At 42.9% G+C, this 72,089-nt stretch overlaps 1 protein-coding gene across 1 annotated transcript; it reads left to right on the top strand.

Moving 5' to 3' along the window:
- The first annotated feature begins 12,831 nt into the window (after window positions 1–12,831).
- On the top strand, window positions 12,832–28,422 carry LOC144682289 (immunoglobulin lambda-1 light chain-like). Its single transcript, XM_078544765.1, has 5 exons — window positions 12,832–12,955; window positions 22,459–22,779; window positions 24,307–24,606; window positions 26,291–26,398; window positions 27,570–28,422. Exons 1-5 carry the CDS (start codon window positions 12,832–12,834, stop codon window positions 27,584–27,586), a joined length of 870 nt encoding a protein of 289 aa, XP_078400891.1. The 3' UTR covers window positions 27,587–28,422.
- Window positions 28,423–72,089: the final 43,667 nt, after the last annotated feature.

Genomic DNA, 72,089 nt, shown 5'->3' on the forward strand with positions numbered 1-72,089 from the left:
TAACTTAAATTATAAATCAATTTGAATTATAAAATTTCCTTCAGTTGAATTCGCGGTTGCCTCTCGGAACAGCCCCAAAGAATATGAGTTTCTCTCCAATTTCCAGCCTAAGTATTTGTGTACATTTTGATGTTATCTGCTTGACTCTTTTCCCCGAAACCCTGTGGTCCACCACAAAAGTTACACGGGATGTCGGGAAATCAATTGCATAATTCAGTCTGTCAGGAACAAATTTGTAACCTAAATTGTAACTGGAGGAGCACATATTGTCCAAGCTGCTGAAATATCCCCAATGCCGGCTATGTCCCGCCTGGCTTCAATATTAGACAGTCAGAAAGGCCAAAGTAATATCATAAACAAAAATTCAAACACTTACTCCATATTTTGTTGGGTATCCCATTGTTTCCATTACCGTTATTCAAGGAAGGACAGCGAGTGAACCCCCAAATTACCCGGGGCCCAAGCTGGCTAAAATAAGAATCGTGAGAAAGCAAAAGTCACTTCCTCCAGATGAACAGCTCTTTTCCCCTGGCCATGTTTGGCTTTTCTGGGACTTTTGCTAGTTCTCTTGCGGGAACCATTGTTAAGCCGCAAATGAATGGAAATAACGTCCAGCTGCTGTTCTTTGTACAAATAGGTAGAACCATTTTCGGAGAATTCCACACGGGAATCTCTTTACTTCTGTGTTCAAAGAGGAAGTGAGGGCTTTAGATCGATGCACAGTTTACACATGGTATAGGCTAGGGTACAGACTTGTCATTTGGAACTAACGTTGAAGTGTTTCTGGCGCAAACTGAGAATGTACAATTTAACAGCTCCATTATTTGTAGACTAGCATAAATGTATAACATAACAGCAGAATAACCTCTCGAAATATTCTTCCCTGACCTCGATGCAGGTCACAACTGACAATGAAACGATAAAAATGCACTTGGGTTGAAAAGAAGAGAAGAAACCAATGTTAACACCAGTAAATTAAAGATTTAGCAGTAATCTAAATAAGCATCCTATGTTTGTGTTTAAAGATCTGAAAAGGAACAGTCCATGAACAATCAGTGGGATTGAGTTGCTGGAAGTTACGATCTGCGAATAATTTCTTCAAAATAACACTGGGATGAAGCTTAACGTGCAGGTTGAAAATACGGACCTACTGTTATACAATTTTAGAAACAGTGGAAGAATAATTCTGTTTTTTCACCTTGAAAGTATGCATACTTAGTACATCTCTGTGACAGCCATATAAATAGAAAATAATGACAATGATTGCAAGGAAATATACTTAAAAACGTCGCATATATCTTCGTTGTTTGAAAGACAATGTACAAAAAGCAAGCCGTATATGAAAAGGCAATTGATTAAATTTGTATCTGCACAGTTGGTCAATATATCTGCAGTTTAACTGGAACGTCAATTAATGGCTTTTTATATAGAAACAGCGTATCGTAGATTTCATCCTGCTGGCAAGGTGGGGGAAAATCGTTTTCGCTCTCTCGTTGATTTTGGAGTATTGCTGCCTGATTGCCTCGACTGCATGGCTATATTTAGCATTTAATCTATTGGTTTTAATGATGGGTATTTTACCATTCTTCAAAAGTTTTCGTTCGTGGTTTTTGTTATTGACGCATTTTAAATTTTTTTCCCAGTAGATTTTCCGCTAGCTGGGAAATACATATGAACATCTTGCCGGCAAATAAAATAATAACCAAAATGAATTTCGTATTCAGTATTTTATATTGAATAATAAATGACAGCTTTAGAACTGGGAAATAATTAGTGATATTGAAGAATGTACGATCATGTTGCAGTATACATTCTACGAATCTTTTTTTTTTGCATTAAGCTTTCAACGAGAAATATCTGAACGAAATCCAAACGTCACGTATCACGCAACAAATTAATCCATAATTGTTCTTCATCCATGTACATTTTACTCCTCGCAATTTTGTACTCTATGGAAGAGTGATAAGTTGCCCTCCCTTGTCGCCTTCCTTGATCTACTTTTCAGGTTTAATTTCAGCCAAATAACCATATGCTTTGTTCTCTAACACCACCTAGTTTAAGTATCCATTGAATTCGAAACTCGAGATTTGATCATATAAGTTCCTCATACCGGATTAAGTTGAAATAAATAGCAATGGCGTAGAATTTGAACAGCTCTTCCGGAGTGACAGTCCGTTATAGAAACTGCCAGATTTTCGATTCAATTACACAGAATGCACGGTATTCTCAGGCGTACGTTTGTCAACACAATTATTAGAACTGGATGACAAGTTAAACATTGACAGAATGGCATTACCGGATCAAGATGTTTGGTTGCACTATTATCGGTATGTCTTTATCTGCGCCCAGCTTCTGAACAGTAGTCATCAGAACCAACTTCAGCCACAAGTGCCAGGTGGATGATTCATTTTGGCTTCTTCCTGAGGTCTCCTGCATCACAGATGACAGTCTCAGCACATATATCAATGCAACGGGGCCCTGTTCTTTGCCGACAAAAAGAACATATAGATAGTCGCCCGTTTCAGCTAAATGAAATGAGTGACAGCCATTTGATGACTTATTCCTCAAGGCAATACCGTGACCAACCAGGCTTAAGCCGCCTGGTTTAAATTTCAAACAGTGCTTGGCAGTTAACTGACAGTCATCGTCAGTGGATCATTCTCCATGGCAACGCCTCTACCAATCAGAGTCCACTTGCCAACAAATCAGCACTTTCTTCACATACAGTATATGTTGTTGTTTTCACCTTATACTTGTATTCTTGCGAAGTGTCTTGATGAGTGCAAGGTGAAAAGATTCATCAAGTCGCTTTTTGCATCAATACTCAATTTTGATGGCTTCCTTAACTTATTTTAATTAGTCAACCATGGATGGTGGATCCTCCCCTTAGAGTTTTTCTTTATAGTGGGAATATACTTACTGTGAGTATTGTGAAATATCTGCTTAAATGCCCGATGCTGCTGCTCCATTGAACCATCCCCTAGTCGAGTATCCCTGTTCACTTCTGCTAGGTCAGCTTACATGTCCACGTAGTTGTCCTTATTTAAGTTTATAATACTAGTCTTAGACTCACTCTTCTCCCTTTTAAACTGGACGCAAAATTCAATCATATAGTGGCCGCTGCTACCTGGGGGTGCTTTCACTCAGAGGTCGTTAATTAATCCTGTCACATTATACAATACTAAGTCTATTATCACTTGCACTCTGGTTGGTTCCAAATGCGCTGCTCTAAGAAACTATCACAAGAGCATTCTATGAACTCCTTATGCAGGCAACCACTGCCAATCTGATGTTTTCAGCTAATACATAGATTAAAATCACCCGTGATTATCACCGTTTCTTTATCACACGCACCCAATATTTCTCCTTGGATATTTTGTCCTACAATGAGGTTACTGTTAGGGAGCTTGTGGACGACCCCCTCTACTGACTTATTTCCCTTAATATTCCTCATCTCCACCCAAACCGATTCTACATACCGATCTCCTGACCCAAGGACATCTCTAACTATTGCACTAATACCATCCTTGATCAATAGCGCTACCCCTCCACCTAGCTTCCTTTTCTTCTTGAATGTCATTTACCTCTCATTCGTCAAGACTCAATCCTTGCCATCCTACATCCACGTTTCTGTAAGAACGATCAGATCATCTTTACTTATTTCAAAGTGTGCGATGAATTAATTTACTTTGTTATGCATGCTATGCACATTCAGATACATAGCCCTTAGTTTTGTCTTTTTATTATCTTTGTAACAAATAGTCTTAACTATTGGTGTATTCTCAGCTATTTTCCTCTGTCCTTTCCTGCTATTCAATGACTCTCGTTTGGCATATTACTCTTTTGCTCTCCTGCCTTGCACCTACCCCATGATTTGCTACATCTATGCAAGCTTGATCCCTCGCCTCTCTTGTTTAATTTAAATCTCTCTCTACTCCCCTAGCTATGCGATTCGCAAAAACACTCGTCCCAGCACAGTTCACGTGTTAACAGCTCCAGCTGTACACCCACACTTTCACTTTCCCCAGTATTGGTGCCGGTGCCCCACGAACCTAATCCCACTTCGCCCATACCAGCCTTTTAGCCAAATGTTCTGTTTCTGTGCCGACTATCCTGTAATCCTATTTAAGTTAATTCTCGTTTGGTAGTAGAACCTGAGCACTGCCGAAAAAGGATACGTTTTCGAAGCTTTTCGCTTTACACTCTTCAAGACAATTCGCAAGATTGACGAATGTAAAGGGAACAACAATTTATCCTTCCTGAGAATAGAGTGCCGATTGGTTGAGCGCAGGGTTGAGCCCATTTACGCGTGTAAGGAAATGCTTCCATTCAGATGGGGACTCAAATATAACAAACGGATCATCTTCATATCGGAAATACGCAAGCTGATGGGTGCTGGATGTCATTCCGTCGAATACACGTTTCTCGTGGGACCCAACAAAGGCATTTGCGAGAGTTAGATGTAAAGGAGATCCCATGGCAAAATCATCTATTTGAAAACACATGGTGCCCTTAAAATTGAATTCAAGTGCGCGAGTTGCTGATTTCATAAGTTCAATGAATTTTTTATTTTTATTCATTCATGGATGTGAGCGTCGCTGGCTAGGCCAGCATTTATTGGCCATACCCAATTCCTTCTGAGAAGGTAGAGGTGAACTGCCTTTGAACTACTGCAGTCATGTGGTGTAGGTACACACCTAGTGCTATTTGGGAGGGCTTTCCAGGATTTTGACCGAGCGACAGTGAAGGAACGGCGATATATTTTCAAGTCAGGATGGTGAGTGGCGTGGAGGGGAAGTGCCAGGTGGTTGTGTTCTCTTGCCTTTCTTGATGGTAGTGCTCGTGGGTTTGGAAGGTGCTGTCTAAGGATATAATGGCGTGGGTCTAGATCCTCACGATATATTGCTGCAGTGCAAATGCCTTTGACTTCCTTGAGCCGTACATTGGTGAATAGGCTAGCAATGTCAAATGAGTTTGTTGACACAAAATCGCTATTGGTATGCAAGTCCTGCATTTGAAGGAATCCTGCACAGCGATTGCAGCAACTCGTCCAGCCATTTGGCCAATTCATGTTGTGCAGAACCGGTCATAAATAAGATAGGAATTATAGAGGCGTCACTTTTCTTTGTCATGGGCATACGTGAACATACGTGAACGCGGTGAGTCGTGAGCACGAATCCTATCATATATATCACTCGGCAGGTCGTTGCTCTCGCACAAGTCTAACAAGCAGTTTTTCTTTTAGCTTGCTTTCGAGTATGGCAGTCCTGTCATGCAGAGCGGCAGTACCAATGGATAAGAATTTGGATCCGTCATTAAGAATGGCGTGCAATTTGTTGATATAGCCACGCTTGTTAAGGGTAACTGTACCAGTCCCTTTTTCGGGTTTACACGTGTGTATGCCTGGGTTAGCCGTGAGTCTTCTCAGCGCTACCAGACCAGGCACACCAAACTTGCACATGAGTCATTGGGAATCCCGCAATATGCGTGCGCTAGATCAGCAAGGTGCGCCTTCAAGGATTCAGTATCTTCAGTGGACGCTGATTGAGGAGGGACAGCTGGGAGTAAAGGTGTCCGAACTCAGCAAATACCCATTCTCGTTTGATGTAGGACGAAGGCACACCAAAACAGAAACTATGTGCAAGAGCAAACTCCTTAATTTCAGAAGTACATGGCAAGAGGGATTTACGACTTGTTTGGTGGCTTGCAATTGCAGTTCTAAATTACTTTTTGATGTGAGGTGTCCGGATCCTGAAAAGCCAAGGCCGGGAAATATTCAACCAAACATGTGGCTGGTAGTGAATCCATCTGCCACCTGAGCTGAGGAAACCTCAGCCTGATTTGAACAGCTGCGGTCTCGCCGTGCAAACCTGGGCCTCCTGGGAGCATAAAGTACCCCGAAGTTCCCACGAGCCGCATGAATTAAAGATTGTAGTTCCCTGAAGGTCCTCCATATTAATTAAAAACTTAAAATAAGAGCTTCTTAGAAACAGTACGAATTTTGTTTGAAGTCGATGTTGCCAAACAGGACTAAATCCCATAGTTCTTTTTATATTGGCTTCTTAAAATTAATTAAGCAAATATCCACTGAGATACTAAACAACATAAGCTAAATATTAGATATCTATATGCTTAAGTTAGATAATTATCAAATAATACTCAAGCTCTGTAGCTTCACGAGTTCATGTGAGAACCATATTCCGCCTGCCAAATAAATTCATTGCGTCACCAAATTCCCGGTTGCCAGGTTAGTCATCATGAGCTAAGATTGTAATTTGCCGATTTCTGCCTCGAAAATCTGAGCCAGAACCGTGGCCCACAGCTCCAGGTAAAGGTCATCCCAAAGTTTATTGCAGATGATCGTGGTCAGGAAAAGTGTGGAGGATATTTGTTCTTTTATTCTTCCATGGGATCTGGATATCACTGGCAAAACCAGCCATTTGTTGCCCATCTCTAATTGCCCCGAAAGGCTTGCCGCGCCATTTCAGCGGCAGCAAAGAAAGAGTCAGCCACGTCGCTCTGAATCTGGAATTACGTGTAGATCAGACGAGTTGGAAGGGTGATTTCCTCCTATAAAGGACAATCGCTCCTTAACGTGAACTAAGCAAATGCCCACTGAGATATCTAGATATCTAGCTACTTAACCGATAAGAATACTCAATGTCAGTAGTTCGACGCCTTCTTGACACGGCCATATTCCAACCCACCCCCACGCCCCATGAAATTCATGATATCACCAAATTCCCAGTCCCACGCTGTCTGCCATCCGCCAAACCTGATATGTTTTCATGACAATCGATCACATTTACTGAAACTAGTTTCCAATTCCAGCATAATTAACTGGTTGAATTTGACTTCCAATAGTTGCCATAGCAGGATTTTGAGCTCGTGCCCAAAAACACTATGCAATTTTAAAAAAACGTCCCCGTGACATTAACAATATGCCACCCACTTTGGAGCGTGAAAGCAACATTATTTCCAGACGATTATTAATTAGCAAGATTAGCAAGATTAAAGATGGCAAGAATGACACAAAAAACTGCCGAGTCAATCCGAATTATTTTCAAACCATTCAGCAGCAATCCACTCTCCGCTAGTGAGAAAATGCACAGTATCGCTGATCCCTCCTGGTCCTATCAGAATGAGTGCTATGGCAGGACCACATATCTCGAAACTAAAAGCGTCATGAATTCAGAACTCTAAATCCATGTACAACTGGAATTACACCAAGGTTGTTATTTGCCTGGGGATCCTTAGATTGGAAAGGATATTTATTGGCTATTTACGAATCTCACAGCCACATGTATAATGATTTGCTGCAGGCTTCCCTCGGAAGTTTAATGTTGTGCAGCCAGAAACTGAAAGGATGACCGTCATATAGACAATAGGATGCAGCAGATAGTCTGTGGGTCCCGTGAGTGCAATTCACTACCAAATCCTGACTGAATTCTGAAAATTGGTAAAAGTGATGGTTCCTCTGCGGAATAGCGATATATAGGATCAATGGATGGGGGAATAGTAATGTGTTTCGATAGCCACAGATGTGACTCCATGTTAGTATATTGCCTCCTTTGTGCGCTGGCCAAGGGTGCTGCTGGCTGCCTGCAAATCCTTCTAAGTTGAATGGTTGGGAAAGGTGATGAACAGCTGAGGTCTCGGCCCATAATTGTATCATTGGCATATAAATGAAAAACGGGGTGAAATGCTGTTGCCAAATCTCAGGGAGCTAGGGGAGAAATCAGCAAATTGTGCCTCAAACTTCGTAATCAGTCTAATATTTCCGGTGCCACGCTCTAATATGTACAGAGATGGGGGGACATTGCCATTGAATGTACCACTGGAGAAATGGTGTAAGAGCGAGTCGTTTAGATTCCTGAGGCATCCAAAAGAAAGTGGCACGTTGGAATTAAAATTTGCTCAGCGGCAGGGGCGGAGGATTGTGAGGTTTGCATGTGCAACAAAACTTGGCCGCGTGATTGGCAGTGAGGAAGAAAGCTGTGGACTGCAGGAACATACCGTTGCACTGGTCGGTGGGCAGGAAAATTGCAAATATATTTAATTCAATGAAGCATAAGCCGATAGATTTGGAGAGCACAAGCAAGGCAAGAGGATACACCATGAACTGCAGGGTTTTGAAAAACATACATGGACAAAGAGACCTTATACTTCGTGTGCGCACGTCCCTGAGGGCAGCAGGTTAGGTAGATCCCATGTTTAGTGCGACATTCGGGGTATTTTAATTTATTGGCCGATCATTGGGCATTTTGTAATTAGGGAGATATTTACAGGGCTTTCGTATATTGCCAATAATTCCTCCTGACCCTTCCCTGGAAATGAAGCAAAATGAGAGACTTTGGGAGGCCTCAGAAAAGTTAGTTCATGGAGGACAGCTCTCGAGGAAGCCTTCACTGCAACAATTTTCATTTGGGGCACAGATGAGAAAATTGAACTAAAAATAAAAACATAGTTATGCACACCCGTCAACCGCCCTGTCGGACCTGGTTCGGTGTTCGCTGTTTGACACAGACATATTCTCTTGCTATATAACTGCTACACTCGGTATTGAACAGGGCCTGCATACAATAATCTAACATATTGGTTGCAGTCGACCCTGATTGTTTAGATGTTTGATAACAACAAATTGTGCTGAAATGAAAATGTCTACATTTTGGAAAGATTAAAATGTTTTCAAATTTTTGTAAAGTTAGATTCTTTATTTTACAATTACAATTCACCTCTAGACTCAAACGGCTTTCTTGAAAGACTTGCAATACTTACCATTGACCTTCAGCAACATGATATGATTTCGACAACTAATTGTGTTTTCACTGTATTAGACAATAGTTATTTGAGATATTAGCAATGTTAGCCCCTCCATCCCCAATACTGACGTCAATTGACAAAGATTGCTCAACAGTAGATAAATATTTGCAAATGTACAGAGGACTCAACAAAATCCCCAGCGCCCGTCGATTTCATGAAGCAATGAGTATCAGCTTGAAAACTCCTTTAGTTAAAAAGAAATACTTCAGTAGGAGTCGTTAGGGCAATAGTGCAGTGATAGTGTGGGAGGTTTTATAAATATTCTGTTACTTCTTGTTAAACGTAGACATTTCAACTAGTTACATGGAGGGAAGAGCTAGAGGAAAATTACATAAGAGATATCAACAAATAGGACTTGATGGCACAGCTATTTGCCTCAGATCAGAGACACGACTCCAATTCCAGAGGCTGCTAATGGGGAGAAATTAAGAAGCGAAGCGGTACAGTAAAAATGACTCAATTTACAACCTTAGCTGCAATTCATCACAAGTCTGAGATGCAGAAACTACCCTCCTCGCTTCCTTGTGGGTTCCATTCTTGAATTGCAGTGAATGTGAAATTGATGGATATTTTTTCTACTTAATTTCCAAAAAGTAAATCATTCATTGACAGATCATGGTTATCCCATGCTTAGGCATTAACGATAATGTGGCCAATGGAAGTTTCATGCTCAAACCACGCAATAAGATATGAACTTTTGCAGTGGGAGCTGAGACAGATGGGCTGGGATATGATGTGATCAATCAATTGCAAAGTTCCGCTGATGCCTCTACATTGGAGAGACCAAAAGCAGACTGGGTGACCGCTTTGCGGAACCGCCTTGTCTGTCCACAAGCATGACCCAGACCTCCCTGTCGCTTGCCTTTTCAACACGCCACCCTGCTCTCATGCCCACATGTCCACCCTCGGCTGGCTGCAATGTTCCAGTGAAGCTCAATGTAAACTGGAGCAACAGCACCTCATCTTCCGACTAGGCCCTTTACAGCCTTCCGGTCTTAATATTGAATTCAACAACTTCAGATCTTGAACTCTCTCATCCATCCCCACCACCTTTCCGATCCCCCTTTTCCAATGATTTATAACGTTAAAAATATATATATATATTCTTTTCCCACACATTTTTAATTGCATTTCGATCTATTGTTTTATCTCCACCTTTTAGTCCTTTTCGATCCCTTCCCCCCACCCCACCCCCACTCGGGCCACTTGCTTGTCCTGCTTGCAACCCTTAATGTCCCCATTAGCAAATTACTTAGCTAATATCACCACCGTCAGCACCCCTTTGTCCTTTTGTCTTTGATTTCTTTGTCAATCTCTTCTTTGCCTCCACTTATCACTGACCCTCTATCCAGCTCTACCTGTCCCACCCCCCTCTACCAGCTTATATTTCACCTCATTTCTATATTTCCTAGCTCAGATGAAAAGTCATACGGACTCGAAACATCAACTGTGTTCCTCTCCGCAGATGCTGTTAGATGCTGAGTTTTTCCAGCTATTTTTGTTTTTGTTTCAGATTTCCAGAATCCGCAGTATTTTGCTTTTATTCCGCTGATATATGTTCACTTGTGATGACAGACCTTTTCTGGCTCTCGATATCAATCACTGCAATCCCCAGGCCTTTGATTGTCTTTCACACAATGGAAATGTGAGCTGAGCATTACATAAAGCAACTTGACAAGGAGGAGGTGTATTTCTTATCTAATATATAATATTAAAACTGCATGGAAATACGTAACGAAGTGCATCGTTTGGGGCATAATACCTATACCCTAAAAGTCATTAAATTTCCACTTCTGTTTCCTAATAAGTACAGTTCTCTTAATAGTTATGCAACCATTATAATCTAAATAAAGGCAAGCTTTAAAGGCTGAGATGGGCTAGACAAAGAGAGCTTAAGTAGCCTTTAATTGAAATACTTTCACCACTACAATCGCGCTATCTAAAACCTGAAGCTCAGCTTAATAATGTTGTTCAACCTCAAAGCACTGCGGTTGGCATTTTTTTGCAATTGCTCTGTCGTTTAGAGTGGTGTCAATTCTTCTATTCTAATCCAGTGGGTTCATTGTGTGGTTTATATCAATTACGGTTTAAGTATAAAAAAAAATAGAAAATGCTAATGGTGCACGTCGGGCCTGGCTGCATTATGGGAGAATCAGTGTCAACATCTGCAGTCGGATAGGACTCATCTTCAGAACTGAAGCAGGATAAAATGTCATGGGTTTAATTGCATTGAAATGGGGAAGGGGAGCATTTAGAAACGGGAATGTCATTAATAGGGAAGGAGCATAAGAACATTGGAACAAAAGTACGACATTCAGCCCCTCCAGCCTGCCCTGACATTCAACCAGATCGTGGCTGATCGTCTATCCCAACAACCATTGCCGCGTGCAATCCACTTACCCCTTGATTTCATTAGTGTCTAGAAATCTATCGATCTCTGTCTTGAGCAAACTCAATGATTGAGGTTCCACAACCCTCAGGGGTGGATAATTCCAAAGATTTACTACCCTCTGAGTGAAGAAAGTCCTCCTCATCTTATTCCTAAATAGCTGGTCCCTTATCCTAAGTCTGTGCCCTCTGGCTCTAGACTCACCTGCATGGGGAAGCATCCTTTCTGCATTTATACTCTCTTAATAATTTTGTAACTTTCAATGAGATTATCTCTCATTCTGCTGTACTCTAGAGGATACAGGCCCAATCTCTTCAGTCTCCTCGTTAGAGAGTTCCCGCATCCAACTAATTAGTCTCCACTACACGCCCTCTAATGCAAACGGACCAAAACTGTACACAATACTCCAGGTGCGGTCTAGCCAAGGTTCTATAGAATTGAAGCAAGGCATCTTTACTCCTGTACTCAAATCCTCTTGCGGTAAAATTCAACATATCATTTGCCTTCTTAATTGCTAGTTGCAACTGCATGTTACATTTCAGTGACGTATGAACAAATACACCCAGGGCCCTTTCAACAGCGACTTTTCACAACCTCTCATCACTGAAGAAATTCCCTGCATCTCCGTTTCCCCTGCCATGATGGATACCCTCACAACCATCCACATTATAATCCATCTGCCATGTTATTCACATTTCTAGATTGCCTTAATTCTGGAGAAGGCTCATATCCCACGTGAACGCTGACTGTTTCTCTCTCCACAGATCGTGCCAGACCTGCTGTGCATTTCTAGCACTTTCTGTTTTGATTTCGGATTTCCAGCACTGCAGTGTTTTGACTTTATTTACGGTTTACCTGAGTTTATAATTCTTTCGGGTCGCTTCCCATTAAAAAGTGGAATAGCTAAATTTTGTAGTGCTGCCTCTTTCAGGTTCACGAGAAACGTTCTCTCCTGGTCTAACGCTATTTCATATAATTTATGCGATTTATTTTAGTCAAGATTATTTTGCATTGATGGAAGCGCTTTGACAGTGATGTCTCTTCCACGCTTTTCATGCCCGCGCTGCCTAAAGTGTATCTTTCCCACCGTGAAGGCTCACCCATCACTTCACTTTCCTCTGAATTCATGCCAGTTTCACAAAAGCTATCCAATAGCATTCTGGCGACAGAAGGGCACGACGTAATTGGGTTAACAGCAAGCAACAGAAAGCTGTTATATGATTACATTCCAGTCATTTCGATAAGATGGCTGCCGGTGGTTGTGTTTTATTTAAAAAAAAACCCTAGAAATACCTATGATAAGGTGCCTTATAATAAACTTCCTAGAAATTGTGAAATCCATGGGATTAAAGTTGCAATGGCAGCATGGATATCAAAATAAGACGTGGGTGGCAGAGAGCAGTGGTAAACCATTGTGTTTTTATCTCAAATTGCGGAGGGAGAATATACGACGATTGCCACCTAATAGGACGGCTGCTCTCGTCGCTATATTTATCATGACATGTGATAGGTATAAATTCCAAATCGTGCAGGTGATGCAAAATTTAGACACACAACAAACAACGAGGACTATAAGAGGATGCGTCAGATGAAATATTAAATAAGGAAATATACGGAAGATGATGGTCAGTGCAGAGAACCGTGATGTGATGCATCAATCGCCTGCAATGGAGGAAATAGCAAAGGATCTGGGAATCATTTCCCAATCCCCTCTCGCCATAGGCGTTGTGCCGGAGGATGGCGGTACCACTAAATTCAATCTAGGTGTCGGGCCAATTCATGGAAATATTCAGCGCACATTACTCATTTTCTCTTAGAAAGGCACGGATTAATCAAGCTATGGAAAAGTGCGCTTGACTAAATTGAATGAATTTGTCGAGGAGGTCACACGGAATGTTGATAAGGTTAATGAGCTTAATAAATTTGATGTAGACAACATGGATTATAGCAGGTTTTTGACAGGTCTGAGAATTAAAAAAATACCCCATGGGATCCAAGGGAAATAGCATATGGGATATCACATTCACTCATTGAAAAAAAATGCATAGCGTAATGGTAGCCAGGTGCTTATGTTTTGACTGGAAGGCTGTTTCCAGAGGGGGTCCACAGGTCTCCTTACCAGACCCTTTCCTTATCGCCTTCTGCAACAACTATGCAGACTTAAGCAGAGCAGAAATACTTAAGAATGTCGCAGATGATGCAAGGACCACTTTGTAGTTGACTGTGAAAAATAAAATTGTAGACTGTACGAGGATGCTAGCCGGACGTCAGGTGGACAGAAAAGTAACAATTGGCTGAATAACAGGAAGGGTGGGGAGGGGGTGGAGCTGGGGGTGGGGTGGAGTGGGGTGGTGGGGGGGGGGGGGGGTTGGGGGAGAGAGAGAGAGAGAGAGAGAGGGAAAGCGTGGTTCGGATCGCTCCTCCCACTCGATACTACATCGACGTGAAGCCGTCCGAAAACACGCCGAGTAACCTACAGCAATAAAGCGCTGCGAGGCTCATTCAGGATTTCCCAAAAGGGTCTTCCGCCTCTCATTATGGCGTGAGCAACGTACCTTTGGCGTCAATGGGCTTGGTTACAAGCCCAGTTTACCCGTAAATTGCCATTTCAATACGGCGTGCGTGCTGCCGATCGCGGCTCCCGACCGATCCCCATTTTCTGGGGGCGACCTCGGGACTGGGCGGGAAGGTGGTGGGATGGGAGCCACAGCAGTTTACGTGCACGCTCCCCACTCCCGGTAAAATACAATCCTTTAATTTGAACAGGAGAATTGTGAGGCAATTAATTTGCAGAGGGCATGCAAGACATGAGAACACACAGATAATAGCTTAGGAGACGTTCGGAATACTTGTCTTTATTACTCAAAAGAATGGACGTTACGGTAGAACTGTATAAAGCACTAATTATTCCAAAGCAGAGAACTGAGTACCTTAGTGGTAGCACATTGCAAACAGTATGTGATCGAGTTAGAAAGGGTGCAAAGGAAAATTACGACGGAAAATGTAAATGAATGATACAAGTTACATAAACGTGTCTGGTAGGTACGGAATAACTGTAATTGAATTAACCAGAGGAAGTTCAAAATGGATCTTATGAAGACAATACAGACATTACATTTAACACAGAGACAATATGGCAATCAATTATAAAATCAGCCAACTGCTGAACAGGATATCAAGAATGAGATTGTGCAGGTGTTCAGGATGTGATGTGCAATCTTTGCAATGCATGGATCACTCTAAGATAGTCGGAGCTTGTACACCTCTTGTGGTCTCTTAAAAAAAACTACATTTAGAGCCACATCAATAAGGTCAAGATCAGAGAATCTTAATTCGTACAATCCAGGTAATGACGATCTCACTGTACATAAAAATTTTGAAATCTTAATGATTTATCTCAATAATGTAACAAAATAATGAAGGACCATCTTGTCCGGTTTACAGTGTGACAGAAAGTAGGGCCAGAGAGGAAACAGTAAGCACACATATTAGGCAGCTAATATCAACAATGTCGATATTTATAACAGCCTAAACAATGCACCAGGGAAAACAGCAGAGATCAAAAGAGGTTGCAATAAAAATACTTAATCTTCTGGTCGAACTCCTTCGATGACATAAATGACTATTTAGCTGCATTACTTTTCTTAAATTGATAGATTTTTCCTCTCAATAAAATCATAATTTTATGTCCTCTCTCATTTCACCTTAACATAGTAAATGTTGACATGTTCAGTCTTTGCACAATGACCCTCAAATCACCAGTATTAGCTTTCAACTCCGTAGCTGGGCTTGCTTAAGCCGTGACAAAATAAAAAAAGTAGGCCGACGAATGTGCAAAAATAAATTGCTGAAATAGCGTTTATAAACCGGACATATATTTTATGCTGCTTTGAAGAAAGTAAGGCATCTATAAAATATTGAACGATTGGGCTGGTAGCATAGCAAACGAAACTGGTTCAACTCTTGCTATCTACGCTAATTATCGTATAATGGCGGAAGTCACAATTCTGTTTGTCTCAGTGGAACGCCAACGGCCTACACAAGAGCATTTGGCCCAATATGATTGTCTTTCTTCAGATAGCGCCACATCACATGCTCATTTCGTTCAACTAATTTTCCTTAGAATTCTCAAGAGTCTCCACTTCATCCAGTATAGTGGCAGAGTACCTACTGCTCCAACAGCTCATAACCTTTCTCCTAATTCCACTAACAGTATAAAAGTTGATGCTATTTTACTCCCCCGCCAGAATAACAGTTCCCGAGATGCAATAAAGCTCTTCATTTTTTAATATATCGCCTTTAGAAGTCCTTATCCTTCACTGCGTCTCCCTTCGTTATCGAAGATGCCACTTTCTTGCTTGCATAGTCATTTATTATGCATGCTAAGATAGCTGTGCAGCCCGATTGCAGACCAACATTACTTCCCATATTGAGGGCAAATATGCCTTGTCTGATTTTTTGGGACTGCCCAGTCTATTTACTTTGCCTTTTGTTCTTAGCTTCCTGAATCCTTTGCTGCGGGAAGGAAACAACGCCATTATTTGAGGTAGGCTCCCCAGGTAGTTCTTCCTTGTAGATTTTTTGCACATCCGCAGTGGAGATGTTACATTTCCTGAAGTTCACCTTCAAAAGCCCTTGAAGCTTCTCTAGGCCCACCTTGCAAGCGGTGTCCAAGTTCACATTGGCAATGCGCGGCCAACTGAGGGATTTTATCATCTGTAACACATACTAGGTGCCCACGTTGACTGAGCTGCGTTCTAATGCAGTGCTTAAATTCCAGACATATCCGCTCTGTGAAGTAACACTACGTTCGGCATTTTGATGTCCATGATATATTGAATGCATCTCATTTGTAAAGTGCCCAATTACTTAATATCCGTGGGTGGATCATATCTCTTAGGCAAAAAGGAGGGTAGATATTACCGTAGTGGCCTTCTGGACAGTCTTCGCCAGACTTGAATGCCCTGATAGAGCTGCAACTATGACACCAAAGTTTCACAATGGAATAAAGCCCAGAGTCCCTGATTGCGCTGAATATGCTAATCATTTTTATTTAACAAGCGGTGTGATGGACGGTGTATCACAGCCCCTGTCTTCTTCAGCATATCATTTTTTATTATGCTTTCTGTGCCATTGGATGAGAATGTTGATGGAACGTGCATCCAATGCAGAGCAGATGGTAATCTGTTTAATCCGGGATGACTGAATCCCTCCACTAAAGTAAAATGGATTATGATAGAGAATTGCTGTTTTGCGGTTGCCTTTGCCCTCCTGCCACACTGTGAACATGGCCTTCAAAGGATCATTGACTTTTTCAAAAGAAGTTGACGAATATGGGATCACCTTCAGTTTAAAGAAGACGGAAATACTCCAGCAAACGCCACCGAATTCAGACTTTACCCCAGCTGAAATAACTGTCAATGATACAACTTTGAAGGCTGTCGATAGCTTTTCCGAATTCTAGAAGCCCGATCTCTGGAAATGACTGCTTTGACAGCGAGGTGGCCCATAGAATTGCCACCTCGATGTCAAAGCAAATATTTCTAGAGATTGGACAATCTTAGCATTGGACAGTTTTATTATGGAGAAAACTAATATCACATTTACAACAACACTTGCTATGTAAAAAACAGTGTAAATTCAGTGTATTACCAGAAACATATAGTGGTAATGCATTGTTGACGTAATAACACGTCCCAGCGTACGTTACAGTTGAGTTATAGAGCCAAATTAGTCACCAAAGTACATCAGGAAATATTCGGGCAGATGACTAAAAGCTTGCTCAAAGAGCTCAGTTTAAAGAGTGTCTTAAAGATGAAAGCGAGGTAGGAAGTTGGAGAGATTTAGGGTGGAAAATCCAGAGTTTAAGGCATAGGGAGCTGAAGGCAAGGCAATCAGTGGTGAATAAAACACAATCACGAATACTCAAAAGAACATAAACACCAGAGCATAAGTAATAAGGAGAAGGAGCAGGCCGTTTGGACCATCCAAACTGTTTTACCATCAAATGCGATCATGGGTGCACTGGTTATGGCTTAGCTCTAATTTCCTGCCTTTCCCCCATTGCAATCGACTGCTTTGCTGATCAAACATCCGTTGAACTCTGCCATGAATGCATTCAACTACCACGCCTTCGCTGCTCTATTGGGAATTCCCAATATTAAAGATCGTCTCGGAGAATACATTCCTCACCATTTCCGTTTGAACGGGGAGACTCCTTATTTTAAAACTGTGCTCCCAGTTCTAGATTGCAACACATGGGGAAATATCCTATCAGCATCTTCCTTTCAGGACCCCCATAGAATCTTATTTATTTCAATAAGGACATATCTCCTTCTTCTTGACTCCAACGAGTTTAGATCCAGTCCACTCAAACGTTTCTCATATGACCAAATGCTCATGTTATGAATCAACATATGGAACCTCCTCTGAAATGTCTCCAGTACAAATATATCCCTCCTCAAATAAGGGCGACACAAGTGTACGCAGTAGCCCAGCAGTGTTTTTACCAATGCCCTGCACATTTGTAACAAGACTCCCCAACTTTTATAGTCCACCCTTGTGATACAGACCAACATTGTATTTGCCTTCGTAATTCCTTGCTCTGCCTGCGTGCTCAGATTTGAACTTCTTGTACACAACCAGACCACAACATTCTCAAGTCTCTCTCCTTTTAAATAATATTCTGCTTTTATATAGTTCCTGCTAATGTTGTCAATCTCACATTTTACGACATTAAGCTCCATATACCAAATTTTATACTACTGAGTACTACTCGGACGACTTTTTGCACCCTTCTCATAAGTTGCTTTCATACCTATCTCTGTGTAGTCAGAAAATTTGGCTATAATATGATCGGTCCCCTCGTGCACGTCAGCAATACATATTATAAATAGTTGAAGCCTCAATACTGATCCCGGTGGCCCCCAGTAGTTGCAGGTTACCAATCCAAAAATTACTTATTTATTCAAATGCTAACGTTTCCTGTTAGATAGCTATATCTCTCTCCATGCAAAAAAAGAGAATACCCTCAGCAACTTGAGGTCTTTCCTTGTGCGGTAACATTCCATTAGCACATTATATCAATTGTATTTTTGGAACTCCAAATGCACTGCGTCTACTGGGTCCCTCTTGTCCGCCCTGGTTGATACATCCTCAAAGAAGTCCAATACATTTGTATAACACCAATTATCTTCCACAAAAACATACTGACTTTACTGGAATGTTCCCTGATTTTCTAAATGCCCTCTGGCTTCTTCATTAATGCTCATTCAAACATTTTTCAAATGGCAGACATTTGACTTAAGGGCCTATATTTTTCCAGGTTTCTTTCTGCTTCTTTCCTTAAATAAGCTTGTTTTCTAATCTTTTGTGTCCTTTTCGGAATTTAGGGAATTTTAGAAGGTTACAGTATCTCCTCTATCTCTGCAGCCACTTCCTTACGACACTAGAATGCAAGCCATCAGGTTCAGAGGACCTATCGACACTTAGTCCATTAGTGACGCAGATTTTTTTTCGATCAGTGGCAGTGATTGCCTTACATTCCTGCTGCCCTTTTCCCCCTTGATATTCTACTATTCTCGGGCTGCCTTTTTTGTCTTCTACCGTAAAGATAGTTACAAAAATTGTTGCAAGTATCGGCCATTTCCTTGTTTGGCACTATTAATTCCACGGTCTCATCAGCTAAGCGCCTTATATTTGTTTTAGACGCTGTCTTCTTTTTTATATGCTTGTAGAATCTCTTCCTGTCTATCTTACATGTTTTTCTTTTTTCCTCTCATTCTCACATTTCCTCACATTACATAAATGCAGATACCTCGAAAGGTTGTGGGACTGGAAAATATTATAAATATAGGGAGTGGTGAAGCCATGGGGAGATTTGAAGGGAAAGTTGCGAATCTTAAAATGTCAGCATTGCTTGAGCCGCAACCATTGTAGATCAGCCAACACAGCTGTGAAATGTGAACAGAAGTTGGTGCAAGCAAGCAAGTTAACGGAGGTAGAATGTAGAAGACCAGGTGAAATCCTTTACAACAGACAACTTAAGAGGTATTAAACATAGAAATAAAGATTTTAGGATCCGTAGTCCTGAGACCGGTGTGAAGTCGGCGCATATTGTGCACGAGAAATTAGGTGGTCTCAACATGAAGCCGGAAGCTCATATCAGGGTCAACTATTACAAAATGTTGCAAATAGTTTGTACATTACAGTAACTTTCTGTGTTCCATGCTCAAGTACAGCTATTCTCTCGGAACATTAACATTTAAAAGCGTTATCTCATTGCCTATTCTTACTGTCAATGTGAATACGCATGCACTTCCCCACATTATAATTAATCTCTCACCTTGTGGCTCATTTACTTCACCAGTATATATCTATTTTCAGAACTTTGTTTCCTCCTCACAGCTTGTACAAATATCTAGCTATGTATCAGCACAATTTGTATACTTCTAATGGTCTGTTTGTCTGAATCATTAATGTAAATTTTAAATAGCTAATTCCCCTTCACTGAGCCTCGCCACACTTCATTAGCTTCAGCATGAAAACTTAAAACAATGATTTTCCTATCCTAGCCTTACTCCACGCTAATTTATCACACGATTTCTATGAGCCTTTATCTTCCATATTAGCCTTTTGAGTGGGAACTTATCTAATGCCTTTTGGTAATCCACGTACTCTGCATTCCTTGGCTCCCCTTCATCTACCCTACTATCTACATCGTCAGTAAAATAATTAATTTGTCAAGCACAAAGGAGAATTAACATTTTTCGAAAATGTGTAATTAAAACAAAACTAATCTAGATTGTTACAGGACAATCTACTCACAGGAACAGTGGCCAATCTCCAAATGCCACTTTAGTTCAAACCAAACAGTTTACAAACAGTAGGTAATGCAATTTTCTATTGTCTTTATAAACAGCACGGCGCACTACCCGGGAACAAACACCACATCTTTAGATAAACCATTACTGGGATGTGAGTGTCGCGGGCTAGGCCAGCATTTGTTGCCCACCCCTAATTGCCCTTGAAAAGGTGGTGGTGAGCTGCCTTCTTGAACCGCTGTAGGTACATTCACAGTGCTGTTAGAGAGAGTAGCAGGATTTTGACCCAGCGACAGTTTAGGAACGGCGACATATTAACAAGTCAGGATGGTGAGTGGCTTGGGGGTGGGGGGGGGGGGGGGGGGGGGAACTTCCAGATGGTGCTGTTCCCGTATTGAAGCGTTAATATAGCTTGTCTCAGAGTAAGGAGACTTGTGTCATTCTTGCTTTGCAACTTCATTAAATTCTTAATCCTAGCATCAGTTGTCTTGAAAGATATTGATCGATGTGTCATATTATTACACAGAAGACGGAAAAAGACAATGGAGTATCATCACATCCTTCAAATCTGTGACCCACATTGTTTTGTTATAACATTTATGAATGCAGTCGGGTAAGTAGCTGTGTACTAATAATGTCGAAGAAAAACATGACAAGTGAACATCTAGGATTAAGCATTGCAGACATTTTCAACCCTGCCCAAGAATAAGGCCTGGGAGGAACTATGTATGTATATAACAAGTTGGTAGGAGTTTAAGGCGAACATTTATATGTTCATCATGCACAGAGCAGCTTGCGTCCCATAAATAAACGCATACGAACATACGAACAAGGAGCGGGAGTAGGTCATTTAGCCCCTCGATCCTTCTCCACTATTTAATAAGAGCATGGCTGATCTGATAGCAGCCTGAAATCTGCACCCCACCTACTGCCAATAACCTATTATTCCCTTGCTTACCAAGTATCCAGCTCTGCCTTAAAAATATACGAAGATAATGTTCAAATTAAGTGCAGCTAAGTAAATTTACAATCGCCTTACCATCAATGTGCATAGACGATGCCAGTGTGCGAAGTTTTAAATGTGTCCACGGATTAGCTTTGGATGTGCATAACTTGTAATGAAGAAATTGTAAGCTTCTGTAAATTAATGGTACTGGTAAGCAGTAATTGTGGAAATGCCAATAATTAAACCTTTGTGATATGCGTCCGTGGGCTGTCTGCTCAACATACCACATGGGGGAGACGGTAGCTTAGTGGTAATGTCTTTAGATTAGTAATCCAGAGATTCAGGCTAATGCTCTTGGGACATGGGCTCAAAAACTTGAATTCTGTTAATAAATCTGGACTATGAAGCCATGAATCTATCATCGATTGTTGTGGAAAAAAAACAAACATCTGCTTCACTCGGGAAGGACATCTGTTATCCTTACCTGGTTTGGCCAAGACTCCGAACCCACAGCAATGTGATTGCTTCTCAGCCGCCTTCTGAAATGACCAAGCAAGGCCAGTTCAAGAGCAATTAGGGAAGGGCAACAAGTACTGGCTTTGCCAGCGACGCCCAAACCTCATAAAAGAATGAAGGAGAAAAACTCTTTATTTCATTTGCAGCTGTTCCCAGGCTGTGCGTGCAGTGCAAATTGCATGAGGAGTAGCGATGGGCTACTACAAGGACAATTGCACGTCGATTCCATGAGAAAAGGCCCTGAAACGGCGAAGAGGCGATCAGTCTCTTTACCTTCAGAGTATTTAGTACCAATGACCAACAAATCATTTTGAAATTGTATTGTGCAATTACTTGTTTATGGGATTTGTTTCATGGCGGCACGTTCGGTTTGATTTACCCCACACCTCGCCACCTGCAGCCTTGTGCAAGGATGGTAAACCCTTTTAATTAATTGAAAATACAATGAGTTGCTGAAACAATATTTGCCATCTTAACAAACCACTTATATTTAATCCTGAAGATCCGTTTAATTATTCATTCTGGTCACATTTTCCGCGTCAAAAATTAGGTTGACCATGACAACAGCAAAATTCTGGGGCCAATCACGGATACTTATTCAAATGTACTGACCACATATGTTGCGAAGGGCTGATTGTCCCGCCACCGGTTGACTTGGCCCATCCGATAGGCAGTCGGCACATTCAATTAACTTGGAAGTTTAATTCCGTATGTGGTTGCCAAGTAACCTGGGCGCAGTTTTTCCTCAGTGTATTGAGAATTTCTACTGCTGAAAATGTTTTTGAACGTTGTTTTTTCCCCATGTGCAAATATCCTCATCATTATTTACGCAGGTGTGTGTTTCATGCATTCCCCTTCTCCCAAACCGCACCCGCCTCAGAAGTTTTTCTTCCTTCTTTCATCCTTTTTACTTCTGACGCCATAGAAAATATTTCTTTATGATTTGCGTTTCTTCCTCACAGATGTTGTAGCTGGCCAGATAAAAGTTTCCCAAACCCCCGGAAGTGCTCAACGGTTGGCAGGTGAAAACGTTACTTTTTATTGCGCGTTTCCTCTTTTTCAAGATACTGCCAATGTGAATATTTATTGGTGGAAACTGGGCGAAGCTGAGTTTCTGCAGTGGGGATTGGACAGCAGAAAACGATTTCTTCTTTTGAAGAAAGGCGAAGCCTCGCTTCAGCTCCTGGATGTCAAGGCCGCGGACTCGGGAGTTTATTACTGCGGAGTAAAACATCTGGCTACCCGATTTGCAAATAGAACTGGGTCAAAGCTTATTATCTACGGTAAGCGAAAAATGTACCTTAAACTACTCCGTACGTGATTCTTGACACACGATACCGAGCGTTTGTTTTAAATAAGATGATCATTGAACCTTGATCTTTTGCTTCCCAGTGGCTCTAGTAAGGGACATATTCAATCAATCCATTCCTTCCATCGTAATTGAAAATGATACCCCACGTCATACTGCTTATGATGGATAATGATATAAAGGACACACGGAAGAGATATGCAACAGAACATCAATCTGATATCGCGCGTTTTACACGATCAGAATCGTTAAAATAACCCGGAGTTGTGTTTGAGAATTGAAATGTAATTTTATTGGTTTTCAATTGACGAAGAAGCTGCTGTAGATCCTGACTTTGCGCCAAAGTATAAAGCGGGTTGTAATGAAGTGGAAGCGCGTTGAATGGTCTTCTGATTTATATTTCCATTGAAGTCAATAAAATACAATGAGAAGTGTTGTATAATGGGACCACTGATTCGCTTCCATCACTTCACACTATTTCTCAACGTCAAGAGCTAACTCTCGATTCTTTATACACTGCCTAATACTCCCAGCATTCAGTTCTGAAAAGTTATTTCAGAATGAATAGAATGTCATATAACAAGCAAACGGTGATGTATTTTGTATTGGGATACATCCATTATTAATTTGGACAATCGGTGAAAGTTATATTTTCAATGTCTTGAAGTATAGCATTAACTGGTAACCGCTATTCAACTGATTGGGCGCCAGTGAAACTTTATCACTTACAGCTTGATTTCGCTGAACATGTGATGGCGGTGCATGACAACGCTTGCCTTTGCAAGTCGGAGAACAACCTCCAGCCCACGGACATGAACAATAAACAAGGGAATCAGGAATTTGTTCTCGCAGCGTGCTGTTCCCCCAAAGGTTTTAGTGTCGCAGTAGCTCTCCGAGATGCTCAGCACTGAAGTACGTGGAAGAGGGCTAATGTGTTATACTTAACTGAAAGTTACGTACTAAAGTCGCGCTAATAAAGTCAGGGTTTGAGGATTCCAGTGTAAGGACTGTGCTTTTGATATGATGAATTTTAACAAGCAATCTCTTTTACACAGAAAAGTATAACCGTTGAGGCTTTTCTGCAGGTTTTAATATTGTTAAAGAAAACAATACAAATCTTCTTATTTTCTGTTTCTGTCTGTGACAACACTTTTCCTTAATGCTATATTTCTTTACATATTATATCGCTTCCTGTGCCTGACTTGATTTTGAAATAAATGCTAAAAAAACATTTGCTGGCTTAGGTTCGACATTATTCACTTCTTTATTTAGCCTTATTCGTTAGAGTGATGCACAGTGGATTGTCCTCTTCATCCGGTTTCCAGATACCCTGCAGAGGTTGCAACACAAAATACCTTTCTAATCACAGCATATTCCAATGCAAGATGCTATGTAGAGCTTATGGGCATGTGCAAATTTAATGACTGGACAAAACTTTTCTTTGACTGCACAGAACAACATCTGGTCATTGCGACATGCCTGTCTCTGATTTATTTTGCAGTTCCTCCAATTCCGTTGAACATCAAGTCCGAATTATCTGCGAATAATGTATCCGAAACTCTAACTATTATGTGTAAAACGGGTGCTTTTTACCCGGGTAGTATCAACATAACTTGGTACAAGGATAACGTTTCTATCGAAACAGGGATACAGACATCAAAACACCTAAATTCCAACGGGCTTTATGAACTTTCCAGCTATTTGAAAGTCACAGGAGCTGTCTCTTCCGTAACCTGTCAAGTAACTCATCGCACGCTAATGATTCCAGTTAACGCCACCTTCACTGTCCCAAATTGGAAGGGTGAGCCAAATAGTGGAGCATTCAAGTGTTTTAAGATTCTTTTCTTTGCAGATTATTAAGAAGATGCGATTGTACGATGCAACGAAATTTAAATTAATGCCCTTGCTAATAAAACCCTTCAGGGTTTTCGTCCACTTCCTTAACATTCAACTGTTGTTCAACATCCTCTCCACAATGACACATTTCAAATCTGCACAAGAATCTTGGGGTTGGAGCATGCGATAAACCCATTATTATTTCCTATAAGCCCAGCTAGCTAGAACGTTGGAGTATTGGTTTTAAGTTATGCCCTATTATCTCTCTAAAGAACTTCTGAAAACCGCGCTCCTTCAGACATAATGTTTTGCCTGCATCAAAAGTTACATGTCCCAGGAAATAACCCATTATCTAAACGTTCATGAAGCCATGGAAAACAGGCTTTTCATGCAAACCATTGAATTTGTTTACTCCACAGCTGCCGTCACCAATTAAGACGTCCTCGCTTAATATTCTCGAATTCTCTGAACAGTAGGCTTAGTTAAGGGTTTTGTTTGTATATCATTGTTAATAGTCACTTAACTTATGTTTTTCTTCTAACCATGAAAGATCTGCCACAACCATTCATTGTTGGTATAATTACTAACATTTGCTTCTTTATGTAAATATTTAGTGCCTTTTATACTCAGAATACACAAATATAGGAAGTCATTTTTTTTTTCTGGCAGGATGCCTCAAAGCTGTCTTTTTCACCTTGGAATGTGAGTTCATATACGAAGCAAGGGCGTTTATTATTGTCCCTTAACGCACCAAGGTCACCACTATTTTGGATGTTAAGTAAATTGATCAGCCCAATCTCCCACTTAACATTCCTTCATTCTGCAATGTAGCAGGCAATTCCTCTGCTTCATGAACAGGGATAGATAATTAACTGAATAGTATTCGTCACCCGGAAATTATTTTGGCAATTCACTTTCTAGATCTAATTTCCCTTCATCCGAATAAAAGTCGTGAAAATCTCCAACTTGACCCATACCATGAAAATAAGATAAGCATACAATACCTCGACAAATTACCTTTTACGATGGATGTATTAATTGTACACAAGGTAAAATCAGTTAATTCCAACAAGTCTATTGAGACCCTGATTCTAAGCACTTTCGATTCTTTTCCCATACGAAATTAGGTACCCTGCTGCTGTATTTCCCAAGTTAAACTGGAATACATCTTATTTGGGACAAAATAATAAAGTATTTCATGTTGAAAAAAGTGAATTTGCAATTAGGCAACGAGCAAATAGATCCACTGCTACACAGAGATGTAATCAAATGGAATGTTTCTTTCTAGAACACCATTACATTCTATTTGGATCTACTGAGCCTGGTAAATCATGGAGCATAGATCCGTTTCTGTGATCTATTTGGTGACACAATGAGGAGTGGTTTGTCACGATGCACCCTTCAACCCACATATGTTAACACAGTTCTTCTGCTTTCTGTATAATGGGAATGATCCGCAGAACAGAAATAATTAGTTAATTATTGGTTCAAAACCCATGTTCGGAATGTCCGGCCTGTTGTAGTTAGTAATTATGGGTCAATTTCTTTCAATTCTATTGCTGAATCCTAAATTTGTTTGTTTCTTATAATTGTATTTATAGCATACCACCTATAATAAATCGATGGTTCTTGCATATTCTATGATTTAGTTCGCAGGTTCCACGTTTCTCTGATTCATCGGTTTATATTAAGCTTCCTCGTGATTCTCATTCTGACAATTATCATTGCGGAACATTTGAAATGGCACCCGTTTAAAGGTAAGACAAGGTATTCGCGATTCAAACGAACTCACTGGGCTACAGCTTGCATGCAGCAAATGTCATATTGTCTGAGGCGCTGACGGTAAACAACAACAATAATTCTCAAAATTAGAAATAAAGTTGTCGCTTAGTACATTTAAATACATCTAACATTGTGCCCGGAGGCATTAGATTTATTACAGTAAACCCTGGGTGTTCATTTCCTTCCTTTATCCCAGAGCGTTTGATGGTGAGATACCTCTACCTTTCCATTCTTTATTACAATTTGTCCAAGAAACAGTCCTTTTTGCGATGGTGTTGCACAATGATATAAAACAGAGGCCCTTTAAAGTTCTATTGCATGCAGTCATCCTCATAGATTGTTTATGGCTAGTCATTAAAGTGGAAGGTTCCACGCTAAATTTGGTTCAAGAATAACAGACTCTCAGCTTATCTCAAGGAAGGAATTACTATTAAATGTGAAGCATTTATCACAGCATGATAGTAAAATAGACATGTTAATAAATAGTGGTGAGCAGCAATGTCGAAATATGTGATAAGTGAAAATCGCTGTTTGTTTCCAAATTTTAGGAAAATATTTTTAAATCAATCATCCAGTTAAACACTTTACAAGTTTCATTCGGCTTCAAGCCTTTCAGACAAGAACATATGCGTTACTGCCTAATCAGGAAAACACGTATTTTGCGACGTGGTATGCGTGCTTTGCTCAGCCAAATAAAGCAGGGAGCCGAGAACAATTCTTTCATCTTCCCGTGTTTGTACCGCTTCTGTCGTAACTTCGCAATTTAAATCCATCAACGTATTGCATCAAGTACAACTCTGGCCTCGATGTATCTAAAGTTCAGCTATCTCCTACTAACTGCAAAACTTGTAGATATTAATTTATTTTAACCATATTTATTGACATAAACTGCTCTTTCTTTATATAACCTAATATTATGCACATGAAAAGTTAGAACATATTATACAGCGGAAAAATACTTTGCAAAAAATACGACATTGTGTTGATATATGCCAACGCAAATGTAAAGGATTTAGTGACAGATAATGCGAAAGTTAGCCAAAAAAACGCCGTTAGGTACAGAAAAGGCAACAGCTGTAGTAGTGGTTAAAACAAAAATCAAACCAATTCAAGCGATTTAACATACCCATTTTTTCGTTGATTTAGATCTTGTTCAGAAGTAAGTGTTGCATTGACTGGTAAAGCTGGAAATATAATTTCCTACTGAAGAATAAATGCCAAGAATGAAATATTTGCGTTGCCACCCGGGAAAAATGCAACTAATCTGAAAACAGATTCCACATAAAATGAAATTGCCTATATCGTTGGATGAAGTGATAACGGTTTTTATATTGTTGTTCATCCGAAGCTCCATTTGATGTGTTCTGTGGGGATACTCCAATGCCGTTCTGTTCACGGGTACGTTGACCAAAAGAAGTCCACTGAGCGAAACTGACATCCCTGTCAGTCTTTGATATTGCACAACATATTGCACAAAATACTTTACTGTATTGGCTGTTTTTTTTTTCGGACATTAGTATCTAATTCCTGCGCGTGACTAAAATAATGATTAACTGGTGTTAATTCTAACGTGTTTCCACGTGATATCTGCAGTATTATTACTCCGTGAACTTCTTCAGCAACACACAATGTTGCTTTATGAAATAATTGTCAATGTAAACTTTGGTTTTTTGTTCATCGCCGTGATTACATTCTTGGAAAATGTGTTTTTGTTTTACATAATTACATCATGAATTAACTTAAATTACTAATGAATCAATGTGCCCAACATGTTCTAGCAGCGTGGTTCAAAGTAGCGTAAGGTTACAGCGTTCAAAATTCCTTTCCTCTCAATATTTCCATCTCCCAAAACCTAGCAAACTTCTATGCTCTCAGTTGAATTGCTTTAAACTAACATTGAAAAAAGGTTGATTTGAAGGGTACCCCGTTCTGTTAAATTTGAAACTTCACAAATACTTTGGACTGTATTATTGAAGGTGCATGCGTTATGATATCGGTTTTGAGATTGAATAAAATAATGAGGACAACGTTGCCTACTTCAAAATGGTTTCCTTTTAGGTAATTCACCGGTAGTAAAATACTTCGCATTAATGGCATAAGTAACTGGTGGGGATTTTAAAACATCAAGCAAAATTCTATCAGATTTGCTAACCCCAGTGCAGTTCTGAGAATTATCTGTAGTTAGAATGCCACAATACTCTCCGCCAAAGCACGGGAGCCACTTTGACATATCCTTGAGAATTCATGGATGAAGCAACAGACTAAACTGAACGTCGCTGCCTATAGCGATCACGCTGATTGGAAAAGACATGTCCGCCGAAGTATGCCGAAGTCCTGTAAAGCATGAGTCACCAGGAGTAAGGTATCACCTCATATAGGTAGTGAATTCCACCCCTCAATGTGTAATCAGCAGCATATTAACACGTTCCCCTTTGATTACACATGCTTGTCTGTAAATCTAATTTCAAATGCGGGTTATTTCAGAAATATTCTCCACTCTCTTGAATTGAAGGGAATAGAATGCCGAATCTCCATTCAACGTGTTCTCCCTTCGCTTTCATTGCGAAGAGCTCTGATTAGAATTTGCAATACGTTATGCGCAAAATTGAGTTCGCAATGGTTTAGGCAGGAAATCTCCAGGACCACAACAAAGGGCAGGAATCTTAGTTCGTTGAAATGAATGGTTGATTATTTCAAATCTGAAGTGGGATGATGGTAACATTTTAGAAGTCCGTAATTATTTATCTGCCATATACGATACTAAGAATAACACGGAGCAGGGAATAAAGAAACAACAAGTATTTAAGGGTTTGGCGGAGAACCATCAAAGTAGTAGGGAATGTAGCCTATAAGGATAACGTGGGAGAAGAGATGCGACAATGAGTGACAAGCGGCCAGACAGGAATGACAGTGGTATTAAGAAAGGATAGTGATAGATCTGCATGCATGCTGAAGCAGATACCTGGGTTCACTCGGTTTTTGAGACCAAATTGTTCAGTTGGTACTGGAACGCACTGGAATTGGGAAGAAGGCAGAAAAAACGAAGATAACTGGAGGAAGCAATCAGCCATTGGGAGGTGAATTCTGGACGTCCTTAGGTTCCACGATGATCATGAGTTTCTTGCCGCCTACTCAGAATGATGAAGTCACGGATTTGCCTCGAATTGTTTAGAATTGCATAGAACCTCCTAAACAGAAATTTGCAATTCGGAAAGTCCCCATGTTTATGCTCCACACGAGGTTACTTGATCTATCTCTATCAAGCTGTACCAACAAACTATTTTCGTTTTTTGTTTTCCCGCAAGTGTAAAATTGTGTGCGAGTTACTTAAGTATATATTTTGCTGCATCCCTATTAACCACTGTTTTCCGTAACTTATCTCATAATTATCAAATTGGAGATTGGTCCAGCACAGAAAGATACCTTTCAATCCAACTTGTCAATTCTGAATCGCTGAAAAATCTGTCCATGTACAGTGACTCCGTCCATTTACCACATTTTGCCATGAAACACATTATGTATAGCCACAACTGTGATTTGAATGATACCACAAAGTTTTATTTGTCAAATAATTCTGCTATGTGGTGCATATCAAATGCCTTTTGAATGTCCATTTATCTAATGAACTATCTTCAACAACGCCCTTTTGCTTAAACAAATAAGTCAATCAGGTTACACAGGAAACATTTGACTTTAACAAACTAATTCTGGCATGTGAACTCGTGTCTTTCCTACGTAAGACTGAATGTTTTCCTTGACTATTGTCTCCAGCAATATTACCATCACCGACGTTAAATTGATAGGCTAGTAGAAGTTCCCAGTTTGCAACCCCCCGTTTCTTGGACACAACCCTGATGTGCAAGGAAGATTTAAAGACTGTTATCAGAGCTTCGACTATCTCCAGCCTAGCTTCCATCAATAACTTGGGATGACTTCCATCGTTGATAGGGGACTAGTTAATATCGCTATTTGGCACCTACTTTTTGATTATGCGTATCCTTTCCAAGATTTGATTTTATGTTTCTACACTACATCCTCACCATTTATTCTAGAACTCAATAGTGTTGATAAGCAATAAGTACCTGATGTCACAAACTCAGAGAGCATAAAATAATTAAATGTAAAATTCAAAATGAGGCCTTGCCAGTGCAGTAGGACGACCAGAAACAAGTTACAGTTCCTAAGTCGGGATATAGGGCCTAACAAAGTTGGGAAAGATTTAAGTCTGCCATGAAAATATAAGAATCAATTTTGCACGACCTTTCCGGGCATTGAAGTATTCTGACATCTAGGATTCATTTTCGAGATGCGTGAGTTGAATTATCCCTGAGGCAGCACCTTCCAAATCCACCTTTTGGCATTGTGGTGTGTTGCATTAATTACTATTTACATGAAAAGGTGTCTGCGCCATCGGGACGAGGGGCGAAGCGTTCTAGAAGGGGCGAATCTGCCCCCAGGTTCAGTGAGGCCGCACTTGGTACCCTCCTTCATACAGCATATGATCAATGTGAGCAGCTCATACTGAGTGCTGGGAAAAAGGGGACCAAGGGTTCACCAAATTCCTTCTGCAGCAGAAACAATAAGTAAAATAGGAAAGGTGGCCAAACCATGGCTTACAAGGGAAATTAGACATAGTATTATATGCAAGGAAGAGGCATGCAAATTGGCCATAAAAAAACAACAGACCTGAGGATTAGAAGCAGTTTCGAATTCAGCAAAGGAGGGCCAAGGGATTGATTAAGAAGGAGAAAATATAGTACAAGAGTAAGCTTGCAGGGAACATAAAAGCTGACTGTAAAAATTTCCATGGGCATGTGAAGAGAAAATAAATTGGTGGAGAAAAATGTAGGTCCCTTACTATCCGAAACAGGGGAATTTATCATGGGGAACATAGAAATGGCTGACCAGCTAAATACATGCTTTAGTTCTGTCTTCACAAAGGAGGACACTAACAGCATACCAGAAATGTTGCGTAACACAGGGTTTAATGAGTGTGAGGAAATGAAATAAATCAGCATTAGTAGGGAAATGGTGTTGGGGAAATTGATGGAATGGAAGGCCGATAAGTCCCCAGGGCCTGCTAATCTACATCCCAGAGTACTGAAGGACGAGGCCCTAGAAATCATGAATGCATTGGTGGTCATCACCCAAGATCTTATAGACACTGGAACAGTGCCTACAGACTGGAGAGTAGCTAATGTAACTCCACTCTTTAAAAAGGGAGGCAGAGCGAAAGCAGGGAATTATAGACCAGTCAGCCTGACGTCGGTAGTGGGGAAAATTCTAGAGTCCAATTTGAAAGATTTAATAGCTGAGCAGGTGGAAAACAATTGCAGAATCGGACAGAGTCTGCATGGATTTATGAAAGGGGAGTCATGCTTGACAAATCTACTGGAATTTTTCGAGGATGTAACTAAGAGAGTTGATGAGGGGAGCCAATGGATGCGGTTTATTTGGACTTTCAGAAGACTTTTGACAAAGTCCCACATAAGAGGTTGACATGTAAACTTAAAGCGCATGGGATTGGGGGTAGTGTATTGAGAAGGATTGAATACTGGTTGGCAGGCAGGAAACAAAGAATAGGAATAAACGGGTCATTTTTCGAATAACAGGCAGTGAATAGTGGGGTACCGCAGGGATCGGTGCTGGGATCCCAGTTATTCACAATATTATTCACAAGTAATGATTTAGATGAGGGAATTAAAGGTAATATCTTCAAATTGCAGATGACACAAAGCTGGGTGGGAGGGTGAGTTGTGTGGCGGATGCAGAGATGCTTCAGTGTGATTTGGACAAGCTGAGTGAGCGGGCAAATGCATGGCAGATGCAGTATAATGTTCATAAATGTGAGGTTGTCCATTTTGTATCAAAAACAGGAAGGCGGATTATGAGCTGAATGGCTATAAATTGAAAGAGAGGAATGTGCTATGAGATCTGGGTGTCCTTGTACACCACGCACTAAAGGTAAGGATGCAGGTGCAGCAGGTGGTAAAGAAGGCAAGTGGTCTGTTGGCCTCCATAGCCAGCGGATTCGAGTACAGGAACAGGGATGTCTTGCTGCAATTGTGCAGGGCCTTGGTGAAACCACACCTGGAATATTGTGTGCAGTTTTGATCTCTTTATCTGATGAAGGGTGCACTTGCTATAGAGGAAGTGCAGCAAAGTCCTGGGATGGCGGGACTGACATATGAGGAGAAATTGAGTCGATTAGGATTATATTCGCTGGAGTTCAGAAGAATGAGGGGTGATCTCATAGAAATCTATAAAACACTAACAGGGCTAGGCAGGGTAGATGCAGGAAGGATGTTCCCGATGGTGGGGGAGTCCAGAACCAGAGGTCGCAGTCTAAGGATGTGGGTAGACCATTTAGGAATGAGATGAGGAGAAATTTCTTCACCCAGAGAGTAGTGAGCCTGTGGAATTCGTTACCACAGAAAGTAGCTGAGACAAAAACATTGTATGTTTTCAAGAAGGAGTTGGATACAGCTCTTGGGGCGAAAGGGATCAAAGGGTATGGGGAGAAAGCAGGAGTAGGCTATTGAGTTGGATGATCAGCCATGATCATAATGAATGGCGGAGCAGGCTGGAAGGGCCGAATGGCCTACTCCTGCTCCTAGTTTCTATGTTTCTACTGTAGAAATCCTTGCCATATCTATTTGCCACGACCAGGGCCAACAGCAGGAACAACTTTGTGGACCCTCAATTCATCATCGTCTTCGCCCTCAACTTACTGGTTGCCAACTGGCGTGTCGTCACCCTCCAGGGCAAGTCCTTTTTGGATAGCGATGTTATACAGTGCATTGTAAACCACGACCATTAGGCTGCACATTCGGGGGTGTAATGCAATGCACTTCCAGATTTGTCCAGGCATAGGAATCTCATCGTTAGGAGACCGATGGTCTGCTCCACTATGAGCTTGGTAATGGCGTGGCTCTTATTGTACCCCTTCTCTGTGTCAGATCTGAGCACACTCACAGTTGTCATTAGTCATCTTTTCAGTGGATAGTCCTTCTTACCTAATAACCATTCCTCTAAGGAATCGGGGCATGAAAAAGTCTGGAATCCATAAGTTACTAAGTGACTGTTACCCGTGTACCTGCCGCACACCTGCACAGACCTCTGATTATGGTTGCGCACCAACTACACATTGATCGAGGAGAAGCCCTTTCTGTTTATGAGGATGCATGGCTGTCCAGAAGAAGACTCAATGACTACGTCTGTGCAGTCAATGTCCCTTTGCGCCTGCAATCACTGCAAATCATTGGGCTCTATCAATTTGACTATTGGCATCCTGCGGGAAGTAGATATAATTCCCTGCCCTTCAGAACATTGCACCTGTGCAATGCTGTGCAGCAGGCTATGCTATCACACTGAGGTCTTCTGAGGTTGCCTGGGATGGACCTGTTGCTAACAAGTAAATCAACACTGCTATCTTCAATGCAGCAGGCAGTGGATGGCTCCCAAGGCAGTATGAGATCTCCATTGCGAACATCTCACATAGTTATGTTACAGTCGCTCTGGAAAGCCTGGGTCTTCCTCTGCACCGAACCTCGCTCAGTAGCAGGTAGCTGCATCGCTGCCCGTTATACCCCTGAGGTGTCATAAATTCGCCCGCGCCTCCGATGAGGGTTCCTGGATACCTCCTGATCACAGGGGCCTGGCGCTGCTCCTTCCCCTGCCTGAGGAACGGAAGCATCTTGAGCGCCTCTCTGCTCTCTTTTATCTCTCCCCTTCCTCCCCCTCCTAATACTTCCCTTCTCCTCACTGGAGGTTGGGTCTTCAACTGCGATAAAATCTCTATCTGTCTCAGACACATTCACCCTTCGCCCTTGGGCAACGGGTAGCAAAATATTCCATCAAACAGCCCCATGAATCAGGCGGGAGTTCTTCTCATGAAAAAAAAATGTTCCGCTCTCCACTCAAATGACCTATCCCTGCAGTCAATAGAATGTGAACTGCAAACTCTGACTTTGGTCTCAACTGCAGTTCTAAAAACCAGCCAAACAATTTGACCCTTAAAAATGGATTCCTCATCTGTCTTAAACTCGCCCTGAAGGGGTATTATTGTTTTCTGGCCGTATTATTGCAGTGAGTCGGATAGTTAATTGACCGAATTGGCTTACATATTGATGTTTAAATAACGCGGGTGGGTCAAGAAGTCGGGAAACCGCATTATCGGATACCGGGGTGATGATGTCCTCACCGGCACCCGATCTCAACACGTCCCATAACATGCTCGGCAAAGTGGGCAATGCTCCCGGTGTCAGAATCGTACACCACATGCAGGGCTGAAGGAGGCCCTTTGGCCATCTGATTGCAGCAATAGCTTTAAGAAGACAATCAATTAGTTGCACCCACATGTTTAATTTTCATAATTTTGCAACTTACTCCCTTTTGAGCATTTATCAAATTATGTTTTAAAGTCTGTTTCTATCATCAATTCACGCAACAACCAACCAAATCACAGTTAACAACAAACTCCTGATCTCCTCTCCGTTTCTTTTGCTAATCACCTTAAATCTTTTTCCTCTGGTTACCCACCGTCCTCTAAATGACTTTCGATTTTCCCCATTCACACCATCAAAACCTCAGCTAATTTTCGATATCTCTATTAACATTAGCATTAACCAGCTTTGATCTACGAGTCACCAGGTTCTCTACATGACCAAAACCCCCCATTCCTGCTACTCTTCCAGTAAATTTCCTCTGCATTTTCAATTGGGCCTGATCAGTTGTCAGCGCACTAAAAGTATCACTTTTCTAGTTGAGTATCCGTGTTTTTTTATCAGTCAATGTTAGGATAATCTGTTGTGATGACTTTGATGAATGGACCACAGGTGACTCAGGTACAGGTTACGATCGTTTATTCGAGCAATTGCAAGGAGGGCACCATCTCAATGCAGGTTGAGACAGTACTCTGCTAAACTACAAGTGTTCATCATATTTATACATTATTGGTCACGTACAAGAACAGTTCCCAGATTTCGATATTGTCAACATATAGGCTTACATTAAACAGACAAATCTCTGGTACAAAGGTACATGCATCATCTGACCCTACCTTCACCCAGGCAGAGACCTGCCTTCTTATCTCCGCTGGGACCATCTGTCCTTCCCCTATCTGTTGAAGAGCACACTTAATCTACGTTATTGCCATCCTCTGACTCCAGTCTAACTCCCAGGACCTTGGTGGTGATTGCAAACTCTGAGGGTGTACAAATTGTGAGAGTGTATAAGGTTCATCTGGTTTAAGTGTTTAATTGTTGATTTACTGATTTGCGCTGGCCTGCCTATAGATTCTAATTTAAGTAATTCATTCCTTTATAATGAATTCTCCCTTACCATGAATTCTCATTTACTTTCTTCCCCCTAACAGTGCCCCCTTTTGGCCCTTGGCCTAGCCCAAGGTAGCCAACTGTCCATCCCTTTACCCACCACCGCCCATTGAAGCTGGTCAGTCATCCAGCTTTGGGTTGTAAAGGGTACAGTCAGACCATCTGTATCATCTGGCCATTCAATTCAGGGCTCAGGCTTATTAAATTCCTTCACCGCCTGTAAAAACTCTCCCAGCGCCACTTTTTGGGATTTCCGGGTGCGATGTATCAAGTATGTTAGATGTATAATCAATATGAATTGAAGTATAACTAGGGCATGGGAGATCATTCGAATCCAGCAGTGTATCTATACGTTTGAGCCCCAATTCCACAAATCCTCCCACCAGATGGAAGCATCTATTTGTTCAATATCCGTTTTTAAGGCTCCAACCTGTTGCTGCAGTGTATAGTATGTTCTTTATATCTGCTGAACCTGTCTCCGAATCGTGGTTAGGTGCTCTAGCAATAGGGGAATTTCATAGGGAAATTGATTCAGGTACTGTGTCACGTTATCCTTAAGGCTTTCCTTGACCTGATTAGTAGTCGTTCCTCTCTTGTATATTTCAAACATTTCCACTTTCACTACCCTTGCTGGCACCTGTGGGTGTAGCTACGCTGAATGATTATGGCTGGGGCATATCCGGTTGTTTCCGTACTGGATTATTTCCTGCCATGTGATACAATATATCCCATTCCCTGCATATGCAACATGGGTCTGTTCTTTTGGAGAATATATAGTTCCCATTGTACAGTTTGCTGCTGCTTTAAATCCACTTAGCTTCATTTGACTCATATATCGGATGTGCACATACTGCTGCGATGGCTTCTATGTTACACCCTTCTAATGTGGTGCTAACTATATTTCCTTCTATGTCTAGTGCGTATCGTGGAATGTCATGATACCAAATATAGTAATCCCCCCGTAAAACCCCAATATTTTCTACTTTATATAATGTCCTGCCAGTTGTTGACATAGGTCTGACAAGTATTACTAATGCAATGCCTATTAGCATATACTATTCACTATAAATTCAACACTCATTCTATATACGCGTGTTAAACCTCTGAACTGGTAACCGGTCAAGTCATGATTCTTGTGTCATGAAAGATTAAATAAATGCTCATTAGTTACCCATAACGGAATTACCCCTTCCTTAATCTGTCTTAAATTCTCTTGGGCGTGTTCCAGTGCCCAAGATCCATATGTGCCCGTTTCGTCTGAAATATTTTCCCCTATTTCACTCAATTTGTCGATAGTCCCCGCATGACTTTCGAGCACGGTAGCCAGGCTTTGGATTAACCGTGTCATGTCCTGTTCTGTATTTAATTGGGTGTTATGAATTCCCTGTCCCCGCTCTAGAATCTCCTTAAGCTTAAAGCTCAGGGTAGGGACCTTCTGATCTACAGTTGCTAGGTCGATGAAATTAACTATTGATGTCCCTTTATTGAATAACGTGGCAACGTCATTTATCAGGCTGCGCTTAACGTGGTTCCCTCACAAGCCTGGTTACATCTCGCTGTTGAACTGAGATGCTTCAGCCATCAGCTGGCCTATTCGAGGCGCATATAGTACACGAATATGGGTTGAGCACCACTGGGGCGGGGCAATTCCGGATATGTTCAAGACTACGGGTACTATTATCATACAAAACTTCTAATTAACCAGTACCAAACCATTCGTCGGTCCTGGATGCATAGTCGGACAAGATGGGTCAGTCAGTGTGGTTTGAGGGGCTTCAATTTTCTGTACTCGGACTGCGGAAATAGATGTGAAAGGTGGCTGGATAGTGGCAGACCTCCCACGGCTGATCTGAAGCAAACCCTTACTACAATTCGGAAGCACTTGTTCTCCCACTGTTACATTTATCATTCCCCGTTGCGTGTCGCATTTGGCACTGTCGGTGCTGTGTCCTTCTGTGTTCCTCCTGCGGTGCGGGATGAGCAGTGATGATCCCCGACCTTTTTGCCAGTACTGATATGCCCACAACCAGGAGTGTAGATCTATGGAGACATTAACATTGGCTCCCGTTCTCCGGGTTACTGCTTGGTCAATTGTCATGTATCTTTAACTGTGTGTAATGCCTCCATTTATTTCCCGTACTCATATCTACAAGTGCGCATGTATCACCCGTCATAATTAACTCGTATGGTCCATGCCTGTTCGCTCCAGGCTCACATTGACCATCACCTTATTCCCCACTGGGTCCAATGTTGCTCTTTGGATTTGCCTGTTTCCATAACCTTAATCACCTGTTGGTCTCTGACTTCCTTCCTTAACTCATGCAATCACTTACTTATTTCCCTCACATAGTCTTGTATCCTTCCTTTTAGTGGTCCCTCATCTCCCACTCCTACTATGGTTCCCTCAGGTAACTGCACTGCTCTCCTAGTCATTATTTCAAATGGGGTGAACCCGGCGGTCCTATTTGGGGTAGCTCCTTAGGTGCATTAGACTATTGGGCTGTTCCCTGTCTCTTAAATTGCTTTTGTGATTGATGATTTTTAAAAAAAGTTCAGTACATCCTTTGCACCATCTCCGGGCGCTGTGGCCAGTAGGGCATATGGAATTTCTGTTTTTATTTAAATTTATACATTTCTTCCTGTGAAATGAGTTCCCTGATCTGAATCCATCTGGGTAGGCACCCCCACTCCTTCCAGTTTACTTTCTCAAGCTGCTGTCTCATATCAGACCTCAATACCTTAAACAGCTCTGCAATGCACCTTCTTATCCTACCTTTTAATGGCTCACTATCTTCACTTCCAGTGGCAGTTCTCTCTGGAAGCCACTTAACTCTGCCTGTCATCAAGGTGTAGATCCTGTGGTTTAACTCTTTGTAGCTCGCAGGCACATTAATAAAATCAGTAATACATCTATTTAGCCTTTTTCCAGCTTTTCCTTTACCTATATCCATCTTGTGGTAAATTGTTGTTAAGTGTTATTTCTCCTTACATTTCAATTCCTGAACTACAGATTCCACATAGTTTTACCTCTAAGTTATTTTCCCTGACCATGATCATCCTAAGATTCTCTTGACTTCAGTTTCTCTATTGTCTTCATGGTTTATAATGTTTCCTTGCTCTTTAGGCCCTATTTAACTATCCCGCGTCAACGAAGATCTCTAGATCCTTGGTATCTCCCTCAGTGCATTTCCAATGTCTCAGTCGACGGCCAGGTTATCAAATTTACTTCCCTTAAGACAGTTTGTACATTATGTCCTCTTTCCCTAACTCTTTCTCCTACTTTCCTCATGCCATTATACAGATGCAACAGCTACCATCTTATCTTGTCTGGAGAGACTTTACAGTCCAACAACGTATTCTCATAACAGTGTTAAAACTGAAATAAAGCACTGACATGTTTTTCTTCCTTATCTTCTTCTCAAACAACATATTATTGCCCCACTAAATTATTTCTGACTTTTTTTGCATTATCCCAGATTCGTTAACTCGGCCAAAAATTGGATTTCTGCCTACCTTTGTCAAGGTCTTGTGCTTAGCTTCATATTTTTGGAACAGACTTTACAAATACATAAGCTTGCAGCATTTGAATTAGTGCTAATTGTTGTCAAACCTTTTAAAATGAAAATTCCCTTTTGAGAAATTATCAGGAACCAAACCTCAAACTTTGAACTTTGTAAGAACTGTAATTTACACTATCAAAATTAAAACTAACTCTTTCTTATGTGTATTGATTTGTATCCAAGTTATGATTCCCGTATGTTTATCGACACATCCTTTATCTTAGATACCATCCTAGTGATTCAAAATAATCTTCTAAACTGCACTGCATTTACACCTAAAGATTGTCCCAAATTCAAATTACAGTGCTGTTGGGATGCAGATTTCCTTTCATGTTTAATTCATCTCATCAAACATTGTTTCTCTATTGGAACCACTTAGACAATGTGTTTATTCTTTTTGGTTTTCCTAGAATCCCTTGAACTTCAGGTAATTTTCCTCCTCAGAATATTAAAATACTAACTCCGATGAGTTAATGTAACTCGTATGTATCAATCCCAAACAGCTTTGAAGCTGGTGATGCAAAGGGGGTGGTAAAAAGGTGTGTTCATCTAACCCTGTCTAGCTTTATGATACCTTCAAATTGCGACCCTTTTTGCCAGAAATCTCAACTCAAACATTATACTCAAAACTTCGGAATGTTTTAGTATATTTTCCTTTAATCTAACATGGGGAATTCAACCCCAAATTGCTGAACTACACATACAAATGACAATTAAGGAAGAAAACACATTAAAGCTCACATACAAGTGCTTCCTTGCACACAAACAAATATACATTTAGAAGTATGTATTTATATTCCTGCATCCTTAACTTAACGCCTTAAAATTATCATATTCTAAACGAAACTTCAAATAGCAGTGGCGGAAATAAAGGGATCTTGAAGGTTCCACCACCTGGGACAAATAAACTGACGAAAGCTCACATCAACCCTGCTACTGCCTGTCAGTGCTTATTAACTCCCCTGTGGGTATGCCCCTTTTCTCTCTTTCTCTTTCTCTCCAGCACAAACAGCTTAGATCAATCCATGTTTTTAGGTTACATAAATTTGAGTAGTGGACCTTTCGGGTCCCAATCATCCTTCCACATTTTCAGGAAAACCTCGTCATCCCGCACGGGACATTACACACCGCCAATTCGTTTCTCCCTCCCCCAAGGCTTCCTTGACTGCAATCTCAAACTCCGTTTGCCGGGCTGTCGCCTTCGCCCGATCTGAGACGTCCCCAGGTTTTGCCCATTCTCCACTCCTAGACTGCAGGGGTAATCTTCCCCAGATATCCCCTGGGCATTAGCCTTCACCAGTATGTGATTATCAAGGGGGTGCATTGCATGGAAATCTTTCCTTTCCCGCAGTTTGGTCCAAAAATCTGGGTTGCTATGCCGAGTTTTAAGTGTCAGCAGTTCTTTAAACAAAACCTGTTTTTCCCCCGGGCTGAATAGTGCAGGATTATCTTTCACCGTAACCCTCTCAATCTCTTCATCCGCCCCTATTCCTCAGCCCCCTTTCTCCCATCGGGTTTCAATTCGCCTTTCCTGACTTTACTTTTCCTCACGGTTATAGCCATAGGGACCATGGGATTTAACGGGCACAGTGGGGCGGTTGGTTCATATGAGGGCGGAACTACCTCAGCTCCTTCATAGTTTTCTCCTTCGGTGTTTTCCCCTCTTGATCAATGTCACTGCAGGCTGCTGCCGCCACTGCTCTGATCTGTCCTGGATCTGACTTTGTTTCCCTCTCTCTAATCGACTGGAATTTAGTATTAACCCTTCTGCACAACAGTAGGTACAGTGTGATAATAACCATCATCCCTTTCTTTTATTTATCCTTTTTTCCCTCTACCCACCACTGTTTATTTTCTCCGGGGGTTCCCTGTGGGTACCACCCCTCCTTCTGCATTTTCGTGATTATTTTTGACTGTTGTTCCGCTAATAAACCTCGTAATGGAGTCCGCGGTTCCCCAGTCGACTTCCATAGCGGATTTTGTTTCCCTGAAGGGATTCTATTCCAATTTTCCGTCTCTCTCTGCGTGGTACGTTCCCTCGGTCCCAACAACTTAATTATCTGAGGTATGTATATGCGGTTTCACTGGGGTCTGGCCTTCCTGCGCGGCTTTGCCTGAGGTTATATTTCAAACCGTAACCCGCCAGTACGGCTCCGCCCTCCTCTTAACTGGGTAATGGTTCCGGCCTTCGTGCGCGGCTTTGACCAGGCTAGCCCACCTGCACAGCTCCGCCCATTACCGCTGGCGCCTCCTATCTCCTGTCCTGAGCCTTCCTCTTGATTCTTTGATACTTGACCGGACCGTTCTCGGGTAGGCTTACTGCACTAACTACGGGTGGTAAATGAATATACTCACCCACTTTGCAGAGTCGTCCCGAGGATCCGATCCAAGTATCCTGCCGGCTACTCCAAATTCTTGTGGTGTCTTTGATGAACGGACCGCAGGGGACTCAGATACAGGTTACGATCGTTTATTTGAGCAATTGCAAGGAAGGCACCATCTCAATGCAGGTTGAGACAGTACTCTGCTAAACTACAAGTGCTCATCATATTTATACTGTATTGGTCACTTACAAGAACAGTTCCCAGTTTTCGATCTTGTCAACATATAGGTTTACATTAAACAGACAAGTCTCTGGTACAAATGTACATGCACCATCTGACCCTACCTTCACCCAAGCAGAGACCTGCCTTCCTATCTAAGCTGCGACCATCTGTCCTTCCCCTATCTGTTGAAGAGCACACTTAATCTATGTTATTGCCATCCTCTGGCTCCAGTCTGACTCCCAGGACCTTGCTGATGATTACAAACCCTGAGGGTGTACAAAGTTTGAGAGTGTAGAAAGTTCATCTGGTTTAACTGTTTTATTGTTGATTTACTGATTTGTGCTGGCCTGCCTATAGTTTCTAATTTAAGTAATTCATTCCCTTATAATGAGTTCTCACTTACCATAAATTCTCATTTACTTTCTTCACCCTAACAAATCCAATTCTGCCATTAACACAACTCTATTGTTTTGTGCCGTTCTAGAATTTCCTTGAATATTTCTCCTCTATCTTCTTCTCTCATCTAGTCAATGATAAAACTAGCACGAATTCTCACTCCTCATGTTTACGGTTTAATTTGAGCATTTTGAAATATAAGAATCTGGGAGACGGATTCAGGGGTCTAATTTGTCGCTACCATGTCTACAGGTTTTGGAAAACCCATCTTGTTTAACAGTTGTGAATGTGGCTAAGCCGCTGTCCAACAAGATCATACATTCCGGAATTTACTCCTTAAAAACGACTTGATGTCCACCTCGCTCTCCTCCCTTAACCCTGCTACTTGTCCACGCGTTCATTGACTTCATTTGCTGCTCTTCCACGTACCATTTTTTAATGCCTCTCTGTTTAATTGGGACGTGCTTTTTAAAATTTTCGTTAAATGCGCTGGACGGACAAAACGATAAAATAAAACAAGTTACTCCAAGAAAGCCTCCTGCCAAAGTGATCTCTGGAAAAGCCGGTCTTCAAGAGCTACTGGCTACTGGTATCATAATTACTGAACCGTGGCTCATGTTTAGATATCAAGTGCCGCTTCAAATTGTGAACAGCCATGATTACCAAAGTATTCACAAACGTTTACTTTCAGAATAACCACACCTAGAAATCAGATTCATTGCACGGTGGTACTTGAGGAAAAATGTCCTAATACGTAATATTTCTGGATAATTTACCTTTCATAGTATCCATTGATACAAAAGAACAGTGTGTATAATTTTGCATGGGAAATCTTTTTGTGAATGTGTACGTACAAAATATGCACCGATCAATAAATTCAAACAAGTCAGTTTATCAACATTGCCAACTAGCCGTTTATGCTGTTTGCCCGACTATAAATATGCAATGGACATTTCCATCATGTACACTGGAACGCAACAATACATATGAATTAATTTGAACGTATATATATATTATTTTTAATCTAATTTACAGAATAGAAATCGGCATTATCGCCCGAATGCTGAAAGTCGTTAGCTTTCCCAGCAGTAGCCTCATCTCAGCCTACTTCTTCAAACACGTTCTGCATATTCCCCTATTCCTTCTTTCCCCACGTTCATATTTTAATGCATGACATGTACCTTTTCAACTTAGACATAATCCCTTTCGTTTTAAATGCATGATTTTACACTTATAATGTGTCACCATTAGATCCATGGCAGCACCGTCGCCTCCTCAGAATATTTCAGGTTCATGCCCAAACTCCAGAGGCATTGCACAGCATTTACCAATCCAGATCAGTATTGAAGGAGCACTGAACTGTCGAAAGTGCACTATTTCATATAAGAAGCTTAAGAAGTCGTTTTGCCTTCCCTCTAAATGAAGTAAAATATCCCATGATACTAGGAGTAACGTTTCTCTCAGGTGGGATAAGATATCCCATGGTACTGGGAAGGACTGTAGCAAATATTTAGTTCATAGTTAATCTAATATGTCAGAGCTAAATATGTAGTTCTGGGAAGGTTAAAATTGGAAAGAGCAAGGTAACTAAAATGCTGGGCTTTTGCGATTTCGGGAACACTAAAAGAAAACAGCAGTTCAAAAGCTTACCCATGTCTGCTTAATAGTCAGAATAGAAGAAGTCTGTCCACAAAACCGCAAGTGGGCTTATGTAGCTGCAGAAATTGTGTAGGAGGGGTTATTAGCTTGTGAGCCATTTTAAGGATAGATCAGAGCAGGCGACGCCGTAATGGAGATGGGTGGAAACCTAAGAAGATTCTCTGGTTTCTACTTGTCTGAATTCTCTGCAGCAGGGGGCGAGGGCATACCAAAAAATATGCTGTTGGTAGCAGTCTTCAAGTAGTTAGGGTACAGAGAATGCCTGGGAGCTGTTTGCTGCTGCTGAGATTTTCAGCGTTGACATCGTGTAGCTTTCAGCTCACAGAGAATCCCCAGGAGGTATTCGGTGCAGTCGGGGCTCACAAAAGTCGTGGGAAGCTGGGGAGGTGGCGCAAGCGCACAGCTCCGTGCTGGAGATAGTTGCGGCTCCGAGAAGTCCTGGGAGACATTTATAGCTTTGTGCAACCGGGAGACTAGAGTTCGAAGAAACGAGGAGCAGTACCAAATTAGCGAAGTTAGCAGTCAGTGAAATAGTCGGAAGTGTGACTTTAACTAGAGGCAAGAGCGCTGTTTTGGAAATTCCGTTGAATGCAGCCTCAGGAGAAGAATTTGAACCATCAGGATGTGAGCAGTGGTTGAAGCAGTCTGAGTGGGAGCGGCCTTCGATGGAATTCAAAGGGTAGATATGTAAAAGCGAACAACTGAAATTCCCCACAAGAGAGGCAGAGTTTTAAAGAGATTTCCTGACTCATAGAGGGCACTGACGTCTTGGTGGGTTGCCGAGAAATTTGTGGAATCTGTCTTGGTCACATCTGCCATTTAATGCATAGTGCGGTTTGTTAGACGACAGCTTGCGCGTCAATTCATTTTAATCTCGTATTAATTCTGAAGGTTAGAGTACAAGAAGATGTTGTAGATTTTCTTTATTTTTCTGACTTTGTATTGTGAAGCTTATTTTGTTTGCCTAAAACCATGAAATTTCGTGGCTGTATTCCAGAGAGTGACTGGATTTTCAAATTTTGTCTACTTTAAACAAAGAAATGTAGTCCCTAACCTAATCGTAACAGAACATACTTAGCAGAAATGAAACATCCTTTGGTAGCATGAATAACAGTGGTGATCTGTTGATGTTTTGTCCAATATTTAGGAGGCAGCTGAACTGGTAATTAATCCAATTTCTTTTTGCATGACCGTGTGTGAAAATAATTTCCCCCCAACATTGCAAGAATCGATTTAAAAAGCACCATATAAGGCGCGGCAATGTTTTAAGAACGTGAACGGGACTACAAGCATGCAAGTTACCTCGGCGCATTTACGATTCTCAGCCAACTGTTATTCTAATTGATTTCTCGCAGATTTCACCCTTCGAGGGCTGAGAGTGGGGGGACGGCATGTGCTATAGCTGGAAACGGAATAGAACAGAGAACAACGGTACAACAGAGAAGTAGACTATTTGGCCCGATGTCCCTGTACTTTGGAAAGAAAATAGTCAATTACTCGCACTTCTCAACTCTTCCTCATAGCCCTGGAATAATAAATCAGTGTGAATACAACTGCGTTCGATTTTATAAATCTATTTTTGAATCTGCTTATATAGACCTTCCAGCCAGTGCATCATGACAGTTCACTGTGCAACAGTATTTATTGTCACCTTCTGTTTCTTTTGTCTTTTGCAAATTTTCTTATATCTAAAATTACTCTTGCCGGCAAAGAGGGGATATAAGGAAGCTCTGGCTGGTGAAAGTAGGGAAAATCCCAAGATATTCTATAAGTATATCAATGGGTTGAGGATATCCAGGGAAAGAGTAGGGCCCATTAGGGACAAAGGGGGCAATCTATGGGTGGAGCCAGAGTAGAGTTTTCAACGAATACTTCACATCCGTCTTCATCCAAGAGAATAAGGATGAAGGTATGGAACTCGGGGAGAGAGACTGCGTGGTTCCTGAGCAAATTTACATTGGGAGTGACAAAGAATTGGAGGTTTTGGCAGTCTTAACAGTGGACAAATCTCCATGTCCGGATGTTTCGTGTCCCAGACTGCTGAGGGAGGCAATGGATGAGACTGCAGGAGCTCTGGCCCAATTTTTTAATTCCTCCCTGGCCATGGGGGAGGTGCCAGATGTTTGGAGAACAGCTAACGTGTTTTCGCTATTTAAGAAGGGTCGTAGAGATAAGCCAGTGAAGTACAGGCCAGTGAGTCTCACGTAAGTTGTAGGGAAACTTTTGGAGAAAATTCTGAAGGGGAGAATCAATCTCCACTTGGAGAGGCAATGATTGATCAGAGATAGTCAGAATGGCATTGTCAGAGTGAGGTCATGCCTAACAAATTTGATTGAATTTTTTGAGGAGGTGACCAGGTGGGTAGTGCAGTTGATGTAGGTAATATGGATTTCAGCAAAGCCTTTGGCAAGGTCCCAGATTGGAGACTTATAAAGAAGGCAAATGCAGATGGGATACAGGGTAATTTGATAAGGTGGATTCAAAATTGGCTTAATTGTAGTAGACAGAGGGTGATGTCAGAAGTCTGCTTTAGTGACTGGAAGCCATTGTCCAGTAGCATACCACAAGGATCTGTGCTGGCTCCCCTATTATTTGTCATTTATATAAACCACATAGATGACTATGTGGCCGGGTGGTTAACAGTGAGGTTGAGTGTCTTGGGCTACAGGAAGATATAGACGGGATGGTGAAATGGGCAGATAAGTGGCAGTTGGAATTTAGCCCTGAAAAATGTGAGGCGATACAATTTGGAAGGACTAATATGACAAGGAAGTATTTAATAAACGGTATGACACTCGAAAGTTCTGAGTAACAAAGGGGCTTGTCGTATGTGCCCATTGATCTCTGAAGGCAGAGGGGCATGTTAGTGGCCTGGTGGAACAGGCATATGGGACACTTGCCTTCATCAATCGAGGCATAGATTACAAAAGTAGGGAGATCATGTTGGAGTTGTATACAACATTGGTGAGGCCACAGCTAAAATACTGTGTGCAGTTGCGGTCGCCACATTATAGGAAGGATGTGATTGCACTGGAGGGGGTTCAGAGGAGATTCATCAGGATGTTGCCTGGGATGAAACATTTAAGTTATGAAGAGAGGTTGGATAGACTAGGGTTGTTCTATTGGAGCAGAGAAGACTGAGGTACAACCTGATCGAGGTGTCCAAGATTATGAGGGGCATAAACAGGGTGGATAGAGAGCAGCTGTTCCCCTCAGTCACGAGTGGACATAAGTTCAAGGTGAGGGCAAGGAGGTTTAGGGGGGATGTGAGGAAAAGCTTTTTTACCCAGAGGGTGGTGACGGTCTGGAATGCGCTGCCTGGGAGGGTGGTGGAGGCGGGTAATCTCACATCCTTTAGCAATTACCTGGATGAGCTCTTGGCACGTCATAACATTCAAGGCTATGGGCCAAGTGCTGGTAAATGGGGTTAGGTAGGTAGTTCATGTTTTTCTCAAGTGTCGGTGCAGACTCGATGGACCGAAGGGCCTCTTCTGCACTGTGTGATTCTACGATTCGGTGACTCTGTGATTCATCTGCCAGTGGAAACAGTTTCTCTTTGGCCATCCGATTGCAGGGTTTCATATGTTTAAACGCCTTGATTAATTCCCTCACCCGTGCTAGAGCTGTGGCAAATCTTACCTGTAACAACTTTAAGACCTTCACATTTTATCTATCATCTGCTGTCCAGTTTTGCTGATGGCGCTCTAGCTCCTGGCTAATTGGTGATCCAGATATGTATAACATTGTTTTCTTGTTCTTGTTCACTATGTCTCTTTTCTAACACAAAGGTCCTATGTTTTCCAAAGAATCATAGAATCTCCGAATACTACAGCATAGACCGAGACCACTGAGCAGTTCAATTCTGTGCTGGCGCTTTCTATGAGGAATTCAGTTATGTTCACGACGCGATTTTTTCAATACATCCTTAAACTTATTTTCATTCCTCTATTTATCCAATTCCCTTCTGCAAGCTCCTTATATTCAAACCAGTCATTACATAATAAGGCTGAACCATACGACGTCTCAAACGTTTTCTTCCAACTGACCTGTGTCCCTTTAATCAATCACCAGTCAATACAATGTGTGATATTTCGGTGTTTGAAGCAGTTTAACTTCATTTGTTTTTTTTCTAAAGCCTTCATAAAGTTATGCAACTCTATTAGTGTCCTCAGACGTCTCTGCTCTAAGGAGAATAACGCTAGCTTCTCAGGCTACTCATGAATCACCCCCGGAACCTCTTCTGTATCCTGCCCAATGTATTCGGATTCTTCCTAAAATATGATATACAATATTGAACACGATGCTCAATTTGTGGCCGAATTGCATATATGTTTATTATAATGGAATGTCTTTTGCAATCTATGGCTCTATTGATACAGATCTGGACCCCGTTTTCTTAATCAAATGTTCCATTATTTGCCATGTCACCGCAAAGACTCGCCGGTTTCTCCGTTCTTGCGCTTCATTTAAAATTATGGAATTAGCTTATATGACGTCTCTCCATTCTTACGACCAAAATACACCACTTCACTCTTTTCTGTATTGAATTTCAGCTGCATGCTTTCGCCCATTCCACGAACTTGTAACCCTGAAGTTTGTTTCTCTCTTCCCCGTTGTCTGCTGCACTTAAAAGAGGTGCCGATGTCTGCAAATCATCTGCAAATGTTGAAATTTTGCCCTGCATTCCCAAGTTCAACTCCTCAATATCCTTTGAAATCAGTAGTGCACATTGGACCGTAAATCTATCTCCACTTACGGACCGAAAAGCAATGGTTCATCTCAACTGTCTGATTTCTATGCCTTAATTAATATTGTATTAATGAAACGAAATACGCTTCGCTTTTGCTTAAAAACCTATTTTCAAAACGAAAATAAGCTGGACTTCAAGCAGACCCTTGCGGGACCAGGAGAAAATTGAACAAAGATGCAAATCAAAGTTGTATTATAATAGGCGGAGAGCCGCCCAGGCACCGTTCTCCACCCATCTCTGCTTCGTGTTAGTCAATTAACTTCTTACCATGCTGCAACTGTGATTTTTATTCCATGTGCCTAAGTGGCGACAGATCAACCTGCACCTGGAGAATTACATCCGTTGGATTTAAAATACATAGCTGCAGATTCATAGGATTAGAAGGTAGCGAAAATGTTCCCTCTATTTGAGAAAGATTAAAGGGAAACAATAAACGGCGATTTTTTTTAAATCAGAGAATGATTAAGTAGAGACAACGGGGATTTTTGAGAAGAAATTCTTGCTTGAAAAATCGGCTTGACTATTTTCCTATTCGGATGGATAATGGGAAACCAAATATTCGATAAGGTGAAATGAGAAGACGTTATTACACAAAGTATATGACGCCAGGAATTGGCTGTACTATATTTGCAAAGATTGATGTTTCGTTGATAAGTAGAGATGAGAGGCTAAGATTGAACAGGGCATTTGGGGAGAGATGGCGTTGTAGTGGTAATGTCAATGGACAATTGATCCAGAGGCCTCGACGAAGGGTTTGGGGCATGGGTTCCAATCATACCACACCAGCTGGTAGAATTTAAAATTAAATTATTTAAAAAAAAATGAGAAACTGACCTAGCCTACACGTGACCTGCAGAAATGGAGCTGACTATTAACTGCTCCCAAGAGTAATTAAGGATGGGCAAAAAGTTGCTGGCCTTGAAGTTGTACCCATATCTCATGAACAAAGTATAATAATAAAAAAAATGGGTTGGCAACCTATAACTGACACGTTACCGTATGGAGCATACTTGGGGCTCAGCTGTTTACCAACTATATTATTAACTGATGCTGGGTTCCTACGACATGAAATGAAATCTAACAATCTATGTTCGAAACGTTATCCTTATTGCCATTTTCAAAATAGATTTTCTGTTGAGCCAAAAAGGGTCGCTGCTACATTTCATAAGAATCTCGTTGGCCCTTGTTTCGGGAGCTACTGCCAGGATTTACCTGAACAAAATAGTTCTTCACTCAGCCTGTGGAACCTCACACCTTATTGAACAGATCTGTTACAATCCACAAATGCAATGAAAGTGAAGGCGAACGGGCCCCTTCCAAGCAGATCTATCACAAAAGAGAACGATCGAACCTTATTATACTCGCAGACATGTTAATAAGCATCAGTTTCCCTCCTAAGGAGGAACAATGGGACTCTAGCCAGAAGCACAGAAACTGCTTGTTAAGCTGCAATTAACAAATAATGCGGCATGTCTCATGATTCAAGACTCTGGCATTTTTGGACAGTTTTAACATTATATCTTTAGCCTTACAAGCAGTCTGCTGTTTAATATCCAAATGATGAACCAGCAAGAATCAGCCCTTCAGGCAGTCTGCTCCCCAAGCCTCTCTTTGGTGGAAGATTTGCTACCAGCGCCTGCAGAACCGACCCACACTTTGTATACATGCTTCATCTTGCTGTTTATTTACAGGAGCAAATGCAAAGCGATTTCTGCAACTCTGGTCTTCAGCCAGCTGAACTCGAAAACCTAGGTGAAAAAGTACTCATTGAAGTCTGGCTATAGACTCTGGAAATCACGTGGCATAATATTAGTTTCTGTGGTTCTTCTACTGTTACTATCCACAGCTATGAAACTCATTTTTCTATCCCCTGCCCCCACCTTTACTGTGTGCGTATGTGTGTGCCTGTGTGTCTGTGTGTGTGTAAAGTGGGAAGATGCCACCACTCCTCCCTTGCGTTTTCAATGTGAAATAAACTAACATACTAAGTTAATCATAGCACGAGTTTGCTGCGGGTTATTAGTAAATGGAATGACACAAACTGAGAGTTTGGGAAAACACGGCACCACATGATTTAAAAATAGTTCAAAGCAACTTCTGCTTACAGACAGTTGGTGAGAGGAAATAAGTATCGTTCGCCTGTCACTCTACTGTCTGTAACATATGGGTGGCTGGAATGCATGAAATATATTCAGATTTATTGACAATACAATGTTCGTTGGGAAAGCGAGCTATGTGAATGCCAAGGGGTTGCAGAGGAATTTAAACAGGCTTGTTGAGTAAGCAAGAGTGGACTCCCCCGCGGCCGGAAAAATAACCTTGAACATTTTCTTCGCTGTTAGCCACATATTCGTAGGTCGACTAATACAAACAATGCATTTTTGAAGGATGAAAATAAACAAAGTATCAAACAGAAGTGGTTTTGAAATCACCCACGGAAGCAAGCGACGTAAAAGGGAAGACATTAAATAAATGCGGTTATGAATTGAACGATGTGTCAAGATTGTGGCATTTTTTGGCTAGGTGTGTCGTGCTGAAAGGGGGATGCAATTATGGGGAGGATATGCAAAACACCCCCGTTCCGGCTACTCTCTCCCCCGACTCAACTGTCCCCCACCCCCCTCCTGACCTGACAACTCACTCGCGCGACCAGAGATCCCCTCCAAATGTGACAGCTGAAACTGATCATGGAGGCACAGAAGAATTACGGGGCATGGGAGGGTTTAGGCATCCATCATTAATGATGTTGCTCCCTCATGTCTTGCTGAAAAATTTGGAAAGTAATAACAAAAGTATTGCAATTACAGTACAGCTCACAAATGCACAGTGAAAAGTCAATGGATCCGAGAAGTGCGGACGAGCTTTGTCGCCTCGAGGACCTGATATGGTGTCCCGCAAGAAGCACAATTATCTCACATGAGCTGTCATGGACAGTGAATTCAATTTATATTGCTGTCTCCTACTTCTTGCAACACTAACATAAGCCACTGCTCTATTTGCCACAATAACAAAATGTTATCAATTAGGGTTCACATTTAACATACATATACTTCAGCTCACAATCACACAGATAGCAGTTACTGAAACCCCAATGCTTTGCATGCGCACAGTGCATGCTTTTCAAACATAATCAGCTCTCACCAAAAGCAAATGGTGTGATACTCTCCTACATAGTTCCTTCTGCTTTGCAGGAGAACGTGGTCCAAAATCAAATGCAGCAGGAACAAACCACAATAGAAGAGCCACGTCCTCAAACCGGTGGAAGAGATTGTGCTAGGCATTATGGGAGCAGCTCTTACAGCGTCCAAGTATAACAGTGAGTCTGAAACATTTGTAAATGGTGGTTCCTCTTATGTAATGTTCCTTCTCACATCCCGTGCTCTGCTCATTCCATAATTCTCCCAATAACCTGGAGATGGCGTATGCATTCATATCGATTCCTTCCCCTTCTGGTAAACATAACTCTACTTTTGTCTTCTTCACTCCAACTTCTGGCGATTGCAAATATCAAATACGTGTAAGAAAGCAGGCGTGGAGCACCAAGAAGAAAGATATAATTGAGACGGAGCCCGAAAACCAGATTTCACATTCGCAATCACAAGCTTAGGCATTGACACTGGACATATATTAGAAGGTAGAGTAAAGGTTTGGTTTTCACGTGATGAAATGGAGCCACGGCAAGGAGAGACTATGGGACATGCACCAGCTTGCCAGAGGACAAAGTCGTGCACTAAATCTACTACAGATGGCCAGCCGACAAGAATAGGCTGGTGGTTATGGGAAAAAAATGCTCGGTGCTTTTGGAAGTCTGAAATGGCGAGAAGCATGGACTTGTCACGTTACTTTACAGAGAGCTTGAAACATGCACTTTCCAGAGTGGTAGTCCTAGCCAAATCCATTAGTATTCTACTGTACCTGGTCGTGGCAGCGTATGTGATGCCCGATGTCTCAGCTTGCATTGCCAAAGTCGTAACTTTCATCAAAGGTTTGAGTGCTTCAGTTACAGCTCAGACTGATTGCAAGCAAGCTGGGATTCAGACTACTGGGATTGTGGCTGCGAATATCCGTGCGCAAATGAGCGTTCAGCGTATCACTGCTGTCCATCAAACCATATCTCTCTGCCTGTGTCCTGGCTGTTTCCTATCAGCACGGAATATCAGACTCCTGACGCACATGTTCAGCGAGCGAAGCCGGAAGAAACGCATTCGAAGACCAGAAGTGCTCCACGTTGCCCTTGCGGCCTTGTACAGTCTTCCCCATTTTATATCTGCAGACTCCACCGCATATTGTTTTAGTCAATGGGTTAGCACTTTGTAGAAGAATAATATTCCAATGGAACGTGGCACTAAGGTACTGTGCTAACGAGATTGTTGAAAGTTTCGTGACGTAACTCCTTAAATTGGTGTGGGATGTGTTTTTTGTGGTGACTTTTATTTTTCCACTGTGGGCCTGAATATTATGTCTGAGTCAGTGGCAAAAGAAAGGTGGGAACTAGACACCATTAGTGATCGGAGAATTGTGTTCACAATTCCGAAGATCACACCCGAATGAATTCATTTTGGTCTACCCGGGAGAAATGTTTGCCTAATGCTTCTTCCCAGAGCGGATACACACAGTCCCCCCTCTTCCTCCCATTCATGCTTCTCCTCCTCAGCATCTCGCATGATAGCTGATGCCAAGATTTGTCATTCACAATGGAACATTGGGCTGTTTACCACCATGAATATGAAACCCCTCATTGAATGCTTGAACTGTGGAGGCAGTGAAATTATTGCTGCAACAAGACAATGACCTGGCCTATCCCATTTGTTGTAGCGGAATGGCCCTCATTGTGCACACCATGAATATGTTGCAAATCAAGGTCATGAATAACATGGTTAATAGATAGCCTTGTCACCCAATAGTCACGCCGAGGTTTCCTGTTGTGATTGAAATATCGCTGGGAGGGTAAGCAAGTGAATAATGATATTCTCAGGATTTGTGCCAGGATATCAGGATAACTGACCTGCTGATACAATCCGTATGACAAAGGACCAATTGGGCGCAGAGGATTCTTTCCGGTTTTTGTAAATGTAAGAGTGAATAAACGGTGCCTGCAAACACTTTCTGTGCAGTAAATGGCGCAATGTAACTTGGATAAAGCAGTAATCTAGCAGCCCTAATTCTAACTCTCACTACATTTCTGTGGCAAGATATGATTCATTATAACGTATTTCTTTGTGAATGGAGCCGCAGTGACCTTCCTTATATAAGAACGGCATGACAATGATGTGATTTACATCATCGCCAAGCTCCAGCCTGGAAGAAGCCAGGCGAACCAAAGGCCCTTGACAGGGCGGTTATTGCCTTGCTCTGAGATTGCAGTTGTGATTGCAGCAGTTTGGGAATTTCACTGATGGCGCCCTTAGTGAAGCGCAGACATCGCTTACACATTTCCTCGATCCGGTTGGAGAATTGATCCCGTGACTATCGGCAAATACGGCTTCCTGTGGAGAAAATTGACACCCATCGCTTCCCCACCCACCACTTCCACATTTAACAGTTTTTTTTCCTGATTTCTGTTGCCTTTGATGATTCTCTTGCACAGTTTCACTTGGACACGCTACTCTTTCATCGATGTATGGGCGTAATTATTTATTGCAGAAGCCCTGAAATTAACAGTAAGCAAATCGTCTAACTTCCTGTAGAATTTGAAACATGGGAAGCTAAAAACATATGCAAAGTTATAAGAACAGCTAGAAACAAGCCAGCCACGAATTAATATGTGAATAGTTGATGCACCGTTCAAATGGGGCGGTGGTGGGCTTCAAAATGTACATTTGTTTCACAGACCATTTGGCGGTTCCAAGATCACTTATAGGCCAAAAGTAGGTGCTGCCGAGTTCGCTTTCTCACCCCGAATGGTTCAGCGAGGATTTTTCAATCTGGTTGGCTGAAGAGGCACGCTGGCGCTTGTTCTGCTGACGCAGCTCACACATTCCCTTTCGAGGGCAGCCCCTTTGAGATGATCTCTCTTAACCGGAAGTTCCAGCGGAAAAGCTGAAGAAAACACAGTGGATAGCTGTGATCATAATGAACGGCCAGTACCGTTCTCCCGACCAGGCAGCAAAATCTGGGCCATTGTCTTTTTATAATTTAAAGTTGGAAGTTAATTTGTTTTAACTGTAATAGCTGCCCAGTGGAGATCTTCCGTTTCCCCGTTTCTCGTCATTTCGTCTACTGCACAGTTCTGCGCACAACACTCCTCGCTCCTTGCCTTTGCTCGTCATCTCCTTTAGGGAGCCTACGCAGGTCAGGCGCAGGGTATGGAATCCTTCTGTGCAGTAACCATCCTATGATACATTGATTTGCCTCCTTGTCCTCCTGCACACGTTCCATGAATTATCTTTCTACAAGCCTTTATTTCGCATGTAAATCGCGATTTCGTGGGTGCGCCCCTGCTGTTTGAATCATATCTGAGAAATTAAATTTTGCAGCAGCCTAAACCCGCCGCTCCCTAAAATTTGCCCTCGTTTTTTTCACGTAATATCAAGACTTTTGCTTCCCAATATGCCTTAAAATAAGGGAAAGTTCGGCCTTGCTGTTGATATTTTGGAAACAGAATCACAGACGCTTGATTTGGCGTAATTACCCATTTTACTAATCATAAAATAAACGACAATACGAAGAACATGAACGTTCTGCGCCGCGTGAGGTTTGCGTTGGGTTTGCTGCAGTCTCCGGCGTTAACACTGGTGATCTGAAGCATACCACTAACTTTGATCTCTAATAAGGGAGGCACAATCTTAAATCCTCATGCTAATAATGGATACATTTTTAATTTTTCTTCAGTTTTTATGCTCAACAAGATGGCATTTTCCCTCAAGCATTTCGGAAAACTGGCGATAGTCAATTGGCAGCCAATTGAAAGGCTCCCACATTATTTTCCAGGAGAAAGAAAAGCGTGGGATCCGTGAAACGGGCGATCCTTTTACTATCACCTGTAATTCGCCCGCTAATGCTTTAAAATTGCCGTCGATATTTAATTGAATCTTATAATATTGCTTAGGATGTTGGTACCTTTACAGCACAGTAGAAATCTATGCGCTACAGCCGCCAACTTTACCCGGTCCCCAACGCCGCATAGACTGGCCAGGAATGGGCTGAAACAAACCTTTTGGCTGTAAACGTTTCGTTGTGTGAAAGTAAAGCTTTTTTCTTCCCTTTCGTTTTTCTAGTTCCACCACATCCTCTGAAAATTAACTCTGAACAACCCGAAATGGATTAATCTGCGTCCCTTGCTGTCCTATGCTCGACATCTCCCTTTTACCCGAAGGATATCAGCTTCATTTGGTACAAGGGTGGCATCAAAACAACAACGGGGATGAACACCATTAATAAACCCAAGACCGCTGGAATATATGAAGCTTCTGGTCGGTTGCAAGAGACTCAGGCTATCCGGACTGGAACTGTTTATACCTGTCTGGTAAACCACAGTACCCTCCAAGTTTCAGCCTCGGCTTCTCACACTGTCACCTATCCCAGCACAGGTAAGAATTCTGATAGAAGCACAGAGTCTAAAAGCATATTCGATCTAGCATACAAGTGGTGCTTTATTGGAAGAGTTGTGTAATGTCTTACCAGGCAACAGCGCATTACTAATGACACTGCAATTGAGTCATCTTAAATAACATATTAACTGAATTTATTGATTGTTTCTACGTAAACTGCTCCCACGAACTTTTCAGGCAGATCTTTCGAGATCTTCCCAACCCTCCGTGAGAAAATATTGCTCCTCTATTTTTGATAGGTTTAATTTTAACGATTTGAGTCCGGATTAGTTATACGTATTCGAGTCGAAATAGTTCCACCTGATTCAATCAACAATTCATAAATATGTCCCCTTCTTTTAAGAAGCGCCTTAATCTTCTCTGCTCCAATGCGAAAATTTTAGTTCCTCCCAATTCTCCAAACAACTGAAGGTCCCTGTAAACCTCCTGCACAGCATTTCAAAGGTCTTAGCGTTCTTGCTAAACCGTCATGTCCAGATTTGCACCAAACACCACAGCTGTAGTCTCACCAGTGATTTGTAAACGTTTAACATGAATTCCTTGCTTATATATGGAATGCCCCTATAAACAAATTTAACTAATCCCAGGGGCACCTGTAAGCGCCTTATGATCTTGCCCCGTCATATTCAAGGTTGCAGAATATGCAACCCAAGGTTCTACTGTTTTTGCCTCAAAATAAGATTACTTAGACTATGCTGCCTCTCATGTTGTTCCCTCCAAAGTTCACAAGTCATTGATATGCGCATTATATTTCTCCTTTATTGTTTCTGACCATTGCCATCCTGACGCCTGCTACTGTCTTCCGCAGGTCAGCCTCCGTACTTTCTCTTTCATGTACGGACTTGGAAATTATACTCGCGATATTGCGTCTAAGTCACAGCTATATCACATAAAATATTCGTTGCTCTAATAATCGCTTGGGGAACTGATTTAAATTTGGACCTTAGAAGTTCGTTGCTCAGTTTGCAGCTATCAATAGCCCATTGTGAAAATTAATTTTTTGAAAAAGCCCATCTCCGCCCCCACTCTTCCACTGGACTCTCTCCACATCAAGGTGCAGATTCACCTCATCTGTTGTAGAAGCAGCGTATTTTTCCTCCACTCCTAGTTCCGTCAACTCCTCCGAAAAACCAACTGACAATGTTCATTCTTTTTTTTTGCTGTTCTTTGCGTGACATCTCTTTCTTAGTGTGGAGAATGCCAGTTTAATTTGGCATAAAGATGGCGTCGAAGCAAGGATAACCAATATTGCTCAGCCCCAAACAGATGGCCTGTGTGAAGCTTCCAGCCCATTGCAAGACACACAGTCTATCCAAACCGGAACCGAATATGTTCGCCTGGCCGCTCAATGCAAGCTCCAATTTGTGGCCTTGACAACTCACGCTGTCATCCATCCCTACACAGTCTGAAAGACTAATGCAAACTTACAGCACATACAGTCAGACATGACAACGGAAGCATGTCTAATTTAATCCCACACCACTGCATTTACCTATCCCGCAAGAAGACTCATCTTCTTGCCCGTGTTCATTGCCTTTTTTGAAAATTCCCTTATAAATCCTTCTGAATGCTACAAACCATCCACAGTGAAATTACGCTCCGTTATTTCCCTCCAGCTCTTTGGTAGCGATTCAGATTCTGCTGCTACTCGTCATAGAACATTTTCCAGCAGAAATACCTACCCTACTCTTGTATCAGTAAAAAAATACACTTATAATCGACAGTATTTCGATTCATTGTCAACTAAATTATCTCCGCTGAGAAAAGAAAATTGCAGCTTATCCAATCTTTCTCCTTAAACAAAGATCCTGATTCAAGCTAAACCTTCTTTATACTGTAATGTTTTTACATTTTTATCAAGGTGTGGTAGCCAGAATCGTTTACAATGCAGCAAGTCAAGACGGATCATTGTTTTGTAAACGTTTAGCTTAAATAACCTGATTTTGTTTACAATGCCTCTATTTATAAATCCAAAAAAAAAGAATCGATGTTCCATTTCCGCCACCTTAACTTAACCTTATTCATGCAGATACTTGTGAATTTGAACTCAGGTGTTCTTGATATTTTGCACGCCGCTGAAAAAGTATTCTTTCCTGTTGTTTCATCCAAATTACACGCTGTACGCTTATTCACATTAACATTTACACATCGGGCAGAATTTTGCCCTCGGTGGGCGAGCGAGCCCCACCGGCTCGGCGGCGGGCGGGCAGCCGACCCCAAACGCCGAAACGGGGCCCACCGCCATTTTGAGTGGGCGAGCCAATTAAGGTCCGCCCAGGGGCCTTACGCGCTTCCTGTGGTGGTGTGGGTGGGGCGTGGGGGTGGTAGGGAATCCCCAACTTTGCTCCCTGAGGCAAAATGTTGTCTCAGGGAGTTTACTGACAGGTAAGAAAAGTCAAGAAATAGAGACATAGTAAAATTATTAACATGGCCCCCTCATGTGACAATGTCACACGAGATGGGGCATGTTAATAAGAAACACATGACGTTTATTAAGTTTTTTTTAAAAACGGACATGAAACTTCATCCCGCCAGTGGATGAAGTTTCATGAATAATCTGGAACCCGCTGGTTCTCCTCGCATGCCCACCAGCCTTAAGGCTGGACGGGCAGGGTCTTTAACAAGGTTAATTAGCCTGTCAATGGTCTTAATTGGCCATTGACAGGTCGGCGGGCGATCAGCGGATTTCGCTGTCCGCCCGCCTCTTTTAGAGGTGTCAGCTGTGGCTCAGTCCATAGCACCCTCGCCTTTGAATCAGAGGGTTGTGGGTTCATGTCCCACTCCCGGAAACCAATAACTGTGATTGTACTTGGAAGAGTTGCAATCTGTGACTGTTGATAACTGGAAAGAGTTTCCTGAAGATTTCAATAGACTGGGATAACGTCGGGGCTTCCTCCCGTCGTCATCCCGCGTCATTTCCCCCTCGGCGATCGGGCCCCGCTCCCACCTCGCCGAGGGGAAAATCCTGGTGATCATGCGTTAAATACTTTTGCCAGTCAAGACTTGTCTCCCTGAAGACTGTTCCTTTCATTCTCAATATTTACTGTATTGTTCAATACTTACCAGTTTTTGAATTATTATCGATTCGTTTCAATATACATAATTAGACATGATCAATTAGGTTAGTTAGACAGGATGTGCATATGATGTATCCTATCTGGGCGTTCATTATAAACCCCGGCTTCTCCAGAAGAGAAATAATGTTATCCTTGACAATGGTCCCCAGAAGAGTTCTGCAATTGACCTCAGACTTACTGAACTCTAATTACCAGCTGGACAACCCATATATCGTTGAAGGAAACTGCACGTTACGATCCCACCCGCTATTATTTGTTTAACTTTAATCACATGCTATTATGCATGGAGTTCTGTCAGGTGTGCTGCTCAAAGGCTCCTGTAATTGTTGTTTATCATTTTGTTCTTCATGGATGCCATGGTGGAAATGCAGAATAGATGTGAACCAACGCATCTTCAATAAATTGTACATAATAGTGCTCTCCTCAAGCTGGGAGGCAGTGTGCTGAATTCCTTAAGCTGTAATTTTAACAACTATCCTAGCCGTTGTATGAACTGATAACGTAAACATTAACAAACTACAATCGGTGGAAATAAAGCTGGAGAAATGGAAAGCAGTCTGTTGAATATCTCACATTACAAAGGAGGAACTTGCAATCAGAGAACTACTGAATGGATTGTCTACGCTCAGAGGGGAACTTAAAGACTGTAAACACTTTCCCCAATGAAACAAAACTGTATCTCGTTTGGATGACCTGAAGTTTTTCGGGCATGTAGCACAGAACAGTTTCGGGCATTATGTGAACAATTTGAAAATTTGGTGTTAACTGCCTTCTAGTGAAATTTCCCAGCGCGACTTTTACAAGTTCACAGCATTTTGTTCTTTTGTGTTTTATAATGTAACACACGAGCAATGAGGACAGTAATTTGATATGTCCTTCAATCTGTAGATATTGACAATGAGATTCAATCTTAATTGATTTTAATGCTGTTCCTGAACATTTAGTTTATTTGGTTGATAGAATGTAACCAGGGCAATTAAAGACTAGCAAATTCGATGATTTCCGTGTTTCCCGAAAATGATAGTGAACGGACCCCACGTTTTTCCAATTTTACGGTTTATGTTGGGCGTTCAGACCGCTCTCGTGTTGATACTTATTATTGTGGACTATTTCAAATCAGCAGCCATTTACAGGTAAGGTGATTTATTGTTGCATGCCATGACGGAGAATTGCGGGATTGAATTTTGCCACCAGCGAGCAGGGGGCAGGGCCAGCCCCATTTAAATTTTCAGGAAGGCGGGGGGACAGCCAAATCAGCTGTGCTCCCGCTGACCTGTCAATGGCCAATTGAGGCCATTGACAGGATCATTGAAACAATTAAAGGACCAGACCGTCAAACCTTAAGGTTGGGGCAGGCCAGGAGCCCGGGGGGAAACAGAAAAAACATGAAACCTAATTCACCGGCGGGATGGGGTTTCATAGAGGGATTTAAAAATGTTAATAAAGTTTTAGTGTAATTTATGAACATCTCCCATCTCCTGTGACATTGTCACATGAGGGGGACATGTTAAAGGTTTTCTTTCTATTTTTAACGTTTTTAAAAGTGTCAATGATCTCCCTGAGGCAGCACTTAGCAAGCGCGAAAGAGCGCACACTCTCGCTTTTGGGGAACACCATCACACTCCCCTTCCCCACCACCCTCATCCTCCACGGACAGGAAGCGTATAGCGATTCCCGGCGGACGTTATGCTGGTCGGGCCTTAATTGTCCCGCCCAGGTAAAATGGCGGCGGGGCCCGCTTCTCCGGCGATTGGCTCCCCGCCCGCCGGAGATTGGGTAGGGCCCGTCCGCCCCGCAGGCAAAAACATTCTGCCCGCGGTGTTTAAACTCAACTCCCAGCGTGAAATGCGACATGCTGGAGATATGGTGAAGGTGGCTTGGCGCAATCATTGTTTGAATGTCTAAATCCCGAAACTAGTGTGCACTACTTTTGTTTCGAAATTGTTAAAAGGCAGCTTTAAGAAAAAAATCAAGCACTGCACTGTAGGTTCTATGCTCCAAATTCTTGTCAGATGAGATGGCGATCGATGACGACAAAACATCCTTGAGATTTGATCCAAAAGCATCCTATTCCAAGGCACTTCCATCATTTAATTATTAACCGTACCTCATCAATTAATTACTGGTTCTTGCGGTGGTTTTGCAGCCTGATATGAGCCAACTGTTCTCAGAGATAGTATTGGAACGAGTTCATTTGAATTGTAAATTCATGCAATTAGGCTTTTGGCTGCGTTACATCTAGCTCTGTAAACAGAAAAAATCGTTTCTCACCTTGCATCACAGAATCGCAGATAACCTTGAAGTACGTAATTTCACATAAACTGATAAAGGTTTGTCGTATTAAATTGTTAAATATCTGTAATAGGTAATTGTGAGGAAGGAGCCGGAATTAAACAGCTTCACTTCTTTTAAACGTTGTTTGTTTACAAAGTAGCAGAAAACAACATCAACAAAATGTTCTCACGTACAATTTCCCACAGGTTTCATCAGTTTCAGGCAATTCGAATTAAAAATTCTGCATAACTGCCTAAAAAGGGATATTGCGGAAAGATAAACCTATTCACTCTTTCCTCTGTTGCGTAGTCTTAAACACGCTTTCCTCAGCGAATTTATCAAGGCGATCCAGGCAAATTCTCTTCTCTTCCAACGTTGCACAGCTTTTTGCGGAACCTGGCAGTTGAAATCCAGCAAAATATTATGCGGATTCTTCGTAAATATTGCATGGAGACATTTGAAGTGAATCGATCTCTTATTAATTCCAAAAGTTTTCAATATTGACATAATTAAACAGGCCAGAATTTTCCAGCTGACGTGCGGATGGCGTAGCCCTCACGTCAGCGCGTACAATTACGCGCGCAGACGTCGCGCGAGCGTGCCGATGTCAGCGCGCGCCATCGCGATATTTCGATGGGAGGGCGCGCTCAGTTCGGCCGCCATTAATTGAACGGCTCGTTAAGGCCCTTACCTTGCCAATTGTGTATGATTTTGAGGGGTATGTGAGAACTTCGGGTCGGCGCACGGGCCCAACAGGAAGGCGGGTAGGAGATTATTTAAGAAAACTTTTGCAATGTCGGGATATGTGGACTTAGAGGGGTTCATGTTTTTGACGAAGTTATAATTGATGAATATGTTTAAAAGTTGCCAGTGTGATGGTTTGTAGTTCTCATCGATTTCCAAGAACTTCTTGTGTACTTTGAAACCAGTCTGCAGACAGTAATCTTTCTCGGGCCTGCAGCTCTCTGGAGGCCTCCATTTAGCCTGGCGATATGGGTTCTAACCTCTCCACTAGAGGCAGCTCCCCTGAGGAGGAAGGGAGGGATAGAATAAGGAGGAGGCCAGGACTGGTCAATTAGCCTCCAGGGGAGCCATCTTTGGGAGGCCAGGCACAGGCACAAGGGGTGCAGGGCCAAGAGGTTGTGCAAGGTACAAGGGTCTGCACAAGACGCCACTATCCTGCTGCCAGGGTATACAGGCAACGAAGCAGCTACCTCAATACCACTGAGGTGCAGTGACGAAGGAAGCTCCGACTCTCAAGGGAGACAGTCAACTATATCTGTCAGATGATTGGCCCTGAGATCTCCCCTAAATGTGCGGGTGGGCATTCCATGCCAGCAACTCAGAAACTCACAGTTGCCCTCCACTTCTATGACTCTGGCTCCTTCCTGGGCTCGGTGGGTGATCTTTGCTGTGTCTCCAAATTGGCTGTCCGCATTTGTATCAAACAGGTTACAGATGCTCTGTTCAGACGGGTATCCACCTTCATCCACTTCTGCTGTGAACAGGCAAGTCAGGCACAGTGAGGAGAGGCTTTGCGGCCATTGCTGGGTTCCCTCACATCCAGGGTGCTATAGACTGTACACATGTGGCCAAGAAGGCGCCAGCAGGTGAACGCGGTGCCTTCTTCAACAGGAAGGGCTTCCACTCCATGAATGTCCAGATAGTGTGTGCTCACAGGATGCAGATTTTACAAGTCTGTGCAAGGTACCCAGGCAGCTCCCACGATGCCTACATCCCAAGTGCCGCGGCTCTTTGGTGCTCCAGCTCGGCTGGATGGATGGCTGCTGGGTGACAAGGGCTATCCCCAGTAAAGGTGGCTGATGATGCCATCCAAGAACAGAAGCTGAACACCTTTACAATAGGAGCCATGGCACCACAAGAGCTGTGGTGGAGAGAGCCATTGGTCTTCTCAAGATGCGCTTCCATTGCCTGGACTGTTCAGGGGGCGCACTCCAGTAACCCTCAGATTGTGTGTCTCTGATAGTGATAGTCTGCAATGCCCTGCACAATCTTGTGCTGGAAAGGGGGGATGCAGTTGACGATGAAGACCTTGATGCGTTGGATGAGGCTGCACATGATTAATCCAGCAGTGGCTCAGAGGATGAGGAAGCACAGGGTGATGATAAGGGGCAGAACGATGACCCACATTTACACCAAGGAGGCAGGGACACCCGCGACAATTTAATCCAAAGAACCTTCAGCTAGCGCCACACACATGGATCAGCAGGAACAGCATTGCCTGGCACTTCCACACGTGGCACTTAGCTGCCACATCTTCCACCTGTTCAACTGCAAATAAGGGCTTCGTACAGAAACATCAATGTCCACTGAAACACTCATGATAAATCTTTGAAAAAGAAAAATGCACCACAAACAGAAGACCCTCAGCCATGGTTACAAAAGTGGACTTTATTTTGTCCAAAAGAAAAACACACACCACTTGTTAGTGATTACAAAAATATTGGTCCCTATTCTAAGGCCAACACAAAATCACCAGTGACATACTCGTGGAGTACCTAAGGTGCCTTATGCTTACGTTTTCGAGTGCTACATCTAGGTGCTACCCCATCGCTCGGAGTGGCTTGTGAGACAGCCTGCTGACTCTGGTATCATATTGGGCTAGATTACCTTGGCGGGCGTCCTCTGGCCCATGGAGCCTGTGATGACCCGCCTGGGAGGAAGTGGCCATTTCCAGAATTAGCACTTCCCCAGTTGTTGCAGCCTCAATGGAAGAAACGTTGCGGCCCTCATCCGGAATGCCCTGAGAGGAGCTCGCAGCGACAACAGGTGGCTGCTGCGCTGACGTGTGTTCCCTTTCGACCTCCCTGCTCACTGCAGATGCATGGGCACGGAATGCTGATGCTTGCTGTCCACAAAATCTCCCACATTGGGAATGACAAACCGTAGCCAGTACTGCTGTGAGAGCTTGGAAGTCAGAGCGTATCCCAATCATGAAATATTCCATTTGATTGAAGCCACTCTCTATGAGCGTCGCCAATTGCTCATTGGAGGAAGCCTGAAGCTCTGCCCAGAGGGCCAAACATTCTCATGCACTCTGCCTGGGCTCCTCCATTGCAGAGAGCAACTGAAGCATTCACTCATGCAACCCTACCAGATGCAAAAGCACTTCCTGCCACCTGTCCTTCTCCAGAGGCACGTCATCAGTGCCGGACTCAGCATGTCCCTCGTCCCCTGGAGCCCTCTGGCTGCTGGCACCATCGGCACGCTTTCTCCATACCATCTCCGCCAGTGATCGTGATGTTCCCTCTGAACTGTGACCAGGGACACTAGCCAAAGGTAAAGTTCCCACCGAGGTGTGTGTCTGTGCTGGTGCCTGGCTGGCTGAAATGATGTGCCACAAGTTGCACTTGTTGGCCCTCAAGTGTGGAGGGGGGAACGCAGGGTCGAGGTGCGGGTCAGTCTGGTGGTGAAACTGAAATTATCATCAAGAACAGTGCATCAGTTAGCGTACAGTCAGTTAAACCTTTCATCCCTTTCCCCCCAGGCTCATAAGTCGCTCACCCTTCAAGACCCTAAGGTGAAGAACATTGGTGAGGTAAAAAAAGAGTCAAGACGAGCCACAAACATTAAATGCGCATGCAGACAGGCTGGTTAAATGGCCTCAGGAATGCCAAATTGCATGTTATATACCATAGGAATGGTGAGAGTGCAGAGGTGGCTGACTTGGATGTATTGTGGCCTGGATAGTTGCGGGGCTGAGGAAACATCGCAAACAGTAGTGACAATTGCCGTTGATCACAGAAGATTGAGAGGACACATTATTGGCCTTCATTCTGTAAGGAGGGGCATAGACCGGGTGGGCAAAAGGCAACATTTTCCCTTGACACAGGGATGAGTAATGTGTTGGCATTCAGCTAAGTTGAGTGCCATGAAGTTCACAGCTGAGGTGCTGAGGACCTTTTAGACAAAGTAATGTGGTGTGCACTAGCTGGAACGGTGCTGGAGGTCCCATAACTCCTCAGATGAAATAAGTCTTTGGCTGTGCAGCAGCGATCCAATGGCATGTTAGACCATGGTGATAGTGGTCACAAATGGTATAAGGTGACTTTGGAAGGGGGTGGAGACGTGATTCCTCAATGGGACGAGGGTCCCTTCCATATGACCCACACGTCAGAATGCCTCAGTCTGTGAATAAGCATTGTTTCAGCATTAACGATTGCAGCAACCATCAGTAGTTTGGATGGTTTGCAGACAGAGTGGATGGAACTGTGGACTTCAGATATCTGGCCGCTGGACCCCAGCGTCACCGCCCCTGGCTGCCCTGGCCTCCTGACTCCTGCCCAGCTCCATGGCCTGCTCTTGAAAAGGCATGAGGCACTGCAGGAGAGCGTGCCCACCGCCAGTCGTCTGGCTCCCCCAGGCTTTGTGGTGAGTTTGTGCCTGCAAAATAGAGAAGAGTATTTATTGGGGCTGCTCGCTCATGAAGTCTGCATGCGCATGCCGCACCCCAACCACAGTGGCCCTGCTGCAGCCTCCAGCACCTTCTGTCCACACTACTGGTGGTCAGTTCCCAGAAGATAGCACGGCTGGTCCCAAACCCCTCCCCAAATGGCCACCTTGGACACATTCAGCGTCCATCACTTTGAATATTACTCTTAGCGCCCATGGCAAGGAGGCGCAACTAGGTGTGGTGCCGATGCCAGCAGATGACACTTGCCCAAAACACCTTGAGGCATCCCTTGCACCATCTTATTACCATCAATATAACATGTGTTGGAGTTATGAGTATGTCTCCAGCGACCTCCCCAGTAGGCTGCCCCCAGACTACTCAAATGCCACAAAGACCAACATATGCTGCGGGGTGAACCCTTCTCCTCAACCACTAAGGCTGGTGTATGCATGCTCAGTACCCATTTGCCCACCCAGCATGTGACATGCCCTATGCAGTAACGACAGCAAGACATGGTGGGGGGGCTCAAAGGCTAAGGGTGCCTTCTGGGTCAAATGGCCAAAAAAGACATGGCACTCACCCTTCCAGAGCGCAGCAAGTCATTGAATCATTTCCTGTGTGCCATTGCGCCGCACATCATCATGGGCACTTACAGCAACACCCACCTCCTCCCACGCCTGGCTGGTGACATGGGGGCCCCGTCTCCTCCGGATAGAGAATGTGCCGACGGATGCCCACCTCTTACAGGAATACAGCAAGGCATGCATTGGAAAATCGGGGGGCACAATGCCCCCCTCCCCACGCTGGCCTCTCCTGCAGCCTGCACCCCTCGTCCTGCTCATGCTGCTGTCCACTCGGAACTCACTCACTCACTCACTCACTCACTCACTCACTCACTCACTCACTCACTCACTCACTCACTCACTCACTCACTCACTCCCTCCCTCCCTCCCTCCCTCCCTCTCTCTTTCTCTCCACGAGTGGCCATGGTGCACTGCCGCAAGCAGGCTGCCTGGCCACTCTTTACGCAGGCTGCCGGTTCCTCATTGGAACCGGCAGTCTGAGGCCGCCCGCCCCCGCGACTATTTTCCCGTTCTCCACGGGAATCGCTTAACCGCGCGGCGGGCCTTAATTGGCCCGCCTGCGGAAAATGGAAGAGCGGCCCGTTTCTTCAGCGGCAATTGGCTGCCCGCCCGCCGCCGAGTCGAACGAACGTAAAATTCTGGCCACAGTTTGTGGTGAGAAACCCGTCCCAACTTTACTGAAATTTACATTGCACCAATGCACATTCAGGCTTCACTGTAACGTTGAAAGATGCTGTGATCACTAAATGTGGCATTTCAACGGCATATGTCTTTTTATGAATAGTGAAGTTCAGTGACAGATATTGGAAACGTTATTTTCGGAAACGCTGTTAGAGGCGTCACATGTGGCTTGTTATGAGAATCACAAGAAATCATGATCAAATCTAATCTTTGTTGTTGTTCCAAATCTTGTTTCGCATATTTGAGAATTGAACTGACTTCTAAATCTGGGGATGTTATTTATTTGTTGGAAACAAGTACCAAAATTGAAATGCTTCCGCTGGCGTCTGGAAGATGTAACCCGTATGAAAAATAGATTCATGTTACACAAATGAAATTGTGACATGTCATACGAGCTGTTTTTGAAGGTAGCGTCATCAGAAAAGATGCGACGGAGGTGAAGGAACTGAGAGAATAGGATGGAGTCTTTACAGGAAGGCGGGGTGTGAGGAGCTGTAGTCGAGGTAGCTGTGGGAGTCGGTAGGCTTGTAATGGATATTGGTGGACAGTCTATCATCAGAAATTGAGACAGAGAGGTCAAGGAAGGGAAGAGAAGTGTCAGAGATGGACCATGTGAAAATGATGGAGGGGTGGAGATTGGAAGCAAAATTAATAAGTTTTTCTAGGTCCCGACGAGAGCATGAAGCAGCACCGAAGTAATCATCGATGTACCGGAGATAGAGTTGTGGGAGGGGGCCGGAGTAGGACTGGAACAAGGAATGTTCCACATACCCCATAAAGAGACAGGCATAGCTGGGGCCCATGCGGGTACCCATTGCCACACCTTTTATTTGGAGGAAGTGAGAGGAGTTAAAGGAGAAATTGTTCAGGGTGAGAACAAGTTCAGCCAGACGGAGGAGAGTAGTGGTGGATGGGGATTGTTGGGGCCTCTGTTCAAGGAAGAAGCTAAGGGCCCTCAGACCATCTTGGTGGGGGATGGAGGTGTAGAGGGATTGGACATCCATGGTGAAGAGGAAGCGGTTGGGGCCAGGGAACTGGAAATTGTTAATGTGACGTAAGGTGTCAGAGGAATCACGGATGTAGGTGGGAAGTGACTGGACAAGGGGAGAGAGAAGGGAGTCAAGATAACGAGAAATGAGTTCCGTGGGGCAGGAACAGGCTGACATGATCGGTCTGCCAGGACAGTTCTGTTTGTGGATTTTGGGTAGGAGGTAGAAGCGGGCCGTCCGAGGTTGGGCGACTATCAAGTTGGAAGCTGTGGGAGGAAGATCTCCAGAGGAGATGAGGTCAGTGACAGTCCTGGAAACAATGGATTGATGTTCTGTGGTGGGGTCATGGTCCAGGGAGAGGTAGGAGGAAGTGTCTGCGAGTTGACGCTCAGCCTCCGCGAGGTAGAGGTCAATGCGCCAGACAACAACAGTACCACCCTTGTCAGCGGGTTTGATGACAATATTGGGGTTGGACCTGAGAGAACGGAGTGCAGTGAGTTCAGAGAGAGACAGATTAGAATGGGCGAGAGGAGCAGAGAAATTGAGACGGCTAATGTCACGCCGACAGTTCTCAATGAAAAGATCAAGAGAAGGTAAGAATCCAGAGGGAGGGGTCCAGGTGGAGGGAGAATATTGGAGGTGGGTAAAAGGATCCGTTGAATGGGGAGAGGACTCCTGCCCAAAGAAGTGAGCACGGAGATGAAGACGGTGGAAGAAGAGTTCAGCATCATGCCGAGCCCGAAATTCATTGAGATGAGGGCGTACGGGTATGAAACTAAGTCCTTTGCTGAGCACTGAACGTTCAGCATCAGAGAGGGGAAGGTCAGGGGGTATAGTGAATACGCGGCTGGGGCTGGGATTGGAAGATGGGGTGAGGACGGAGGGACAAGCAGGGGTGGAGGGTCCCAGATGGGTGTTGGTGTCGATGAGTTGTTGGAGCTTGCATTCCTTAGCACTTGAGAGAAAGAGAAAAAGTTTCTTGTTGAGGCGACGGATGAGGCGAAGAATAAAATGAAACTGGGGGCACGCGCAGCTTTGAAAAAGGGTGCGGCGGTGCTGCTGGAGGGAGAGGTCGAGTGTGTTCATATGGCGGCGCATGGCACTGAGTGTGGATCTCAGAATGCGACGGGAACAGCAGTCTGAGAAACGTTTTATGTCCCGGAGATACCTGTAATCCTGGGTGGGTTCGAAACAAGAGCGATGGAATTTCAGTTGAAATCCACATGGGGTGAGTCGGAGAAGGAGACAGTCACTGAGAAAGGAGATATGGCTGTGAAAGCGGGTTTTAGTAAACACCTTGTCAAACACCAGGAGAGAAATGGAAAGCAATGAAGGTGAGCAGGGCAGAAGAGACAGTCGGAAATCCTGTCGGAGAACAGAACCGTACTTCTTCAGAGAGGGAATTTCTTGAAGAGAGGTGGCAGTCAATTAAACACAGAGATAAAAACAAAAAGCTAAAAGCTACTGCGGATGCTGGAAATCCTAAACAAAAACAGAATTACCTGGAAAAACTCAGCAGGTCTGGCAGCATCGGTGGAGAAGAAATCAGTTAACGTTTCGAGCCCTCACGGCCCTTCGGCAGAACTGAAGCATAGTTAGGAGAAAGGAGAAATATAAACTGGTTTAAGGTGGGGGAATGGGCGGGGGGGGGGGGGGGGGGGAAAGAGTGAAGTTGAGGGTGTGGTGATTGTGGAGATAAGCAAGCCGTGATAGGAGCAGATAATCAAAAGATGTCACAGACAAAAGGATCAAAGAGGTATTGAAGGTGGTGATATTTGTCTAAGAAAAGTGCTAATTAAGAATGGAAGACAGGATATAGATTCTTCTTTCCCCACCTATTTCCATTATTTTTAAATCTAAACTAAAACCTTGTTAGTCTTTCCACCCCACCCCCACTAGAGCTGTAATTTGAATATCCTGTCTTCCATCCTTAATTAGCACTTTTCTCAGACAAATGTCACCACCTTCGACACCTCTTTGACCCTTTTGTCTGTGACATCTTTTGATTATCTGCTCATCTCCACAATCACCACACCCTCAATGTGTCTCTCCCCCCACCCCCCCCACCCACCCACCTTAAACCAATTTATATTTCTCCCTTCTTCTAACTATGCTTCAGTTCTGCCGAAGGGCCATGAAGGCTCGAAACGTTAACTGATTTCTTCTCCGCCGATGCTGCCAGACCTGCTGAGTTTTTCCAGGTAATTCTGTTTTTGTTATCAATGAAAATGTGTTGGTCACAAAAATCATTTGAAGCTCTCCGCTTTACAGGGATGCTCAGCTGCTCTTTAGGGCTTCTGATTTCCTCAACAGCATCACTGGTTTAAACTGCAGGCCTTCCTGCTTATTGTATGTTCCACAAGTTGTTTTTAACAACAGGACTGAAACTTCAAATACCTCAGCAGCTGCTCACCACCCATCTGCCTATGCTATTCTCCCCAGGCAGCAAACCAACTAATTCCAAGGCTGCTCCTCCACTTCTACTGACCAGCATGCTCCCTGCTTCCTAGGTGTTCGGAGCAAAACCCCACTGCTTGCGGGTTTTCCTTCGGTTCAGCTGCCAGATTGACGAAGCGGACACATACACTCCACTTCGATGAGCTGACAGTGCTCCACACAGCTTCTGTCAAGCCATTGCCATCCCAGCAGCAGGAATCTGTAGGGGAGCATTTCGGGAAAAGTGACCATAATTCAGTAAGTTTCAAGGTACTGGTGGATAAGGATAACAGGAGTCATCGGTTTAAGGTGCTTAATTGGGTGAAGGCTAATTATAACAATATTAGACAGGAACTGAGGAAGCTAGACTGGAGGCGGATGTTTGAGGCCAAATCAACAACTGACATGTGGGAGGCTTTCAGACGTCACTTGATAAGAATTCTGGACCGGCATGTTCCTGCTAGGATGAAGCATAAGAATGGCAAGTTTCAGGAACCTTGGATAACGAAGGATATTGTGAGATTAGTCAAAAAGAAAAGGGAAGCATTCGTAAGGGCTAGAAGGCTGGGAACAGATGAAGCCCGTGGAGAATACAAAGGAAGTAGGAAGAAACTTAAGCATGGAGTCAGGAGGTCTAAAAGGGGTAATCAAAAGTTACTGGCAACCAGGTTTAAGGAAAATCCCAAGGCCTTTTATACATACGTAAAAAGCAAGAGGGTAGCCAGGGAAAGGGTGGGCCCACTCAGGGACAGAAGTGGGAATCTGTGTGTGGAGCCAGAAGAAATGGGAGAGATATTAAATGAATACTTCTAACCAGTATTCACCAAAGAGAATGTCTTAGCAGTCGATTTGTCTAGGGAAGAGTGTATAGATAGCCTGGATCATGTTGATATCCAAAAAGAGGAGGTGTTAGGCGCCTTGAAGAATATTAAGGTGGATAAGTCCCCTGGGCCAGATGGGATCTACCCAAGAGTACTGAGGGAAGAAAGGGAGGAGATTGCTGGGGCCTTGAAATAAATCTTTCTACCCTCACTGGCTACGGGTGAGGTCCCAGGGGACTGGAGAATGGCCAGTGTTGTTCCATTGTTTAAGAAGGGCAGCAGTTATAATCCAGGAAATTACAGGCCAGTGAGCCTTATGTCAGTGGTAGGGAATTATTGGAGAAGATTCTTCGTGACAGGATTTACTACTTCTATTTGGAAGGAAATGGGCATATTAGTGAAAGTCAGCATGATTTTGTGAAGGGGAGGTCGTGTCTCAGTAACCTGATCGAGTTTTTCGAGTAAGTGACATCGACGATGGAAGGGCAGTGGATGTTATATACATGGATTTCAGTGAGGCCTTTGACAAGGACCCTCATGGCAGACTGGTACAGAAGGTAAAGTCGCACGGGATCAGAGGTGAGCTGGCAAGAT

The sequence above is a fragment of the Cetorhinus maximus genome, chromosome 6, assembly GCF_964194155.1.
Source record: "Cetorhinus maximus chromosome 6, sCetMax3.hap1.1, whole genome shotgun sequence".
Lineage (NCBI taxonomy): Eukaryota > Metazoa > Chordata > Chondrichthyes > Lamniformes > Cetorhinidae > Cetorhinus > Cetorhinus maximus.

Coding starts and splice junctions, on each gene's coding strand:
- LOC144682289 (XM_078544765.1), top strand. CDS start 12,832: ATGATGGTCAGTGCAGAGAACCGTGATGTGATGCATCAATCGCCTGCA. Junction 22,780..24,306: donor GTCAAAGCTTATTATCTACG/GTAAGCGAAAAA, acceptor TTTATTTTGCAG/TTCCTCCAATTCCGTTGAAC. Junction 24,607..26,290: donor CACTGTCCCAAATTGGAAGG/GTGAGCCAAATA, acceptor TCTATGATTTAG/TTCGCAGGTTCCACGTTTCT.